This window comes from Musa acuminata, chromosome BXJ2-3, assembly GCF_036884655.1.
Source record: "Musa acuminata AAA Group cultivar baxijiao chromosome BXJ2-3, Cavendish_Baxijiao_AAA, whole genome shotgun sequence".
Taxonomy (NCBI): domain Eukaryota; kingdom Viridiplantae; phylum Streptophyta; class Magnoliopsida; order Zingiberales; family Musaceae; genus Musa; species Musa acuminata.
Window position 1 is genome coordinate 15210165 of NC_088340.1, and position 72089 is coordinate 15282253.

Consider the following 72089-nt stretch of genomic DNA (forward strand, 5'->3'; position numbering starts at 1 on the left):
TTCTAATGTATATTTAGATTGGTTAAGAAATATACCATCACTAAGTTGTTTGATTTGTAATCCTAAAAAGAAAGTTAATTCACCCATTAAACTCATTTCAAATTCATGACTCATACATTTGGCAAATGATTCACATAGTGATTCATCCGAAGAGCCAAAAATAATATCGTCAACATAAATTTGCACAATAAGAAAATTATTTTTAAAATATTTGATAAACAATGTAGTATCAACCTTGCCTTTTGTAAAATTATTTAAAATAAGAAAGGAACTAAACCTTTCATACCAAGCTCTAGGAGCTTGTTTCAAGCCATAGAGAGCCTTAGTCAATTTGAATACATGATTAGGAAGAAGAGAATTTTCAAATCCGGGAGGTTGTTCGACATATACTTCTTCGGAAATAAAACCATTCAAGAAGGCACTTTTGACATCCATTTGAAACAGTTTAAAATTATTACTACTAGCATAGGCAAGGAGCATTCTAATAGCTTCTAATCTTGCCACAGGAGTGAAGGTTTCTTCGTAGTCGATACATTCTTCTTGGTTGAAACCTTTGGCCACTAATCTAGCCTTGTTTCTAACCACGATACCATTTTTGTCTTGCTTATTTCTAAAGACCCATTTAGTACCAATGACTAAATGGTCACTGGGTCTAGGAACAAGCTTCCATACCTTATTCCTCTCAAATTGATTTAATTCCTCTTGCATTGCAATAACCCAAAAATTATCTTTTAAGGCCTCGACAATGCATTTAGGTTCGATTTGAGAAGGCGGTGTTAGCACAAAAATTCTTGAAAGAGGAACGAGTTTGAACCCCTTTTGATGTTTCTCCTATAATTAGCTCCTTTGGATGAGCATCTATATACTTCCATTCCTTGGGTAAGGAAATTTCTGAAGAAGGTGCATCGAAGTTGCTATTTTGAGGAGGGGGTTCTTTAAGTTCAAATTATCAAAACCAAGATCATCATCAAAATCATTTTTCTTTAAATCAGAAACTTCATTAAAAACTGCATGAATAGATTCTTCTATTACTAAGGTTCTTTTGTTAAAAACCTGAAAAGCCTTAGAAACGGAAGAGTAAGAAAGATGCCTTCATCGGATTTAGCATCAAATTTTTCTAAGGCATCCCTTTCATTCAAAATAAAGCATTTACAACCGAAAACTTTAAAATAGGAAATATTTGGTTTTTTGTTGTTCCATAATTCATAGGGAGTTTTTGATAGGGATGGTCTTATTAGGACCCTATTCATGATGTAGCAAGCCGTATTTATGGCTTCGGCCCAAAAATACTTGGGTAGACTATGTTCATTTAACATCGTTCTTGTCATTTCTTGTAAGTTTCTATTTTTTCTTTCAACTACTCCATTTTGTTGGGGATTCCTCGGAGTGGAGAAGTTGTGATTGTATCCATTAACTTCACAAAAATTTTGAAAGTCACAGTTTTGAAATTCGCCACCGTGATCACTCCAAATTGATGAAATCATAAAACCTTTTTCATTTTGAGTGAGTTTACAAAATTTAGAGAAACACTTGAAACAATTGTAATGGTCAAGAAATAGGTCCAAGTGTATCTAGTATAGTCATCCACAATTACAAACACATATTTGCTTCCTCCTAGACTTGTCGTGTCAATTGGTCCAAATAAGTCCAAATGAATCAATTGTAATGGTCTAGTGGTACTAATTTGAGTTTTTGGTTTGAAACTAGTTTTTATTTGTTTACCTAGTTGACATGCATCGCATACTTTGTCCTTAATAAACTTTATATTTGGAATTCCTCGCACTAATTCTCTAGATGAGATCTTAGATATTAATTTCATGCTTGCATGGCCTAGTCTCCTATGCCAAAGCCAAGCATCATCATTTAAAGTGGAGAAGCAAATTTCATTACTTAGTTCATCAAGGTTGATGGTGTAGACATTATTTTGTTTTAATGCAATCATAGTTATGTTATGGTTTGGTTTTTCAATAATACACACATTTGATTCAAATCTAACGATATAACCTTTATCGCATAATTGACTAACACTCAAGAGATTATGTTTTAATCCATCAACTAGTAAGATATCATCAATAGAGATTGGTTGTTATCTCCGAAGGTGACGTACCCTTCTTCTTTGCTAGTGAGCATAGAGAAATGAGATGGATCTCCAGTCATATGTCTTGAGCATCCACTATCTAGATACCATCTCTTGCTCCTAGCTTGTGATGGTGTATGTTTCTACAAGAAGGGATTATTTTTAGGTACCCATTTCCTTTTGGGTGCCTTAAAAACTGATTTAACTTGTTCATCATATTGCATAGAATTGATCATGGTTCCTTTAGGAACCCAAATTAGTTTGTTCGAACTAATTTTCTTGAATGGATATTTATAAGTTTTATGTCCATATTTGCAACAAAAGTTGCAATTACTTTGGTGCCGAACATGTAAGACAGGGCCTTTAATGAATGTGGTTGGATTTTGGTGAGGACTTCTCACAAATCCGATTCCACTTCTTTTAGGAACGTGACCCTTATTTGTAAGGATCATGTTCAAAGACTTACTACCAACCTCAAATTTCTTCAAGGTGTCCTTAAGTAGCAAGTTCTCCTTTTGGAGAGTTTCTAAATCATGGCATTTTATACAAGAAGCTAAACTATCATGATATTCAGTCTTTAATTTATCGACATCACAAGTGAGACTATCATGCTCCTTTTTTAGCAATTTGTATTTTCTACTAATTATCTTACATTCATCAAATAACTCATGGAAGGTATTTAATAATTCATGATAAGGTAAATCTGCATCAATTAACTCTGTTACCTCTTCTTCGATGGCCATTAGGGCGTAATGAGTAACTTGCTCAGTGTTGGACTCCTCTTCTTCGAACGCACTTAAATCATCCCACGTTGCCTTGAGCGCCATCTTCTTTGATGTTCTCTTTTTGGCTTGAGGACAATCGTTCTTGTAGTGTCCCGGTTTTTTGCACTCATAGCAAATCACTTGGTCCTTCTTGTGTTCAAATTTATTTTTTGTATTATTTTTTAATTTGTTTTTTCTTAAATATTTTTTAAATTTTTGAGTCAAAAGTGCAATGTCATTGTCACTGTCCTCATCACTTGATGTTCCTTTCAAATGATCTTCTTGTGATGTGAGTGTCATATCCTTCCTGTTCTTTGGAAGGGGGTTCTCGAGCTCGTCATGAGCTTAACATGTCATTTCGTAGGTCATTAGAGACCCAATAAGTTCTTCAAGAGGGAATGTTTTAAGGTCTTTGGCCTCTTGAATGGTCGTAACTTTTGGATCCCAACTTTTAGGGAGGGATCTTAAGTTTTTAGTTACTAGTTCAAAGTTAGTAAAATCTTTACCAAGAGCTTTGAGTCCATTGATGACATTCGTGAACTGGGTGTACATGTCTCCGATAGACTCACTTGGTTTCATTCGGAAGAGTTCGTAAGAGTGCACAAGGATGTTGATTTTGGACTCTTTCACTCGGCTAGTGCCTTCATGAGTGACCTCAAGAGTTCTCCAAATATCAAAAGCCGAATCACAAATTGAAACATAATTAAATTCATTTTTGTCTAGTGCACAAAACAAGGCATTCATAGCCTTTGCGTTTAAAGTAAAAACCTTCTTCTCTGATTCATTCCATTCGCTCAATGGAAGAGAAGATTTTTGAAATCCGTTTTCGACAATAGTCCAAAGCTCGAAATCCATGGAAATGAGGAAGATCCTTATACGAGTCTTCCAATAAGTATAATTCGACCCATTAAACATGGGTGGACGTGTGATAGAATGACCCTCATGTATGCCGGAGTAAGCCATCTCTCTTGGGTATCAAACCAAATATGAGAGTGAGCCTTGCTCTGATACCAATTGTTAGGATCGGAGCGGCACTAAGAGGGGGGGTGAATTAGTGCAGCGGATTAAAACGTCGGTTTTGACAAATCTTTCGTACGATAAAAATCGAACTCGGAAGTGCTTAACTTGAAAGCGTATTCATAAAGTTGTGCAACAAAGGTAATGAGGAAATATAGCACGTAAGAATGTTTGTAGTAATGTAAATAGCAATAATGAAATGCAAACCAGAGATCACGCCGATTTTAAAGTGGTTCGGTCAAATGACCTACATCCACTTGCGAGGCCCTCTTCGATGAGGCTCCCACCTTCCACTAGCAAATCTCTTGAAGGGGAAGGGCAAATACCCCTCTTACAACTCTTTACAAGCGGTTCACACTCTTACAAATTTTCAGTAAGAAAGAAGGAGGTGAACACTCTAGCAAATTGAAAACAAGACTTGCTATGACTTTTCTAAGACCTTTCTCTTAATCAATTGCTTCTCAAAAAGTTGTTATCTCAGGTGAGATTTAAGGGGTATTTATAGGCCTCAAGAGGATTCAAATTTGGGCTCCAAAATTTGAATTCTCTTTGGTTCCCGATGCTGGCGGTGCCACCGCCTGTCAGTGTCTGACATTGATAGTGGACTGGCGGTGCCACCGCACAGCCAAGCGGTGCCACCGCTTGGCTCTGGGGTGCTGGGTGATGCCACCGCCGAGCCAGGCGGTGCCACCGCCTGGCTCTCGGGTGCTGGGTGGTGCAACCGCCCAGTCTGGCGGTGCCACCGCCAGACCCTTCGGTTCACTGTGGTCGGGTTTTAAATTTAGCCCAAACCAAGTCTAATTTTGGGCCCAGTTGGCCCCTAACCAGGATATAGGATTATCTCTTAATCCTAATCCTAATTACATGTGAACTACATAACTAAAAACATCCTAAGCAAGTTTTCAACCGCGAACGTCGAGTCTTATTCCGGCGAGCTTTCCGACGAACTTCTTCCGACGAACTCCCAGCAAGCTCCCGATCTTGTGATGACTTTAACGAGTAGCCGAGCCTTCTCGGTGATCTCCGCGAACCTCCGACGATCTCTTCGGCAAACTTCCAAAAATTCCGACAGGTTCCCGATTTCTTCTCGATTGGTTCCTGCAGCATCTCCGACGATTCTTCGGTCTCTTAAACGTCCATCGAACTTGACTCTGGTATTCTTGCTTTATATTTTTTGGTTATCATAGTTAATCCTGCACACTTAACTCAATAATATGGATTAGATCAATTAACCCATCAATTGATTTTATCATCAAAATCTGAGATTCAATAGTTCCCTCAAAATTTCATCTTCTTGTAATTGAATTTGCTCTTGCTGTGATTTGAGTTGCTCTTGTTGTGATTTGATCTAATGTAATTCTGCCATAACGAGATCTTCAGAAGATGAAGCAGGAGCTGATTCTGAAGGTGCTGCACCAAAGGGACTAGGAGGAAGAGATTCATTTCCCCTAAAAATTGGTGTTTCGGGGTGTTCTACTGGTGGGGGAACTGGATCAGTCCTTCTAGGTTGCCTAACCCGAATACCATTGCTAAAAGTGCACATAAGTCTTTTGAGCAGGTTTCTGTTGATAGTGGTAAATCGATCAACCTGAATTAATTCTTTATCGGGTGAGACACAAATATTATGGGCAAGTATTAATCGAGTGACTAACCCCTCATATGGTAACATTCTGTCTTTAGCTATTATGTCCTACATATGTTGCCAGATTAAGTATCCAAAATAATTATGTTGGCCGGTCATTATCCAATACATAGTGCTTAGCTTTATTTGACTAATTTCATCATGATGAAATTGTTTGGGAAATAGTATGCTAGTCATGATGTAATGAAGAAATTTAGAGTTAAAGGGCAATAAGTGCTCGCAACTTTTGGAAATTATGCCTAGGTTTAGATTTGCAAAAATAGTTTCTAAGGCTTCGGAGTAGGTTGCTCCTATTGCATTAATATCCCATTTATTTCTAAAATAACAGCTCCTATCCTTTTCGGTAATTCCAATTAATTTGCATATAGTGCTATCAAAGATTTGAATTTATGTTCCTAAGAGGTAGGTAGTTAAGCTATCATTGTCCACACATAAGTTTGAGTAAAATAACTTAACTAACCTAGGATAAATTGGTTTATTGATTTGTAGGATAGGTAAGACATCTAAATATGCAAACCATCTAATGGGTTCTAGGTTTCCAAGTTCATCTAGATCAACATGTTTACCCTTATGTATTGTTCTTGTTTCGAAATTAAGAAACCTAAGAGTTATTTCATTAGATCTAAAAAGGTTTTGGTCATAGGAATCTCCTTCTATCCTCTTCCCTTTAGTTCTTGATGATCTCTTAGGAGCCATATCTAATCAAGATGATAGATCAAGAAAAAACTGTAAAGGGTAGGCCAAATAATAAGAGGAAAAAAGAAAGATTTCAGATTTTACCTTATGGAGATTTCCTTAGGAGGTAGAGAGTTTGATCCAACAAGAATCCCTCTCTTAGGCTTCTAGAGGTTAGAATGAGGGTGAGAGAGGTTTAGAGGGTTCTAGGGAGGGTTCTCACGGGTTGGGGGCAGTTTCACCGCCGACCCTAACTCATTTACTTATATGAGGATTCTCGGGCGGTGCCACCGCCAATCTAAGCGGTGCCACTGCTTGGGGATCGTGTGCCCAAGCAGTGCTACCATCGGTTCTGGCGGTGCCACCGCTAGCATGCCAAAAAAAAAATTTCTTTCCCTCTATTTTTTTTTTTCCAGAGGTGTTTGGTTCAAGATAGGATAGGGTCTTGGATTGTTTTTAAAGATGTCATTTGGAATCGAAAAACAAAGAAGAAGTCAAATCCACGAAAATCGAAAAGAGGATGAAAAATTTTGGAAAATACATACAATCAAGCTCATTCACAAGGACAATTTAACATGTCTAGTTCCCTTCTAATAAAGTCAAATTGATCTTCATTTAAGGCTTTTGTAAAAATGTCTACTAATTGATACTTTATATCAATAAACTCTAGAATAACATTATTGTTAAGGACATGAACGCATATAAAATGATGCCTAATGTCGATATGCTTAGTTCTAGAGTGTTGAATTGGATTTTTGGTAAGACAAATGGCACTTGTATTATCACATTTTATAGGAATGCTCTTCAAGTAAATTCCATAGTCTTCCAATGTATTCTTCATCCAAACAACTTGTGCATAGCATGCACTTGCAGCTATGTATTCGGCTTCAACCATAGATAGTGCAATCGAATTTTGTTTCTTGGAAGTCCAAGAAACAAGTGCATGCCCTAAAACTTGGCATGTTCCGGATGTGTTTTTTCTATCTATCCTGCATCTGCTAAAATCGACATCTGCATAAGCTATTAAATCGAATTTATCAAATTTCGGATACCACAATCCTAAATTGGGAGTTCCTTTAAGATATCTAAAAATTCTTTTAACACTTTTAAGATGAGATAATTTAGGATTAGATTGAAACCTAGTGCAAAGTCCTACACTAAATATGATATCCGGTCTAGTCGCAGTGAGGTAAAGTAGACTACCTATCATTCCCCTATATATTTTTTTATCAAATTTTTCACCATTTTCATCCATATCTAACTTAGTGGAAGTACTCATAGGAGTGTTTATCACTTTTGAACCATCCATGTTAAGTCATTTTAACAATTCTAATGTATATTTAGATTGATTAAGAAATATACCATCACTAAGTTGTTTAATTTACAATCCTAAAAAGAAGGTTAATTCACCCATTAGGCTCATTTCAAATTCATGACTCATACACATGGCAAATGATTCACATAGTGATTCATCCGAAGAACCAAAAATAATATCGTCGACATAAATTTGCACAATAAGAAAATTATTTTCAAGGTGTTTGATAAATAATGTAGTATCAACCTTGCTTTTGGTAAAATTATTTAAAATAAGAAAGGAACTAAGCCTTTCATACCAAGCTTTAGGAGCTTGTTTCAAGCCATAGAGAGCCTTAGTCAATTTGAATACATGATTAGGAAGAAGACAATTTTCAAATCTAGGAGGTTGTTCAACATACACTTCTTCAAAAATAAAACCATTCAAGAAAGTACTTTAAACATTCATTTGAAATAGTTTAAAATTATTACTACTAGTATAGGCAAGGAGCATCCTAATAGCTTCTAATCTTGTCACAGGAGCGAAGGCTTCTTCATAGTCGATACCTTCTTCTTGGTTGAAACCTTTGGTCACTAGTCTAGCCTTGTTTCTAACCATGATACCGTATTCATCTTGCTTGTTTCTAAAGACCCATTTAGTACCAATGACTAAATGGTCACTAGGTCTAGGAACAAGCTTCCATACCTCATTCCTCTCAAATTGGTTCTATTCCTCTTACATTGCAAAAACCCATGAATCATTTTTCAAGGCTTTGTCAATGCATTTAGATTCAATTTGAGAAAGGAAGGCGGTGTTAGCACAAAAATTCTTGAAGGAAGAATGAGTTTGAACCCCTTTTGATGTATTTTCTATAATTTGCTCCTTTAGATGAGCATCTACATACTTCCATTCCTTGGGTAAGGAAATTTTGGAAGAAGATGCATCCAAGTTGCTATTTTGAGAAGGGGTTCATTTAAATTCAAATTATCAAAACCGAGATCATCATCAAAATTATTTTATTAACTTTGAAATTTCATTAAAAACTACATGAATAGACTCTTCTATAACTAAGGTTCTTTTGTTAAAAACATGAAAAGCCTTAGAAACATAAGAGTAACCAAGAAAGATACCTTCATCGGATTTGGCATCAAATTTTCCTAAGACATCTTTTTCATTCAAAATAAAGCATTTGCAACCGAAAACTTTAAAATAAGAAACATTTGGTTTTTTGTTATTCCATAATTCATAAGGAGTTTTTGATAGAGCTGGTCTTATTAGAACCCTATTCATGACGTAGCAAGCCGTATTAATGGCTTCGGCCCAAAAATACTTAGGTAGACTATGTTCATTCAACATGGTTCTTGCCATTTCTTGTATATTTCTATTTTTCTTTCAACTATCCTATTTTGTTGAGGATTTCTCGGAGTGGAGAAGTTGTGGTTATATCCATTAGATTCACAAAAACTTTAGAAGTCACGGTTTTGAAATTCGCCACCGTGATCACTCCGAATTGATGAAATCATGAAGCCTTTTTCGTTTTGAGTAAGTTTACAAAATTTAGAGAAACATTTGAAATAATCACTTTTGTGAGCCAAGAAATAGGTCCAAGTATATCTACTATAGTCATCGACAATTACGAAGGCATATTTGCTTCCTCCTAGACTCATTGTGTCAATTAGTCCAAATAAGTCCAAATAGATCAATTGTAATGGTCTAGTGATACTAATTTGATTTTTTGGTTTGAAACTAGTTTTTATTTGTTTACCTAGTTGACACGCATCACATACTCTGTTCTTAACAAACTTCATATTAGGAATCCCTCGTACTAACTCTCTAGATGAGATCTTAGCTATTAGTTTCATATTTGCATGGCCTAATCGCCTATGTCAAAGCCAAGCATCATCATTTAAAGCGGAGAAGCACATTTCATTACTCAGTTCGTCAAGGTTGATGGTGTAGACATTATTTTATTTTAAAGTAATCATTGACATGTTATTATTTGGTTTTTCAATAATGCACACATTAGATTCAAATCTAATGATGTAACCTTTATCGCACAATTGACTAATACTTAAGAGATTATGTTTTAATTCATCAATTAGCAATACATCATCAATTGAAAATTTTAATTTGTTACCTATGGTTCCCTTGTCAATGATTTTGCCTTTGTTGTTGTCTTCGAAGGTGACATACCCTTCTTCTTTGCTAGTGAGCATAGAGAAATGAGATGGATCTCCAGTCATGTATCTTGAGCATCCACTATCAAGACACCATCTCTTGCTCCTAGCTTGTGGGTTTGTCTATAAAAGAGGATGGTTTTTAGGTACCCATTTAATTTTGGGTGCCTCAAAAATTGATCTACCAATTTTGTTATTCATCATTGAACTATTTATAGTTCCTTTAGGAACCCATATCAACTTATGTGAACTAATTTTCCTAAATGGACATTTGTAAGCAACATATCCGAATTTACAACAAAAGTTATATTTCAAACGAGGTGAAACATGTAATATGGGTCCTTTAATGAAAGTGATAGGATTTTGGTGAGATCCTCTCACAAAACCAATTCTACTTCTATTTACGACGTGACCCTTGTTTGCAATGATCATGTCCAATCCCTTGCTACCGACCTTAAACTTGTTTAAGGTTTCTTTAAGTAGTAAATTTTTATTTTGTATTACTTCTAAGTGTTCACACTTAGAGCATGGAGGAGTTTGAAGACTATCAAGCTTATTTTGTAGTAAGACATGCTCTTTCTTTAATAGATTAAACTTTTTATTAATAGTTCTACACTCATCAAATAATTCATCAAAAGCGATAGAAAGTTCATCGAAAGATAAATCTTCATTAATTAAATCACATACCTCTTCTCCTAAAGCAATTAGCATGAAGTTTGCCTCCTCTTTGTTGCTAGCTTCTTCACTTTTGGAATAACTTGAATCGTCCCAAGTCGCTTGTAAAGCTTTCTTCTTCTTCGGTTGCTTCTTCTTGGCTTGGGGGCATTCATTTTTGAAGTGCCCTGGTTTCTTACATTCGTAGCATATTACTTGGTCCTTTTTATGTTCAAGTTTATTTTTAGTATTATTTTTAAATTTATTCTTTCTTATAATTTTTTTAAATTTTTGAGTTAAAAGTGCAATGTCATCGTCACTATCCTCATCACTTGATGTTCCTTTCAAGTGGTCTTCTTGTGATGTAAGTGTCATATCCTTCCTGTTCTTTGGAAGGGGGTTCTCAAGCTCTTCATGAGCATGACACGTCATTTCGTAGGTCATTAGAGACCCAATAAGTTCTTCAAGAGGAAATATTTTAAGGTCCTTGGCCTCTTGAATGGTCGTAACTTTTGGATCCCAACTCTTTGGAATGGATCTTAAAATTTTAATTACTAATTCAAAGTTAGAAAAACTTTTACCAAGAGCTTTGAGTCCATTGATGACATCCCTAAAACGGGTGTACATGTCTCCGATGGACTCACTTGGTTTCATTCGAAAAAGTTTGTAAGAGTGCACAAGATGTTGATTTTGGATTCTTTCACTCGGCTAGTGCCTTCATGAGTGACCTCAAGAGTTCTCCAAATATCAAAAGCCGAATCACAAATTGAAATGTGATTAAATTTATTCTTGTCTAATGCATAAAACAAGGCATTCATAGCCTTTGCGTTTAAAGCAAAAACCTTCGTCTCTGATTCATTCCATTCGCTCATCTGAAGAGAAGATTTTTGAAATCCATTTTCGACAATAGTCCAAAGCTCGAAATCCATGGAAATGAGGAAGATCCTCATTCGAGTTTTCCAATACATGTAATCCGACCCATTAAACATAGGTGGACATGTAATGGAATGACCCTCATGCATGCTAGAGTAAGTCATCTCTCTTGGGTATTAAACCAAATATGAGAGTGAGCCTAACTCTGATACCAATTGTTAGGATCGGAGTGGCACTAAGAGGGGGGGGTGAATTAGTGCAGCGGATTGAAACTTGTAAGTTTGAAATCGATTTCATAAATGTGTAGAGATTTCGATTCGACGAATGATGACTTAGTAAAAATAGCTCGAGTAAAGGAAGGAGATGAAAACCAAAAGTTTGCTGCTAAGTAAATAAATGTTTCAGAAAGTTAAACACTCACACATTCAAGGAACACCGTAATTTAAAATGGTTCGATCAAATGACCTACATCCACTTGCGAATCCTTCTTCGATGAGGCTCCCAACTTCTACTAGCAAATCACTTTGAAGGGGAAGGACCAAATACCTCTTTTACAACCTTTTTACAAGTGGTTCACACTCTTACATATTTTTCAAAGAGAAAGAGGGAGGTGAACACTTAAGCTATTGAAAACAAGACTTGCTAAAGACATTGCTAAGGCTTTATCTCAATCTCTAACTTCTCAAAGGTTGTATTCTCTACTGAGAATTGAGGGGTATTTATAGACCACAAGAGGATTTAAATTTGGGCTCCAAATTTTGAATTCCTCTTAGATTCCCGGAGCTGGCGGTGCCACCGCTTGTCGATGGCGGTGCCACCGCCCGATCTTTCGGGTGCTGGACGATGCCACCGCCCGGTCCAGCAGTACCACCACCCGATCCTTCGGGTTCTGGGCGATGCCACCGCCTAGTCTGGGTGGTACCACCGCCCGATCCTTCGGACTCTCGACGGATTCTCGAACACCCATCGAACTTGACTCCGGCAGACTTGCTTTATGTCTTCAAGCTATCATAGTTAATCCTACACACTTAACTCAATAATATGGATTAGATCAATTAACTCATCAATTGATTTCATCATCAAAATTCGAGATTCAACACATCCAATTAACTCATCTTATATTAGTAGATCTCTATCTAATAATCTCTTATTGGACCTCATCCATAAGATCCAATAATTCAAGAGCTTATTGGATATCCAATAAGATAGGGGCTCCGACAGATATCTCATATCTGAACCTCTATTCATCGCAATGCGTATCATATGTGTATGACCCTCTAGGCCCAATATCGAGCTAGTCGTGAGTCATACCTGTTAGAACTCCTTTTGGCTTAGTGAATTAATATCTCCATAATAATTTACTCGACTCATAGACTGCGGACGTACTAGGCCACTACGTTGTAGTCCCCAAACGATATAGGGAAATCCAATCCATTGGACCTGTCTATCCTCAATTACCGTGTACCTATAGCCCCTCATTCATCTAATATCCTAGAGACCGTATACCTGGTATGGTACTGTTAGACCCATATGGTTTCTACTCGAGTCTCGCTCTAATCAGATTCTCCTGAAGAACTCTTTCTCTCTCAATCCGAACGATCCTAACAAGGGATTTGTTTGAGCAAGAATACATGGGATATTCCTCTCATGACACCGAGAGTGGATGATCCTCTATCGACACTCAATAGTCCTTGTAAAGTTAGCTGCCACTCCTGATGACCGGCTGTACTAGATCTGAAACTTTCAAACCTATAAGTCCGGTATTAAAGATGGAGTACTCATACAGGACATTCTTAGTATGTCAAGTCTAAGGACCAAGTACATCATTGGGATAACAAAATTGCTATCTGATAATAAGGTATGATTAACCATCTAGCATTCCGTGAGTAAATCAATTAGTGAACTCATTCTCCAATGAGCACCTGCACTATATCCCTAATGTCCCCACACGAGCAGCTATGAGACCAGCCACCTCCATCATATGTATGAGTATACAGTATACTAGTCTGTCCAATTATCTCGATATCCCTCTCGAGTAACCTATGACTAGGATTATTTAGGATATATGTTTAAAGACGAATCAGTCTCATTATCGTAATCTCATCATGATCCGATTCTTATTGTATAGATTCATGGACATCATAATATATTCATGCAATAAGCAATATAAAGTGATAAAATGCCAAATAATAATAATAAGTAAAAAGACTACGTGTCAAGTCACATGTATCAACACTCACGTGATTGGCCTGCAGGGCACCTATGAATAGCAATTGTGGCAGAGGAGCATCTCGGGACATGTTAGCCATTTTATCATGGTAGAGGAGCATCTTGGGTAGTCTCGGTCGCATTGTTGTCGTAGAAGAGCGCTTCAAGTCGTACCGATTATATTGTCATTGTATAAGAGTATCTCTGGCCATGTTGGCTACATTGTGAGTTAGGAGCGAAGCACCCTCACTAGAGCGCCCATTGAGCGGGTCAATGGGCTGATACTCTTGCGACATGAGCCCTTCTTTTAGCACCCAAATGATAAAAATAATATAAACGATGTCCAAATCAATTTGACTCGGTTCAAGCCAATGTGTGCAAGAGGTTTGAGGTAGCCTATGGATTGGCTTAGATGCTCCTTTTAAGGGCGAAGGTGTACTCGAACATGTACTCTGCGATGGACCTTGATAAATACTAAGATCGGTTGAGTTTCTTGACTCGATCCCTCCAATGCTCAAGTAAATTACTGATAAGGGTGGAGTAATCCTAATGAATGATCACAAACCTCGATTTATATGGTATGATAGGCATTTTAGAGTAGATTGAACCCTGTCGTCATATGTCAAGCCCTTGTTAGTCACTAATATCTTAGTGTAGGCTCTAGTTAGACAGGAAAGTTTTTAGATCTCTTCATCGATTGTTTGTCATCATAAAAAATAAATAAATAAATAAAGATCATTGAATCTTATTATATTTTGATGAGAAAAATAAATTGATGAATTTAATCTACTAACCCTTGTCTTAAGATAAGTAATACCGGTACTCTAACCAAACCAAGGGAGAGAACCGAGAGATTGGAATGTTAAGTCAGAAAACCGAACATTGATTCGAGAGATTGATTAATTTATAGGTTTGGTTGTCGAGTCACATGATGGCACTCAAATGATGCTTTTAGATTTGGCAGAAGCCTTGTTCGGAATCCAAAACCTAAAACACACAGCCGGCTAACATATTCAGTAGCTATATTTTTTGAAGTCATTAGCTATTAAGAATTGGATACTTGTTTCAATCAATACCCTCCTCTGGACTCCAAGGCAAAAAAATCATACCCACTATGTAACCACTTTTAGCTTCATGAGTTACTACTACAAACCATCTTGCGAGAAATTATGCAAAAAGGAAGCTGTAATGACAGAGATTATGCAGAACTGATCAAAAAGAGGAGGAAAGGACAGAATGGTCATTCTATTCACTCAATTGGTGGTGTCATACATCAACACTGCTTGCAATGTCAAACTTATTCACCTGTCTTTTTTCATCACCAAAACTCTGGATTCTATCTCCTCTCTTTGGTTACATATCCAAAAAGGAGAAAGAATGGGAGAACACAATAGCAAACAAATTCAGAAAATATTTCTCTTGCGGAACAAGGCATCATATTTGTTTTAACTTTCTACAACTCTTCAAGACCATATCAATGGCTCCTTGAAGATAAAGATACTGCATCAGTTTTCTTCCTGTTTGACTTGTTTCCAGAAGTATGCTCTTTTACTGGATCCATTTGCATGGCTTGTTTCAAGCACTCGACGACTTGGCTCATTGATGGACGCTCCTTAGGATTCTTGACGAGGCAACTGTTGGCCAGCTTAGCTATTTTGCGTGCAGCTTCGAGAGAATACTCGCTTCTCAATCTCGGATCCATGATCATGGTAAACTTCCTGGCTTCTACAGGGAATTGCCTCACCCAATCCAAAAGTTTCTGTTCATTTGTTGGTCGATTTCTATCCAACGAATGCCTGCCTGTAAGGATTTCATAGAGAACCACCCCAAAACTCCAAACATCACTCTTAATTGTGAGATGCCCCGTCTCTATGTAGTCTGGAGCTGCATACCCATATGTTCCTACTACCTGTCAACTCCATTAAATAACAAAAGCATGAATTCTACTCGGATACCACTTTTAACAAAGCAAAATTGTTATCGAGAATTTGCATTATGGAATATATCATAGCAATTGAATTGACGTAAGCAGTTGCACCGGCCAACTAGAGCCAGTGTCAAAAGGCGGAAATCAGAAATTGTGTCAGTCAGTATCCATGGAGGTCAACGTTTATACCACAAGAATCTAGTTTTCGGATGAATTACTCAGATCTTGGTAATTGTGATGCTGTAAAATCTAGAATAAACTATGCCAATAACTATTATATACTAAAAAGAAAACGACAGATAGATCGACGAGAATATATCATAGCATTTGTATTGATCTAAGCAATTCACTTTGATGAGAAAAGCATGAATTCTACTCTGTTGTAATAAAGGCATGTGTTATAACAAAACAAAAAATGTTATAAGAGTGTGCATTATGCAATGTATCATAGCAATTGTGCGCCGGCCAAGTAGAGCCTGACCAAGAGACTGAACGCAGATGGTGATTATGACACTATATCTGGAATAAGCTATGTCCTAATTGTTTCATAATAAAAAGGAAAAAAAGATAGATTGGAAAGAACATATCATAGCAATTATATTGGCATAAACAGCCATGCCAGCCACATAGAGTCCATGCCAAAGACTGAAAACTAGAGACTGTGGCAGTTGAGGCTCATGTTTAGACCTAAACAGCTAGTTGTCAGATGAATTACTAAGGTCTTAATAACTATAACACAGTAAAATCTAGAATAAGCTATGTTCTAACAATATGTCTGAAGTTCTATGTAATTGGAGTAGTAAGGCAGATAATTGAGTAGTGTATGCAATGTAGGCATACCGCTGTCGTAACATGAGTGTGCCCAGCTGTAGGTCCTTCTCTTGCTAAGCCAAAGTCCGACAGTTTTGGATTGAACTCCTTGTCCAATAACACATTTGATGCTTTAAAATCGCGATATATAACCTGCCAAAATAGGTGGAATATAACTAGAAGCTCGAAATCAGTAATCCATAATTACATTTCTCGAAAAGCAAACGCAAAATGAATTAGGCAAGCGGTAATAAGAATGCAGAGAAGAAGTTTGAGCACAGCAACAATAACAATTTTCATTGTCTTTACTAATTACCTCAAGAAAGTAACTATATCATGTCATACCTTATGTATTAGAATTTTAAATGTAATTTACTAAGTTAACCATGAATTTAGGCATACTTTCTTGATACTTTCTTTTCCTAAAAGGAGATATATCAATGAACTATGAAATGGCTTTATGAGATTTAACTGATTGTCTCGATCATGAAATATCATTGAGAAATAGGAATCCGTGTTATCAAAGAATTTCCTGCAATTATTTTATTATTGAATGAATCAATCATTCACTTTGATTTTTTTTTTAAATGATAAAATCTGATTTCAATTGCAAAATATACAAAGTAATTGTCACCATTACTATCCCTAACCAAAAAGGTGTCATCGGATATTGAAATCCAGATATACTTTTCTTTCCCTTGGGGTTACTAAGTAGAATGGAGATGCATATAGAATGAAATCTAGCTGGTTAAACTATCCCAGTTGAATCTATATCTGATACGGATTGCAACATATTTATGTGTTTTCAGAAGTCAAAAACTTACAGGACACCAAATTTCAGACCAAAGAATAAACTGAAAGTGGAACCATCACTTGTTGGCACCTCTTATTGATCAGGGCAGTGGTTGTTCATCCAAGGACTCGGATATGAAAAAACAAATTACCTAATACATTACATTCGAATCAAAATCAAACCAACAAACTATACAATCATTTGCTAGGACTAGCTGAAAAGAAAACAAAAGGTTTGAAATAAAAGGTATGGATCACAACCATAAGCTGTAGTTTATGTTATTCTCAAAGCTAATTGCTGTTTAAAATAGCAACAAAATTGGATACATTTGTATATCAGGATGAGAGCAGGAAACAAGGGATGAAAGTAGCAAATATTCTAAAAGGGTTAGGAAAAACCTGCACATCTAACCCCTCATGCAAATATGCCAATCCTTGTGCCACACCCAAAGCTATGTGGAGTCTCAAATTCCAGGGAAGCGCAGGATAAGCCCTGTTAAATAGATGATCTTCCAAACTCTTGTTAGGCATAAATTCATACACCAATAATCTCTCAATCCCTCTTTCACCATCTTTGGCACAATATCCAAGAAGTTTCACAAGATTTTGGTGCTCAACAACTCCAAGAAATTGTACTTCTACTAACCATTGCTTGTGACCCTAAGTGGCAAAAAAATGTTAACAATGGTTGATCATTCAAGGAAGCAAAGACATCTAAAAATATGTCGATGTTTGAAAATTGTAAGAAAAAAAGATAACTAATAGACAAGATTTATTGCAAATCAGGATTAGATAGATGACAATAATGGCATTTCCCAAGTTTAATAGATGCAATGTTAATGATCCAACATGTATCAACAAATATTGATAATCAGCAGTGTAACTCTCTCCCTTAAATCTTCAAAGAGAGATTCCAAACAGGCATAATGTATTATATGACAGATGCCACACATAGGGCACATGATAATTAGATTGCTTTATCTTTTGTAAATAATGACAGGATGGTATAATCTATCATTATCCTAGGACTTTCAGATGGATGAGTTGATTTGTTTATCTTTGGTTCTTTCAAATCTCTTCTTGTAAGCTTCAAATCTCTTCTTATAAGCTTATATAAGGAAATCAATGAGATATCTTTTAGTATGTGTTTCATCTCATCTTTTTTTATTCTTCGCAGTTAACGATGAGTTCTTATACAAAGTAATTAATATTAATTAAATGACAATGGAAACTCTGCTACAATGCAACATGTTTAAGAATAAGAAAAAGTATAGAAGGTTTTGGGGAAGAAATTGAAGGTGATTTCAGGTGTAATGTTCTATGCTCAAAGTCAATAATTAGAAAACAAAAAGAAAAAAGAAAAATCAAGATCACAGTTTAAATTGTATACAATCTATAGATTGGTTTAGTATGGTCCATTAACTATTAGTTAAAACAAACATCAAAGCCTGTATAACCAGCCTAACTGATTGGTTTTGTCCTATTACTTGCCAATTCCATGCATCATCAATTCCAGGAGTTCAGTATCAGTGTGTGAAGCTGGGAATTCATACAACCATATGTCAACAATCATACGACCTCCAAATTCAGTCATGAAAAGCTTGTTCTTTATTTTATGCAACGTGCCATGAATCTAATAGGATCCAGTGCCTAAGTTGTAAAACTTATTAGGATCCGATATCAACCAATTGTTGCTCGACTATTTTGACAAAGTCAGCAAAGCCAGCTATCTTAGCTGGGATCTGCAACTATATGATTCAAATGGCATTGCCAAAGCTAGAATAAATGAAGAAACTGAGACAGATGCCCTAATAGAATTATTAACAGAACATCAGACAAGTAATTTAAATGCTTCCTTTAAAAACTAAGCGAAACACATGGGCTTGTAATCTGTAGGATGTCATGTAGCAGTGCAGATTCCATCGTGTACTGGGAATCATGTTAAAGAGCCAATAGATCTGATGCTGCAATTTACTTGGATATAAGAAGAGAAATATGCAGACCAAATACCCTTACTACTGCTTGGATAATGATGAGAAAGAAGGACAGCAGAAAACTCTCCTCTTCACTTAAAATCCATCTACTATCCGAGAGAGAAAATATTAGGTTAGAGAAATTCCATCTTTCTCTTTTCCCCTGCTTTTGCCTTTCAATCTCGGCCCCCTCCAGACAAGGTGTCAAGTTTTGCCGTGCAATTCGATATCTAATATCGCATTGCAGCTCTCAGTAACATCATACATACACTATTGATTTTGACTGCTATTCTCTTAAATGGATTTCCTGGTATACCAATCTATGCAATTCGAAGCTGCATTAGAACACAAGTATCGTTGCTAGCATTCGTCACAGACATATATTACGTATACCTGCAGTCCTCTCTGGTTCAGCTTCTTGATCGCCACCAGCGTCCGGCCCTCTTCTCCATCGGGAGGTATGATGTAGCCCTTGTAGACGCCCCCAAACCCACCTTCCCCAATCTTGTTCATCCTGCTGAAGTTATCGGTAGCCGCCCTCAGCTCGTCGTACTCGAAGACGCGCAGGTTGTGAGCCCTCTCCTCGTACAACGCTGGGATGCTCCTCTGGGAAGCCGAAGGCCCCGTGGACCTGCTTGGGTTCTGCTTCCCGGCGGCCGACCCATCCGACCGGCTCGCGCTGCTGCTGCTCAAGGCAGTCACGGCCGGACCGCTGTTCCTCTCCTGCGCGCCCTTCGCCTTCTTCCGAAACCAGCCAAAACATGCCATATCTTGGAGCTCAGTTCAAGATTGCTGCTTGGGCTTCCAACCAAGTAGCGATGACGACGACAAAGCCATACGTGCGCGTACAGGCGGATCAAAAGAAGTAGGATCGGCAACACACGAGAAGAAGACAGATCGGGAGCAGTCCACGACAAATACCAGCTAGTTTCAGGCGAGTTGTACGTGAGAAGGGAGGCCACGACCTGCGGTTCGCGTTGCGTGTGCTGCCACCTCTCCCTTGTCCGTCTGACGGATATATAAGAATGGTAGCCTGAAAGTGCTTACAGACAGTAATTACGACTCCCTATTCCATCTCTTTCGACAGGTGTTTTTTTCTCTCTCTTCTTCGGTGTTGAGTGCTTTGTTTGACCAGTTTCCGGTGGTCATTGCGGTGAGGGAGAGAAGAGCTGCTCAGTGCAGAGAAAAAGAAAAAGTAGATGACAACTTTGGTGATCCTCTGATGTTTGATTTGGTCATGAAAGAGTCAAGATTGCAGGCAGGGCTGATGTGGTGTGGGGGGATTGGGTGATTTGAGAGAGACGAAGTTTGACAGTGGGCGGTGGCATTTATTAGATGAGGTGTGAATTTGCATGGCGGAAGAAGACATTAAGGTAGTGGCTTCATGAGTTCGTTGGGTGTGGAGAGGCCACCGAGGGAAAAGTGTTACAGTCTCTCATGATTTCTATTAGTATAATTATTGAAACCTAAAAGAGGGATCGAACAGAAAAAGATGTGTCAAAAATCCATCGAACAAAATTTAAATACTTTTTTAAAAAGATGATATAAAAAAATAATTTTGAAGGTATCAACTAATTAACCGACTAAGATATTAAACGATAATAATTTTTAATATGAAAATTAAATCATGTTTTTTTTAATATAAATATAAAAAGTAAGTCTCATCATGACTTGGAATGAAAAATACATGTATGTATTTGGTGTAAGACATGTTTGTATAACTGGAATTTTGATCAAAAGGAAATATTTGTCTAAGACTTTGAATTTCTGATTTTAACAAATAAATAATCTTATTGTAAAAAAATTGTATAAAGATAGATCCTTTGTTCAAAAGTCTTTTATGCGTGTGAATCCCAACTTGGTGGTTTCTAACATTCAAAGAGAGAGAGAGAGAGAGAGAGAGAGAGAGAGAGAGAGGTCGGGTGGGGGTGTGTTACCGTCACCAACAACTTTTTGACTTTTGAGCAAAGAGACAGACTGTCATTTATGAGCATTATTAATTAGCCTACCTTACCACCATAATTCACTTGCTTGTGTTGGATAAGCAACAGCCCTTTCCTGTGCATGTGGAGGAAGGACAACATGCAACTTTAATCTTATTGAGAATTTTAGGATTTATGAGATTGTAAAATATTAATGAATTAAGTAAGAATTGAAAGTTTTGTGACGTCTCTACTATTATTATCTTTTTCTATGAATTATATTTTCCAACATAGATCCATACAACTCAAAATTACGAACGCCACTGCATTAGCTAATCTTACACGAGGATGTGACTTGACTGCCTCCTCCTTTCCACACTAGTCAATCGACTAATGAGTACATTAATTAAAGACATTAAATCAACAGTACTTTGACTTTGACTTGCTCGGTGGTTGGTCAGTCAGTCCACCAACAGGACTTTTTGTTGCCATGCATAAACTTTTAGGTTGCGGATTTGCTTGCCAAACTTGGACCAATAATTGATATCCATGCATTTATTTAGACTATAAAAAAAAAGATCAAGTTTGAAGAATATTTATAATAATAATAATAACATCTTAATATTCCAACTTACTTTGTTTTTCTATGTAGAATTTACTACTCGATCTCATTGGAGAAATAGGCAAAAAAAATACAATTAAACATTGTTTTCTTTCGATTAATGAAAATTTCAAGGTGTACTCTTGGAGCATTCTGTAGGTGATTAGGTTCAACTGATGGATAACAACATTATGCAAATTGATCTCCATAATTAATCCATCTTGTTTGTTGCGAAAGGATTGAAAACTGATGTATCAGTCGTAACATCATTATTGAACCAAGTGATCTACTTGTTTTAATATTTATTATAGAGAGAGAAAGATATATATATATATATATATATATATATATATATATATATATATATATATATATATATATATATATATATATATATATATATATCTTGTATGTTGATCATCATCACATCTGTCATCGACTCAATACTAAATTATGATACTTTTAAGACTAAATTATGATATCACAAAACGGTGGTCTCTCTATGCTTGGAAGGATAAGAATATATAACAAGGATTATTTTGTTTCAAAAGACAAAGGAGTCGATTCTAATTGGTGCAATTCTACTTTGATGGAGACCTTTGGTAGGCCAAGCAATAAACAATGGTCTTCGCTCGAGCTTTTCTTCAAGTCCATGAATGATTATAATATTCTTCTGTGATCCTTCAGGCAGGGTATCCAACACCTTTTTCGATCATTAGTGTCTTTCACTCGATGCCCTGTTCCCGGTCCGCTATGAGAATTAACAACCTTTCCAGTCTCATTTCAAACATTGGTTTTATTTTCCTCGCAGCCTTTGTCTTGAGGTATCAGATCTTCCATCAAGTTGACCTCACTCATGAGCTCCACAGATCAGCTTTGTGACTAATTTATGAGCTCACATATCCACATCCTTCTAGATTGTGATGCAGACTTCATAATTTAATATGCTCATAACTTTCTCCTCTCAGATCGTGATGCAGAATGCAAAACCAACTTGAATTAAACCGGCAAGTCACTGAGCGAACATCATCTTCATTACATGTTCTTAATGGCCAACTGCACAGACAGATATCTCACGAAACAATCAAGAATTTGTACACCTAGAATTGCTGCAGTGGCAGTGTCCCACAAGGATACAGAAAATCCGGAAAATGAAGCAAGCAGAAGAAGACCACAACAAAATTCCCCAAGTGTTGACTGACTGTCACTGTGATACATTGCAATGATACTGCATTGGTGACCTGAGTGAGTTACACACATGACTGTAACATGTTGATGATGTGAAGAGGCCTCGTGCTGCGTATTTAGGTGAAGGATGTGGCCACAGAAGAGGTGGTGACGAGGCCAGATAGCAATCCAACAAGCACTGCACTATTGTAAGTGCTAGGCTCGGTCTGCATGGAGTTGTTACGGCTATCGATGAATGAATCGTTCTTAAATGGCCCACCCACAAGTCCTCCTGTGGCAACATTTGGATTTGGCGCAATCGACGTGAGCCACTTGAAGCCTTTACAGCCAGTGTCGAGGTTGGCAGGAATCGATGCCCCCCTGTGGTGAACCTGTTGAGGATAGCTGCTTCCATATCCTACTAGATAACTTAGCTTCATTGGGTTGTTGCCCAAGATATAATCAGCCTGAAAACAAAAGTCAACAGTCGAGGATGATCGATTTGCCTGATGTAATAAGAGTCTGTGATGAGCTTACAGCATCATTGTGACCCAAAAAATGGGATGTGGATTTTCTCTCTATTAGCAACCGACACATAAAGGAGCCACTATGAAAATCATAATTCCAAGTCATAATCACTAGCCACCAAGCTTGTGCATTTACGAATGAGAAAATGGAATCTGCAAAATTACCTGGGATGTAGCAAAGTTGCGGAGATCGGTAGGAGTAAAAGATTTTCCACTGCACCGGATTTCTGGTGTTCGGGAAGTGAGCATGTAGTCACTGTAAACTACAGCCAAGAATGAAGCAGCAACAGGATGCTGAAGAGCATTCCACTCATCTATCCATACCAATCCACCTGCAGTATCATAATCATAAATCTGCATTACGTAACATTTCACTCTATCCATATTATTCCAATCTTTTGATATTTTTTGTTCATGACTTCAAAATCAACCTTAATCATCACAGGGAAGCTGACAGAAGAAGCACAAAATATTTGTATCCAGAAGGTGCACAGTGACTGCTTTATTTAAGATCTCAATATATAGAGCACATCTCAATAAAGGTAATGATCCATTATGCAAGATGCAGAAGGAAAATGATTTATTTAGGATGGAGATAAAACTGAACCAGCAAAGTCAAATTGAATGGGAAAGCAAATTTATAGCAGTTAACCACAATTTCTGAACAATAATGTTGATTTATACCATCTGTTCTACTGGAAGTGGCCGTTGGGGAATCTGGTAACAAGCCACACATGACAGCTTCGGCTGTTTTTCTGTACAATCGCAGACCCTTCATCTCTGCATTTGAGGATTGGGATGAACCAAAGAAATTTACTCTGGACAAAAGAACCTGCATGAAAAGTTGCAAATAATTTTAATAATGTGATAATCACTAGGTCCTCTCTAAATAGCTACTCCCAGTATGATAACAACAAAAGCAAAATGAATATCTTTCCAAAATTCTATTGTTTACAAGAGTGTTATACATAGTGGTCAAAATCACATCATAACAACGGAAACCACAGAATTTTTTTACAATACATCAATTTTAGGATATAAAAAAGACACTTCACTAAGCAGAGTAAAAATAGGGACTAATCTGCTAGACTGCATGAAAAGGACTTCCATGATGATGGGAAAAATAAATCTGTTAATACTTAAACCAGTAGCAAGTAGGATTTGTCTCAACACATATGCAGATATTAACCTGAGTTCCAGCACGTTTGTCATCCCAGCTGAACCATGTTGGTCTACCCCAGTCGGCAAAAGCATTCCCATTTTGCACTGTAACATAACTTAGATATGTTTGATCTCCAGTGGCATGATAAAGCCAGCTAGCTGCCCACAAGAGTTCATCACCATAGCCAGTAGAGTTGTAGTACTTCTGGACTTGGGGAAAGCTGACACTGTAGGAACCTCTATAGCTATCAGCAAAAGTAAATAACTTCTCGGCATGCTGAAGGAGCAAATCTGAATAGGTGACATTTCTAGTTTTGAAAACCAGGGAAGCTGCAGCCATAGCTGCAGCTGTTTCGGCAGCCACATCCGTTCCAGGGATACTTTTGTTAACCTGTGTAAGAGGCCTCTTCTCTATCATTGTTTCTGGCCTTTCCCAACATTTGTGGTCTATATCAGGATCTCCCACCTATCAGCCAGAGACAAATTTCCATTGCCGCATGTATTATAGTGCTAAACAAAGGAAAAAACACTGGAACTTTCAATTGCAAGGAAAAGAAGATGGGAATTAACAGCAGAGATCTGGATTTTGCACACATTTACATTAGATACAGGTGATATAATGCCATCAAGGGTATGGATCTTGTTCCTACTCATTAACTAGGTTTCCATTGAACTTCTTGTGATCACATATCAACAATCAGATACTAAATGAAAACCAGAATATTCTATGAAAATTTTTAAATTCCTTTTTTTTGTTTGCACGTAATTATCAAACATTACCTAGTCTGCATATAAGAAATCAGAAAATCTAGTAGCCAAATAGAAGAACAGCATCAGTTGATTGATCAAATTACAATCTGAAGTCAGAACACGTCATTTGCAACTGTGTTACTTTACTAGCAAAGCCACAATGAAGGCATGGTAAAAAGTTCATAGTGCACCGTGCTTCCTTCTTATACTGAATCCTCTTAATCTAGTTAATCTTCTACATCTCTAAAACAACAGAAAACATCTTGAAGCACAAACACAACAATGAGAAATGTTCCAAGAGAAGCACAAAGCAAACCTTCAGATTGGGTGCCACAATTGAAAATGGAAAACAAGTAATAACAGGGTGTGGGAGTTCTCATTACCTGCACATATAGCACATTGTCAGACGGATGGGCATTGATAAAATAATCAGTGATCCACTTGAGAGCATCTAAAGCTGACTCCAGCAGTTTCACAGCAGACATTTGATCCCCGTATTCAAGAATTGACCATGACAACACCGTTGCCGTATAAGCCATGGGAAAACCAAACTTCATGTGATCCCCTGAATCATACATTCCCTTTGATAAGTCCAATCCTGCCTCTTTTCCATCATCCAAAGCCGAATCTCCTCTCCAAGAGAACTTGTTATTAACCAACTTACCCGCTGCAGGCAATCAACTAACATAAACAAGGATATACAAAGTCCACGAGGAAAAAAAAAAAAACCTAAGATAAATTTGATCTTTAAAGCATTTCCAATTCGACCTTTCTGTAAAAATGCACAATTTTACATAATTAAGTAAACAAAAGAAAAAGGCTAATTTTGAGATCTGGAGATCTATAACACCAAAAAAAGATACTAATATTGAGCCTACATTTGAGATGGAGAGAGCATACATTTTTGCAATTGGAAGAATTGCAAAGCCACGGCGAGCGCACTAGCATACTTGTGATCGATGGCCCCTGGCGGCCCGGGAACTGGAAGCGCCTTTCGGTGGTGCGTCTGCTTGATCGTGAGCACGACTGCGGCGACGACAAGCACCGCCACCACCGCCACGATCAGCCATCCTGTGCACCCCTTGGTGTACTTAGACGCCCCCATTCTCCAATCCCCTGCCTTAACCGGTGGTACCGACTCTTCACCTGGTGAAATCTAGGCCTCAGATGTCGCGGGCAGTGCGGAGAAATGCAACAAGTAGGTCACGGAGAGGGGGTGTTTAGGGTTCCAGAGATTTCGATTCGGTTGAGGGGGCCAAGGTTTGTAGTGTGTTCAGATCTAGAGATCGAGAGGAGGATCTGGGAAAGGGCGTTCGAGTCTGTGCAAGAGAGACGGGAGTCCACTTCAGACACTCACACACGCACACTCACAGACACACACACACACACACTCTCTCTCTCTCTCTCTCTCTCTCACGGCATTTGGACCCGAAAACTCCTCTTGTCGGTCGATGACAAGGGAGTGGGCCAACAGACGAGAACTGGAATTGGCTGCCTGGGGGGTGCAACTATTTAACCTCGGGTCCCACTTAAAGATCTTACGTGTTGGCCATTCGACCGACAAAAACGCTGATGGTGTTTGTATGAAAGGGGAATCCCGATTTCCTGGTGGCGGGAGGTGGGGAATCCCCGTCCGGTTCTGTGGCGCCGCCGCAAACCCGTATCCCCTGCCGCCAGTTGTCGCGCTACCGGCAAATATCCGGTCCCACATGCCCGGCTTACTCGGACGGCGGTTCGTGACAAGTTGGGGCCCTCGGGAACCGCGACAATCGAAAGGAGGGTAGACCAACCGGTAAGCTTAAAGAGGTATGAACCTATTTCGACATATATCCTCTCCCCTAATGGGCTCACGAAATTACCAACACCTTAATTTTCTAAGCGATCCTATCCTTGGGTCACAAATGACAAAAGAGTTACGAACGCAGGATGTGACGGAACAACCAGCTCATATTAGATATCTTATGTGGATGGTGAGATGTCATCGTCTGGTGGACAGTCAATCAAGGATTGTTGACTAAATTACAGAAAGTTTAGATTTTAGAGACTAATCCGTTGATACAAATAAATGATGAGATTAATATGCAAAACCCAAAAAATTTTGGATTGTAAATAATATTTTATTTCCGTTAATTGGTCTGTAAGCAGAATAATATTAACACTTAAATTGATACTAATATATCGCTTAAAAATATGAGAAATCAAATAATTGATAAAAGTTAACTTAATAACGATCGCTATTAGTAGTAAATAGCTTTAGCTTATGGGGGTGGTTTAAAGATCTTGAGGAATATATATATATATATATATATATATATATATATATATATATATATATATATGTAAAATATAATATTTGAAGGGGCAGATATTGTATTTCGATGCTATCAAAGGATATAGATGTGAAACTACTGATTCTTCGTTTTTATTCCAATTACTATTTGCTAAAGGTATTCAGGTGACTTCCTCGGCCTTCGTCGCGGAACTGAGCCCATTGGAAAGCCCCGCCGAAGAAGAGAATTTAGGGAAAGCGAAGCTAATACGGGTCCAATAGAAGGGAGCAGGGGCTGCAATCTTTCACCGTTGCAACCTGGTAATTTACGATTTTGATCTCAAATTCCGAACAGATTCTTTATTTCTTACCCGTCGATCCATCTATGCCGTGGTACATCGTTTCGGGTTCGGAATTAGGGTTTTTAAGAACCGCCATTTTCCCTTTACATGCATGTTTTTGGTTCGGCAAGAGGCATCTCTGTGGTTCGATTCTATGATTTTTAGCGAAAATTTGGTTCTTTTGGTTTTTTTTTTCTTTTTTCTTGTTCTATTGGAAACTAAGAGAAGGAAATGTCTTTACCTCTTGACCTTTTCGCCTCTGGTGTTTGGATGTCTTCGTACTTAAATTGCATTTGAATTGCCTGTTTCTGTATAATTTTTGTACTTGTTTATCAAGGACACATCATTTTTTTTTTTAAAATGTGTCCCTGCGTTCATGATTGTTCTTGCGTGAATGTTGTAAACATTGTATTTAAAGATTTCAATCCAATTATACTTAACTTTCACTAGCTCTCTTGGTGTAATATGTACCCTGGAGTTTTTGAGGACTTCCAATTATGAACCGCCTCCTAAGTGAAATATTGCTTCTGTGCTCCTTTTATTTTGGAGATTTGACCTTCCAATTTGGCTTGCTTTCTGGAGCATATATATTTGTTTTTTTATGTGATTATTATTTGTTATCAATTAAAGAGTTTTCTTTACTGAATAGATGATGTATCTTCAGTAAGAAAATTAGTTCATTAATCATGATAAACTAGAGGTATAAAGGCAGCATGACAAATCAACTTTTTTTTTTTTTCTTTCATTATTAGTTTGTGTTACAAGATTTTTGTTTTTCTTGTTTAGTTAAAGGCTCTTCTTTATGGTTAGAGTAGAGAGAGTTTCTGGATGACGAGAATGAGCAAGGTACACTAAAGTCTCAACTCCTTAAGAAAACCACCACCTGGAAGCATGAGTTTGAGGACCACCAATCTCAAGTTGAAAAATTGGAAGATAAGCTTATGGAAGTGAAGGTTGAGATGAAATGTACAGAAGATGACTCCAAGGAGTTAGCATACCTCTGGCGTGGAGTCAAAAACCACTGCAACAATGCTAGTCTGCCTGAAATCGAAAGTGAGAATTATGGCAGTTACACATTTGGCTTGTGTGTCATGTGGTATTAAGCATCAAGAGGGGTTAGGACTTGTTGACAAGCATAGCAGACCATTGGCTGAATGGTCTGATTTAATCGATCCTTCTTCTCTTGAAAGTTAACAAGGGAAGTAACACCTGGAAAGTAATTTTAATCTCGGATCTTTTGATGCAAATGATGGAGCATATTTTGATGAAATTTTTAAGACGATTCGCATTGTAACAGATGTAATGGAATCTCTCGTTAAGAGGGCTATCAAGGCAGAAACTGAAGCTGCTGCCTAGAAAGAAAAAAGAAAAGTTAGGTCTAGAAGAAAGCAAAAGAAAGACACTCCAAATCCAGAGCATGACAGTAAAGGTTGAAGAAATGGAAAAGTTTGCACTTGGCACAAACACTCTTTTGAATGAAATCTAGCAGAAGGTTGAAGATATGGTTGAAGGGACCTCAAGACAACGACAACGAGCTGCTGAGAATGAGCAGGAGCTTCGTCGTGTGAAGCAGGACTTTGAATCATTGAGGTCCTTTGTTAGCAGCCTTATCATTGTCAGAGAATCACTCCTATGATCAGAGCGACGGGTTCAAACTCTTGAAAAGCTTCTCGACAGGTAACATCATTCTATTTGTCAAGCCAACTGGTTTTTGTCATGTATACAAATATATAAGATTATCTCCAAAGTTATATGCCAAGGGCTTCATAGCTATCTGGAACTAGCACACTACATATAGCTGTTTATCAAGTTTTTTTTGTGGAAATTGTTATGCAGAAAATAATTTTACAATTGAGTTCAATTTTGTCCGTTGTGTAGGGTTGATTGCTGAGACTACTCATCTTGAGAGCGAGAAGGTTAAAAAAGAAGCTGAAGTTAAGACGCTCATCGAGGATAACGTGAGGTTAAGAGTTTTGTTGGATAAGAAAGAGGCACAATTGTTGGCCATGAATGTGCAGTGCAAGTGGATGTCGCTCAAACGGTCCGGGCATATAGCTTCCTCTTTTACCTTGTGTGTTTCACAACCAAACCTGTCTTACAATGATGAATTATTCTATAATATGATATATCATTTATTTTGCTTTGGCGACTATGAAGCGATTATACTTGGAAACTTTAGATTTAATCAATTCATGCAGTCCCTCGTCCTATCTTCTGATCTTTGAATGTTAGATTGAATCAGTTGGGTCCCACTCTTTTTGGGAAGAAGTAAGAGACAGTTATTTGTTGATGCATCTGTTACTTGCATATACATACCGATGCCATCGTAAATGATCTCTTACCGATTCCTGCTCAGTTAAGCTTAATGTTTGACGTGTATGTGCCATGAACAGCTTGAAACTTGTGAGAATTGTCATCCCTTGTCATTCTGTTTGACAATTTTCATTGGATAAGCTCCATTTTACATGGATGGCATTGTGCTAGAGATATTACAGAATTTGGTGTCATCTTTTTGTCTTCAGTTTGTTCGTCGTGGTATCTTGTTGAACTTTGTGGATTCATCAACAACCATTATTTTCTTGTGTGTTGCACATGAAGAACCAAGTGGAAGCAACTATTCGTTTCATCATCCCCGACATTAATCGCTTGGAATCCCACACCTCACAGCCAAATGTGACAAGCTTAAAAGACGGAAGTAAACATCTTTATGCCTTTCATCTTTGAATTCTATATCGTCTTTTTTCGTTGAAAGAAATGTGAGTGGTCTTTTTTGCAAATATCTGAATCTGAAGAGACGTTTAGTAAATAGCAACATTATGTTTTCTTCATTCCTTACGAGAACATTTGAAGTATTGCTTATAGATTAAGTGTAAGGCACATGAGTTTTCCAAAATAATTCCTTTTGTAGAATCGTGTACTTAATTTTTTTCCCTAAATTTTTTTTTGAAAAAAAATCATAAATGGTATTAACTTCAATAATTTTTAATACCCTCTCAAGGAATATATCTCAGCATTCAGTCTATATATTTCCTCCATTTAAATATCGTAATTAAAAAAAACTTATTTTCTTATTCAAACCTTTTATTAGCTTGATTCGAAATCGGACTTGTTTGGCCCAGTTTTGGTGATACCAATTTGGTTTGGGTCGCTTCACCTACGTTTCAGCTTGATTCAAGATCGATTCGGCTTGATTCATGTCAGCTTTAGATAGATTCTGCACCAGTTTAAGTCGATTCCGATTCAAGTTGGTTTGGTCAAATCAACTAATTCGACTTGAACCCAAGCTGATTTAACTCAAATTAGTTCGGTTCAGCTCATATTTGTGCCCGTCTTGGGGTTTAGTGGGTCCGTACCCTCCATCTTCCGATTTAAGGAATTTAAAATATTTTAATTTAATGTTGTGTAATAATTTTTTTCATAATTATTAATCAATTATTAAACTTAATCGTTATTTGAGATCGAGATGGTAAGGGGGTGAATTAGTACGGTAGTAAAATACGTGGATTTCGAAAAAAAAATTTCGTACAATAAAAATCGATTTTTATTGTAAATTAGTACGGTAATAAAAATTGATCACAATAAACAAGTAAAATGGTTTACAGTAAAGTAAATGACAACAATAGAAATGCAAACCAGATAACACGTAAATTTTATAGTGGTTCGGTCATCGTGACCTACATCCACTTCGTCGATTCCTCTTCTGTCGAGGCCACCGGTATCTACTATCGGTCTTCCTTCAATAGGCGAAGACCAACCAACTTTTACACCCCTCTTCTCCTTTTCACAAGTTTAGGAGACAACCTTTACAAGCACACATACTCCTCTTTAAACAAAATTTTAAATTTAAGCTAGAAGAGGGGTTTCTCAAGTGATTTCTATAGCGTTTTCTCACTTTAAAACTCTCTGTGCTTGTGTTTATTAACCAGGGATGAGAGGGGTATTTATAGGCCTCAAGTTGATTCAAACTTGGAGCCTAAAAATATCTCATCCCGGGTTTCCTAGGTTCGGGCGGTACCACCGCCTAACACAGTCTCAAAGACTGTGCCACGATAGTGCCACTTCTTGGGTCACTGTTTGGGCCTTTCATTGGGCCCAACACAGTCCTTACATGGGCTCAACTGGCCCATAATTGGGTTGGCCCAATTCTAATCTCAATTACGTGCTAACTACGAAATCTAAGATATTTATTGAGCTAAACAAGTCTTTAAGTCTAGTTTCTTCCGGCAAGCTTTCGACAAACTTCTGACGATCTCTCGACAATGTTCTAGCGGACTCTCAGCAACCTCCTAGACTTCATGACAATCTTCTTGACGAGTTCTGATGAGCTTCTCTGGCAAGCTCCGAGACTTCTCGGTTGGTTCTTATATAACTTCCAACGAACATCCGGACTTCCGACGAACTCTCGAACTCCCAACGAAATCACGTTCTTGACTCTGAGACTTTATTTTGCTTTATGCCTTGCTATCGTAGTTAATCCTGCACATGTAAAAACACACTTCCATCTAGACAATTATTACTAAGTTTGAATCATGTTGTCCGGCATGTCATTGGTCCATCGATGCTTCATCCAATTCTTTGGCGCATCGTCCTCTCTTGCGGCCTATTGCCCAATCGGCCAATTGACTCTGCAACTCCGATATCCTTGGCGTAATATCTGCTCTTATTGGCCCGATGTTTGAATCCATAGCCCGAAGCCTTATGTCGATACGTCGACCGATCTTCCGGCTCGATGTCTAATCTTTTGATATGTTCCACCAGCCCAACATGATTCTTCTTGCTTTAATTGTCTCATCCTGATCGAAGCATCCTGCGTCACTAAAAACGCAAATCAAATCATAAACACTTATCAATTGGTTTCATCATCAAAATATGAGATTCAATAGAATCATGTTGTCCGACATGTCATTGGTCCATCGACGCTTCGTCCGATTCTTCAGTGCATCATCCTCTCTTGCGGCCTATTGCCCAATCGGTCAGTTGACTCCGTAACTCCGATATCCTTGGCTTAATATCCGCTCTTCTTGGCTCGATGCCCGAATCCATGGCCCGAAGCCTTCTGTCGATATGTTGATCGATCCTCCGGCCCGACATCCAATCATCTGACATGTTTTCCTCCGGCCCAACATGATTCTTCCTGCTTTAATTGTCTTTACCTGATCGAAGCATTCTGCGTCACTAAAAACGTAGATCAAATCATAAACAATTATCAATTGGTTTCATCATCAAAATCTAAGATTCAATAATCTCTCACTTTTTGATGATGACAACCTATTGATGACGGAGTTAAACTTAATTCTTGGAGTTTATACAAAATCTCCCTATCAATATGGCATATAACTCTTGGATTCAAAAATCCAAGCAAACATATCATGATAAAATCATGCATAACATCAACATACTTCTCTCCCTTTGTCATCAACAAAAACGAGAAGTTCAATTATCAAGTGTTTTAGACAAACAAGTTCAAGTCATTTAAGTGCATGCAAGCTAGCAAGTTTTCAAAAACAAATGCAAGATAGCATTCTTGTTGAAGTGTGCAAACTAGCAATTCTTGCTTCCTTTTGCAATGTGCTAAGTTGCAAGTTTTGCTTCTTGAGATAGGCAAGATATCACTTTTGCTTCTCTTGAGATTGCAAGATAGCATTTCTTGCATTTGAGCAAACTAAAAAGTTTTACCTCTTTTTACGATATGTACATTTATAATTTTTGCTTCTCTTTATATGTGTAAGCAAGCAAGTTTTTGCATCTTCTTGACTTGTGTAAGCTAGCTAGCAAGCTAGCTATCTCCCCCTTTGTTATTATCAAAAAGAAGGGAAGAATATAATTTTGTATCTCTTTTTTCTTTATAATAATTTTCAAAGCATGACAAAGGTAAAGTATCAATCTTGTTTGTACATCATTATATTTTCAACTTACAACATGCACAATTTTAAAACTTTATCATTCTTACTTCATGCATGATACTAAAAATAAATCAATCATCACTATGGGCATATCATACATGATATTGAAGCATTCATGATACATCATTTTGGCAACAAATCATAGCATTTTAAATCATGATGGTATCTAAATGTCAATTTACATTACATCCCATATTTCATGCATATTTTTATTTCATCACATTCATTTCATCTCATCAAGAAAAATTAATTGAGAGATGAATACAAGGAGTTATACAAAAATAAATCATATCATGAGAGATAAAATGATGTAAATACCAAAAGACATGATTCATATATTAAATCTCCTCTTAAATAAAATACCAAAAAAAATTATAGGAGTACAAAAGAAGAGATCTTGATTAAAAAAAATCTCATGCAATTCCAAGAAATCAAGATCATGATTTTGATAAAACTCATTCAAATTTAAATCATTAAAATCTCAAAATTACTTACAAGAGATTCAAAATGGCATAAATAATTTTATTGATCTCTTAGTGAAAAATCGATAAGGTAGGGATTGAGAAGTTTTCAAGAAAAATGCTTTCCTCTTTTTGTTTCAACTTATTAATTGATTCCAAATCCATGTATCATTCATTAACACCAAAAAAGAACTTTCAATAGATTGTAAAAATTATTATGCATAAGTTTGAAATATAAATTTGTTAAGCATGAATCATTATTATATTTTCATTAAGACATCAAGCATGGTTTTGTTAAACAAAATATTGAATTATTTTTAAAGATATCTAAACCTTTTTAGTTTCAATTTGTGTGATTGATTTTATATTAGCATGCCCAAATATTTATTCTTATGTCAAAACCATGCATCAACGTTTAAAAAGGAAAGATCAAAAATCATCAAGATCAAAAAGTATAACACATAATTCCAAAACATATAATTTCAAATCATTACTTGCATAAAAATCATCAAGTATGATATAAATATTTATTTTCAAAACATTCATCATGATAAGATATTTTTAATCAAAATTATTTTGTCTGTTTATCATAAAATATGATTATTTTTAAAATCACTAGAAAGGTAAGCATGATCCAATTTTATTTTTATATTTTCATTAAGCATACAATTAAAATATATATAATTTTTTTAACTAATTTAAGAACAACTTATGAAAAGCATTATGTAATTTTAAAGTAAACAATGGGCATTTTGATTATCTCATCATTGAAAGCCGTTAAGGCGTAGTTAGCCACATCGCCTTTGTTGATTTTCTCCTCATCTTTGGAGGAGCTCGATTCATCCCAAAGTGCTTCCTTCTTCTTGTGTTCATAGCAAGTAGTTACGTTCTTTTTATTTTTTAATTTTTATTTCATAAACTTTTTAAATTTCATGAGGAGTTCAAGTTCACCATCACTTAAGCTTATGCTCGATAGTCTTCAATTGTTCTAAGTCCTAAATCCTTCCTGTTCTTTGGAAGGTGGTTGAGTTCTTCACATGTATTGCACGTTAATTCATAGGTCAAATCTTCAATCGAAAAATAGTTTAAATTTTTTGATTCTTGTATTGCCGTGACTTTCGAATCTTAATTTTTAGAAAGTGATCGTAAAATCTTGTTAACGAGTTCAAAATTCGAAAAGCTTTTACCAAGTCCTTTTGGACTATTGACGACATCCGTAAAACGGGTGTATATGTCTCCAATAGTCTCTCTTGGTTCCATACGAAACAACTCAAAATCATGTATCAAAAAGTTGATTTTCGAATCTTTAACTTTACTAGTGCCTTCACATGTGATTTCAAGAGTATGCTAAATGTCAAAGGTCGTTTCATAAGTAGAAACTCGATTAAACTTAGTTTTGTCTAAGGCGCAAAATAGAGCATTCATAGCTTAGCATTTAAAGAAAAAATCATCTTCTCTAAATCATTCCAATGGTTCATTAGAAGAGAAGATATTCAAAAACCGTTTTCCACAATACTCTATAAATTTAAATCCAAATAAAGTAAGAAAACTTTCATTCAAGTTTTCCAATATGTGTAGTCCGTCCCATTGAATAAGGGAGGACGAATGAGAGAAAGTCCATCTTGAAAGTCGAAAAGAGTCATTTCTCTCAGGTGTTAAACCAAATAAGAAATAACGAGGCTTTGATACCAACTGTTAGGAACAAGTCGGTACTAGGGGGTGGTGAATTAGTGCAGTGGTAAAATACGTCGATTTCGAAAAATTCTTTCACACGATAAAAATCGATTTCGGAAATTTAACTTGAAACACGTGTTCGTAAATGTATTGAAGGCAATAAGCAAGTAAAATGGTTTGCAGTAAAGTAAATGGCAACAATAGAAATGCAAACTAGAGAATACGTCAATTATATAGTGGTTCGGTCATCGTGATCTACATCCACTCCACTGATTCCTCTTCCGTCAAGGCCACCAGCATCCATTATCGGTCTTCCTTTAATAGGCGAAGACTAACTTTTTCCACCCCTTTTTTTCTTTTCACAGGTTCAGGAGACAACCTTTACAAGCACACACACTCCTCTCTAAATAGAATTCTAAGTTTAAGCTAGAGGAGGGATTTCTCAAGTGATTTTTATAATATTTTCTCACTTTAAAACTCTTTGTGCTTGTATTTATTAACCACGGTTGAGAGGGGTATTTATAGACCTCAAGTTGATTCAAACTTAGAGCCTAAAATTATCTCATCCCAGGTTTCCTAGGTTCAGGCGGTACCACCGCTAGTGTCAGTCTGACATTGACACTATGTTGGGCGGTACCATCACCCAGTTTGGTAGTACCACCGCTTGGCACTGGGCCACTAGGCGGTACCATCGCCTGACACAGTCTCGAAGACTGTGCCACGACGGTGCCACTTCTTGGGTCACTGTTTAGGCCTTTCATTGGGCCCAATATAGTCTTTAATGGGCCCAACTAGCCCATAATTGGGTTGGCCCAATTCCAATCCCAATTACGTGCTAACTACAAAATCTAAGACATACTTAAGCTAAACAAGTCCGTAAGTCTAGTTTCTTCCGGCGAACTTCCGACGAACTTTTGACGATCTCTCGGCAATATTCCAACGGACTCTCAATAAGCTCTTGGACTTCACGACGATCTTCTTGGCGAGTTCCGACGAGCTTCTTTGGTAAGCTCTTGGACTTCTTGACTGGTTCCTACAAAACTTCCGACGAACACTCGAACTCCTAACAAAATCCTATTCTTGACTCCAAGACTTTATTTTGTTTTATGCCTTGCTATCGTAGTTAATTTTGCACTTATAAAAACACACTTCGATCTAGACAATTATTACTAAGCTTGAATCATGTTTTTCGGCATGTCATTGGTCCATCGACGCTTCGTCTGATTCTTCAATGCATCGTCCTCTCTTATGGCCTATTGCCCAATCGGCCAGTTGACTCCGCAACTCCAATATCTTTGGCTCAATATCCGCTCTTCTTGGCCCGATGTCTGAATCCATGGCTCGAAGCTTTCTGTCAATATATCGACCGATCCTCCGGTCCGACGTTTAATCATCCGACATATTTTCCTCCGACCCAACATTATTCTTCCTAATTTAATTATCTCTCCTTGATCGAAGCATCATACGTCACTCAAAACGTAGATTAAATCATAAAAAATTATCAATTGGTTTCATCATCAAAATATGAGATTCAATAAAACTAATATTTTTTAAATATTATCAAAACCATGATCTTATTAGTTGATCCATATTTCATCAATGACCTAAAATCTATGATATACTATTTTTAATTCAAAAAAACTTTCATCTCAGGATTGAAATCAAATAACATTAGTTCAAATTTATGATGTATATCTTCCGATGTTATCTGAAAACGATCTTTGTGTGATTTGCAAAAGTGACATCTATCTACAAGGAGAAGCAGGCACTCTTCCTCCTCTCATTCTATTTTTTTTATAGGACCATACGACGGCATGACATAGTATGCTCCGAATGAGGCATGACACAGGATGCTCCAAATGGATATTAACTTCTGAACTATTAGTAAAAAATACTTAAATCTAAATTAGCAATAATACATGCATCATATGTCGATTTATAATTTTACCCACCCACTTGCAATGTCACGTTAAGTCGGAGATTTACCGAATAAATTAAAGAAGAAGGCTCTTATCGATATAAAATTTAATAAATATAAACATCAGTATAATATTTTATTCTATAAAAAAAAAGAAGAGTCTATTTTCATCACTAAATCCTGACAAAGAAGGCAGAACAAAGTTATAATATTTTATTCTATAAATAAAGAGACTTTTTTCCTTCGGGTTCAAATCCGATGGGTCGAGATATTATTTTTCTAAGGAAAAAGACAGTATAATAAGCAGTAGATTCAAGAAAGTTCTTTTGAGGTTTGATGGAATTTGCAGGTGACTGAGCCAAAGGAGTTCAAAAGTGTTGGAGGGATATATGCAATTTTAATGTGATTGCATATGCAATCTTTGTTGGGGATTATTCTTTGATAACAAAGATTAAGGTTCATTAGGATCCCCTCCACATATCATTACAGATATCGGGAGCGAATTAGAGAACGACTTTTGGGTTGCCATTAGGCACTTAATCCACAATTAATGACGCTGCAATGTCTCTTGCAGCGCTCACAGCCGTTTCACGAATCCCAAAGCGGCATAACCAAAACCTTGGCCAATCCCTTCCTTTCCTACTCGCCTGTCCTCCCCCAGACACGCGCGCCCGTTTCTGCCAACAGGGAGAACCGTGGGTCCCGTATGGAGGGAGAGTATGGACAAAATTCGTGTCCGCTGTATGGTGGAATCAGCGGATCTTGTCGGATCGCAGAGGGAAAGAGTCTGACGTGGAGGGACAGGTGGGATTTTGCTGTCGGCGGTCGGATGGGGATCCGATGGGCGGATGTCAGCCGTCGGATCGAGGAAGATGTCGTACGTGCTCGTATTAAAGCGCAGGTGAGGGGGGAAGAGACAGAACGGGGATAAAGTAGAGGGGTGCGACCGTGCGAGAGAGCAAGAGGGGCCGTTTCGAGAAGCATATGGCCGCTGTTTGGGGGAGGGAGAAGGTTTCGATCTTTCCGTCTATTTGGATCGCTCCGCACTCGCTGCTACCTTAGTGGGATCTGATTGAGCAGAGGAGATTCTAGAAATCGAATGGGAATCTTCGTTGCTTGAAGTCGGCCGCTGGATTCAAGGGTGGGTATTCCATCCTCCTGCCTTCTCTCTGTTTTCTCGCGTTTGTTATCCTCTATATGTTCGAGTAACTCTCTGTGGAAGATATAAAGGAGGAGTCTTGGCGCATTTGGAGTTTGGTATGGTTTCTGCAATCTGGAGGGTAGAGTGGATGGGTTTTGGGTTCGAGGTCTCCGATTTCCTTCCTTTTCCGACTTTGTTGTTGTACGGATGAGCGGACTTCGCTTCCTACAGGGGGTTTTGAGATGGCAGAAAAGGATAAAGATCGAAACTTGGGACGGAGTTCCGCGGATTAATTTTTTGGTTTTTTTTCCATTCAAATTCTTGTTTCTGGCCTCATCTTTTTTGAATGATCCCATGAATGTCCGAAGAAAAGAAAAATAAAAAAAATCCCTCCTTTCCCCTTTTATTCTATGCTTTTGTTTGGAACCCGATTCTTCTCGGCTCAGAGGACGAAACTTTCTTTTTTTGCTTTTTATTTCCTTCTCCCTTTGCTTTTCTCTTCATCTCCTTCGTCTTTGTTCTCTTCTTTTTCTTCTACAAATTTTTCGCTCGTACTACTATGTTACTCATTTCCGGTGTCAGTGTTCTCCTGCCATATTCGAACTCTGGTATCCATCTGCAGCTGAGGTGATAAAAAGAGAATTTTCGGCTTCTTCCGACTGAAGACTCCCAAACGAGAAAAAAAAAAAACCCTCTCTTTTCGACTCAAAATAGGAAAAAAGATGCCTCATACGTCCTTTCACTCGATACTTTCCCTTATACGCCCACCGGGCATCTCTCCTTCTCTAAATCTAGAGTGGATATGACATAAAACCCACATAAGAATGTTAAAAATCATTTCTTTTCTGATCACCTCATCTAATCTAGGCGTTGGCTTTGTTTATCCCACAGCGGTGAGAGGAGAAGGTGCCTGCGGAGAAGATTTGGCCGTGTGATCGCTGAGTCCATGGTGGGATCAGATAGAGACAGGCAGCGATCGCGAGATTTGATGCGTGGAACAAGCAGGGCGAGTCGTCTCTCGCCCGCTAAGCGACAGCCAATCGGCTTCTCCTCGCCTACCGGTATTTGTGCTCTATTCTCCCTTCCTTATGTTCCCCTTATTGCCCCTTATTCCTATTCGAATTTACTTTCGTGGGTACCATACTGCTCTTTTTACTTGTTAACAACCTCCTCCTCTGTCGGATAATGTGTACCAACCTGTTTGCTGTTTTTCCTCTCGCAGGCTCTGCTCCCTTCTTTTCACGTTCTTGGGTGTTTTTTGTGGTCAATTCACTAAAACTCCTATTTCGTTTTGATCTTTTTCAGTTTCAAATGATAATGTCCACTTTAACAGTGGAGATGGAGTAGACACGAATGCGTCGATGGCTAGGTGGAAGGACAAGGTCAGGACTTCAAGGTGGAGATTGAACAACAATGATTCGTCTGGTGAAGTGGGCTGCAGCAGATCGGAAGGTGAGGAGGCTAATACTATTCGTGCAATGCTTGGTAGTATCACCACCGCTAGTCTAACTAGTAGGAAGACAGTTGGGCTCCATGAAAAGGTTTGATCATTTTGCCCATAGTTTGTACACTGATTTTGATATGTGTTTATGTGGCTGATTCTTAATCTTTAAAAGGTAGCTGAGGATAGCGATATTGTCGATCCTGCATCTGTGCCAAGGAAATTGAGATCAGGTATGTGAAACTCACTGTGTATTGATTTTTTTACAAATATTTATTAAAGCTTAATTGAATTGTGCTTTTTTTTTTTTTTCCGTATGCACGTTAATTTCATGATACTGAACATGCATTACCCTAAATTTGTTAGGAAACTACATTTTCTTTGGAGTTTTGTGAATATAAAATATTTCAGAGGTTGACTTATATTTTTTATTCAGTTTCTAAGGATCATAAAGTATTTATACTGTTTCATGTAATTTCCACCTTTTTAATTGTGGCACTAAACAATATGAGGACAACAAGCTGCAAATCAAGTTTTTGGTTTTTCAATATGGTTAACTTATCAAAGTTATATGTAGTAGGGTTGATGATTCTGTAATCTTTTCTGCTTCAGCTATCAACAAACGCGGCAGTCAGACATCACCTAATGAAGCAACAGTTACAAAGAAGAAACATCATTGTACTTCTAATGGTCTCCAGGTGCTGCATGGGGATGGCGGAAGGAGGTGCAAACAAAGCATGGTTAGATCCTTAGATAATTTGTTTATTTTTATTTGATTTATTTTAGTTTGTTTTATGCCTACAGGTCCAAGGTAAATATTATTGTTTTCTGTTTTATGTAGCTGTTTGACTCACTTACCAAGGATGAAGAGATAGCCGTTGATGCTTTATGTACATTATCTAGAATGCCACCTCTATGCAAGCAAATTCCACTACAGGAATGGAGTAGAGTGTCAGATGATTGTCAGGATATCGATGCAACCTCAGGCCAATGTTTAGAAGGTGAGCTTTCAGAACTTTTGTGGTCAGCTGAGTTATGAGTTGAGTGCTATGTATGTTTCCATTTTGGTTTGATTTTTGTTGTTTGGAACTTGAGCACATTATGTGATTTAACAGATATAAAAGAGGAGGATAAAAATGTTTTGCAACAAAGCACTGTCTGTGAAGTAAGGACTCTCTCTTTTATGGAAAAGCCATTTAAAGAGACAATAAAGGATGGACATGCTCCTTCCAGACAACCTATCACAGTTTGTGGAAAGCCAACTTATGATTCCAATTGTACTAGAACTCCTGAACCTGGTGGTCACATAGCTCCCTTGTCCGAGAATGAACACCCAGGGAATACTCCTTTCAGAAATCTTATGAATTCTTCAAGCCCTTCAGGAATCTTGCCTCACAGTTGTAATGGAATCAGGTAGGTTCTGTGTATTTCATTTTATGTGTTATTTCATAATATTTGATTGCTAACCAAATATGCTAAATATTAAGTTTGCCCCATTCTTTTCTTTCTGTGATAGGGCACTGCAACCGACTCAATATGATGATATAACAGCCCTTCCACCATGCAAATTAGATATGTCACTACAGGTAATACTTCTCCCTCAACTTTAGATGATTTTTCTTTTCCTGATATGAACTAATTATCTTTACTGATTTTAGAACGGAGATGCTGGATCGGCTTCGCTGGGACATGAAGTTCAACAAGCAGAGCATGGGAGTCAAAGTTGTGCAAAACTTGTCTATGTGGAAGGTAGCAATTATATGTCAAAAAAGAAACATTCTGCAAGCAAAATAGTTTCTAATGCTTCATGTTGGATGCCAAGATTTATGATTAAATCGAATCATTGAGTAACTTCCTACTGTAACTGTCAGGGGCTATTCCACCACATGCCCAGGCCTCAAGCGATTGTGCAGAGTGTCCTGAACTTAGCACTATTACTGCTAGACTTGCTTCAAATGGAATTGACCATCCAACTAAGAAGGTGGTGTTTCAAGGCCTTAATTTTATATTTCCATAGTAATTTACAATTATTGACTTAAGTGTCAATATGCTATGTGTTTGGACTCCATGAATCGTGTAGGTTTATGTGACATTGTAGTTTTTCTTGTTGGCACCAAGTTCAGTTTGCTATTGTTTTATAGGTTTGTAGTCTTCAAGATTGTTTGGAAGTCTATTTGTTATTCTTACTAAAATGTTAAAGAGTAGTCATTTCCATGTATCATGACATATTTCCGAGTGCTCAAGTTCTAAAGCATTGTCATTTATGTTACAAACGTCAACACAACTTGTCTTTTATTTCATCTGTGCAGATATCATAAACTGAAATTGGTCTGCAGATTTTACTACTAGTATTTAGCTTCACTGCCATTTTATGGCCTATTCGTTAGTCCTGTGTTTTCATACATAATTGGTTGGTTTTATCTGTCCAGGTTCTGATCGATGTGAAGTCGGATACAAAAAACTGTGCTACTCATGTATTCATATGCAATCTTATCAAATGCTATCAAAATAAGGGGAATCAACGGACAGTGTCACTGTCGTCCGAGGAACCAAAGTCCAGGAATGAGTCAAATTTGCATGCAACATTAAACAATGATATATCTGGGTTACGAAGTGGATCCAACAGTGTGACATCTGCTGCTACCAATGGTTCTATAGTTGAGAGAAATACACATGGAGGAAGAAATGAAATTCGATGTAGCAAAACATTTATGCCAGCTCACCTGTCTTCAGTCTCATTAGAAGTCAAGCAAAATCGGGTAATTTTTCGTAATTTCTCTCTCTCTCTCTCTCTCTCTCAACTTCCCTTGATGTTCCTAATGAATTGTTGCATTTTGTTCAGACCTGTGACTTCCTCTCCTTATCAGCTGGTGGTGTTGCTAGTACTTCTCCAAATGGAATGCAACATCCTGGGAAGCTTGTTTCTCCTTTTTTGCATGCTCAGGTTCCACACCATTCTCTCATGCCATATCCTTTCCCTCGTGTACCATATGGCCCACCTTACCCAGAGAAGGTAGCACCACCTGCAGCTACTCAACAGGTACTGACAAATACTTTGGCATAATTATTGTGATCACTTTGGCAGTACAACAATTGGTGAAAGACATCTTAGTCTCGTTCATCAGGCGTTTAGCTTAGTTCATTACCGTCATTTGTAATGTCATCTTATATTTTTGTTAGGAAACAAATCAGGACCCAACTTTTGCAATGATGACATAGAGCTTGTAGCATGTGCATCTCTCTCTTGATTCATGTTGAACTTTTGATGTTTGTTTACAGGCACAACTACAAGTAGCACATTACGGAGGCAACCCATTCTATGGACTTAATATGGACAACACTATAGGCAATATACAGCTGCAGCAACAGCGCCAGCAGCAACAGATATGGCAAGCCCATCTTGCAAACTACAGGGTTCCTGTAGGCGTTTCAGTGTTGCAGAACGAGCAACTCCGTGATTCATCTGGTCCCATGTCCCAAAGGGTTCAAGCTTCATCGACTTTGTCTCCTTCCTGTTTGCAAATACAAGGTGGATCCAGTCACCGACCTATCTTTCAGCAACAACACCATCTTCTTGCTAATGGTTCCCCATCATCTTCCAAAGTGAAGCCTCATCAACACCAACAATTCGGAGATATGCATTGAGTAGATCCAATCATGAAGCTTCTTTGCGATGATGGGAGTCGCTAGCTAGCGAAGACTAAAATGATCAAATAGGATGAGAAACCCATTTATGAAGACTGCTCATCATATGCTGGATCAAGCATGATGGTTTAAATGGGAAGACAACATGGTCATGTGTTACTATAGTAGCATTCTTTTTGTGCAAAAGCAATGTGTGTAGCACATCATAATTTAGTTTAGTCTAAAAGATGGGAGGAGAAAAAGGAGGCCTCTCATGGTAATATATGATTATTCTCTGTGTTGATTCAGTATGTTGCAACTAATTCTGATGTGAAAAGCCATCGCTAGCAGATGTAAAGATGGTTTTTGAGTTTCTTTTGTCAACGTTGCCAATTGAATATGATTTTGACTTACAGCTGCATGCCATCTCTAACTGACTAACTACGTGCTAAAGTGCCCAATCAGAATAATATTGATATTTTTGTTTTATGGCCTATCATACTTAATTCCTCACATTGAACATATTGTTGTATATAATATATAAAAAATGTATTGTTAAAATATATTTAAAAAATATATATAATATATAATATATAATATTAAAAAAAAAAATATTTTTGTTTGACATTTTACACTATATTATATAATATTATATATGGAGCACCCAACAAATCAAAGTGTTTATGTAAGGTTTGCTCGCTGCTTCTCCTCCTCTTAGCATTTCCGATCCCTCGAGGAGGTACACTCTTTACTGTCTTCGATCCCTCGAGGAAGTACACTCTTTACTGCTTTCGATCTATTCTTTCGTTTTCCTCTGATTGATCGATATGAGTTATCTTATATATATATATATATGTAAACATCATCATTTTAGTTATCCTTGGCATAGCTGGTGATGGATCTGTGGATTACAGCTCCTGGATGGAGTAGAGATAACATAATTCCTAAGCAATCTTTTTACCCAGGCAATAGAAGGACTAGCAGGAGAAGAAGAGTCTGAGCGAGCTACTGGTAAAGAACAATCCTTTTTATTTTTTTATTATATATATATATATATATATTTCTACTTTTATCCTTAATGCATATATATGTATATATATCTTAGTAGTGTGTGGATCCCTCCTTAGCAGACTGGCTTCTAAAAACGTGGTTATTTTTAATGCATTGCAGACTCATCATGTTGATATCCAGCAGCTACAATAGGTTTTAGGACTATAATAAAATAGCAGCAAGCAGTTGCAGGTTTGATGGACAATTAAATGATCCCTGCAATAATATAATTTTTCTATTTTGACACAGTCGTTCCTTGTTACTCTAAAAGCTTCTCTTTAAATGATTCCCCACAATCCATACGTCAATACAAGTTATATCTGAATTTTCAAGCTACATTGCTTAACATGTTAAAATTGTTTCCTGAGAGCGAGTCCTTTTATCTCTCTCTCTCTCTCTCTCTCTTTCTTGTTACTTGAGCATAAACTAACAATTGGTCAGTAGGATTGATACTGTTTTCAGATAATATATGCTTTACAACTGGAATTTTATGTGTAGATTAACACTCAATTTCTGTCGTTCTGCTCATCGTGTATGTCCTTTTATACAAATGGAGTCATGCTTATCTTTTTATACAAATGATAAGCATACTCTACCTTTACCCATGAACCTTTTCATTTCCTGCTGTTGTGCATTTACTTACTGTCCACCAGCTTATTTTGATTGTATCTTTTATCCGGATGATATAGCTGTAAGCATAAAAACTATAATACGTTGAATTAAATATAAAAATAATTTTTTATGTTAAGATTGAAATCAAATATTTAGATATGATTTAACGATGCGTACCTTTTGATGTTATCTGAAAAGAGATATTTGTTTGATCTGTAAGACACCGTCTTTAATCCAAGATCACTATCAATCTGCAAGAAAAACTAGATCTTTCTCCTCTGATGATTTAGGGAGAAGAGTTGGGGAAAGACTATAATCCCTCAACTGAGATAACCTCTATTCTTTTTACTCCCTGTGTCAATCCCTATAGGTCCTGTCTATTTATAGACGAGAGTAGAAGGCTTAGGATAAATGATTAGAAGAGTTTTTCTCTTATCTCCTAAAAAATTATATTTTAAGTAAACTTTTTTTTTATTGATCAATATATTTTATCAAAATCTAATTAATTATATTATATATATCTTATCCAATTATAAAGTGTCAAAGTTTGGCCTGTATGGTAGGAGCCTCTTTCAATTATAACGAGGCTCCTCAGACCTTGTATGAAAGGAGCCTCTTTCAATAGAGAACTAATAACTGTATATTGTGTTTATATAACCGGATGCCATCTGGATAAATGCAGCTGAATCAACCGTAATAGTGAGTGGCGGTAGTACATGCACGCCTTCGTCTTCCATTTGATCATCATCACATGTTTGTGCAGAATCTTCTTACTTTGCAGGTTATGTTACTTAGAGAGAGGCCTATCACCCATTTACTACTTATGATTGTTATATACTGTGTCAACATGTTGTGTACTTGGGTGTGCTGACTGACTGACTTGACTGACTGACTGACTGACTGACTGACTGTAAGGGGACAGACGTTAACATCAGACTGGAAGTTGAAAAAATAAATAATAATAAAAAAAACATTTGAATTTATTACAACAAATTATATAGTTGTGGTCTTTGGTGATTGTGATAAATAATTTTAAATACGAAAAGTGATTGTGATGCTGATAGATATGCAGAAAGTTTTCGAAAACCTCAAATTTAAATTATGATCTTTTTTTCCTGGCCAAATATATTTTTAGCTTTTTTGCATGTGACGTAGGCTCTAGCTGTGTGAATCATCTTACTATATGATTAGATTAATCTGTGCTCGGGGCTGATGAAGTGGTGGTACACATGATTAATCTGCAAAACAAAAAAAAAAGACTTGTGCCTCTCTAATTCCTTTCTCACAACAACAACAACAACAACAACAACAGAAATAATATAGTCTCCATTGAGGTGTCGGAAGAAGCTTTTAACAGCAAGGAAAATATAGGATCACTCTTTACCATCAAGCACTTAAAAGATGGAACGAGTAGAAGAATATCACGTTCATCGAATAGAATAGACGTAACATCTATCTGTGCTCCATTCCTGTTTGTCTCTACAAGCATTTCTGACATATGGGTAGGTGCCTATTAATTTGTTTTTTTGTTTAATTGGTGAGACTTTTGTATGGTCGAAGAAGATTCAGAGAGTTTGTTTTCAGCTATTAATTATATTGTTTTGCAAAACAACACAACACAACAATTTCTGATAAGAGGAGGTGAGGTGTGCCCTCATCATATTAACACAATAATTTTTTTAATGTTTAATTCGATTTTGCTGCATTAAAACTGTTGGTGGAGGTCTTATAATTGCCGTAAGAAAAATCTTTACAACGCTATGGATTTCAACATCATCAACTTACGACACTCCCTGCTACTACTACAATGGCTGGTGGAATGGGAGGACCGTATGATTTAGGTTACCTAAAGCAACCTAAATCTGTGTCTAATGTCATCAAACAAATCTAAAATTTGCTAGAATAACCAGCAGCTTGAAGATTGACGTTTACTTTGGAGTTAGTCAATATCGAATTTTCTGGCTAGAAATATTGCTTTGGGGTTATTTTTTTACTTGCAAGAAGAGGTTTTGGCCACTCGAGTAATTTTTATTTTACCTAGCAAAATCAGTGAATCGGTACACATTATTAGTTTCCTTCAACACCTATTTTGAATCTTCAAAGGACCTTAATAAAAATTTAAAATATTTATTTAGTATATTTCTTAAAAGGTACCCTTATTTATTTATTTTTTTAAATAATATTTTTAATTTAAAAATACCTCTCGATATTTTTTTTGTCAAATTTTTTATTTATTTTTAATCAATTTTTACTGTTACATCGCTTTCCTTTGGTTAGTTTACAATGTTTTTATTTATGCATTGATAACACACTATAGGTGGTATTGACAACACTATAGGTATTATATATCATTACAATATCGAATTTTTAGATTTGTAATTAGTTTGATTGAGATTAAAAGTCGTGTTGTTTCTAGAGTTTTCTTTTAAATTTATGCCGAACTCTTTCATGCGATCCTTTCACAAAATTAACTTTTTGCTTATCATCCAAATGAACCTTTTCCATAGGTAAATGCAGCAAATCCATAGGAGTTAATGGATTGAACTCGTACATAACTTCTGTTGAATCTCATATTTTGATGATGAAACCAATTGATATGTGTTTATGTTTTAATCTGCGTTTTGAGTGATGTAGGATGAGACAATTAAAGCAGGAAAAATTACGTTGTGTCAGAGGAAAACATGTCAGAAGATTGAACGTTGGGCCGGAGGAACGATCGACATATCGACAGAAGGCTTCGGGCTGTGGATTCGGGCATCGGGCCAAGAAGAGCGGATATTGCGCCAAGGATATCGGAGTTACGAAGTCAACTAGCCGATTGGGCAATAGGCCGCAAGAGAGGACGATACACCGAAGAATCAAACGAAGAGTCGAGGGACCAATGACATGCTGGACAACTTGATTAATGCTTAGTATTAATTGTCTAGATCGAAGTATGTTTTACATGTGCAAGAGTAACTACGATAGCAAGGCATGAAGCAAAATGAAGTCCCGGAGTCAAAGACACGATTTCCTTGGAGTACGAGAGTTCGTCGGAAGTCCAGACGTTCGTCAGAAGTTGTGTCGGAACCAGCCGAGAAGTCTTGGAGTTTGCTAGAGAAGCTCGTCGGAAGATCATCGGAAGATCGCCAGAAGCTCGTCGGAAGAATAGACATATGGACTTGTTTAGCTTAGCAAATGTCTTAGGATTTCGTAGTTAGCACGTAATTGGGCTTGGATTTGGGCCAACCCAATTAGGGCTAGCTAGGCCCATGTAAGAAATGTGTTGGGCCCAATAAGAGGCCCAAACAGTGCCCCAAGAAGTCTCACCATTATGGCACAGTCTTCGAGACTATGTCAAGAAGTGGTACCGCCAGTTTGGGCGATGGTATCGCCCAACACTACCCCCCAAGTGGTGGTACCGCCCAGGGCAGTGTCAGTCAAACTGACACTGGGCGGTGGTACCGTCCGTGCCCGAGGAACTCGGGATGGGAAAGTTTTAGGCTCCAAGTTTGAATCAACTTGAAGCCTATAAATACCCCTCTCATCCCTGGTTAAAGCACAGAAGCACAGAGAGTTTAAAAGTAAAGAAACACTGTAGAAATCTCTTGTGAGAATCCTCCTCAAGTTCTAAGTGTTAGAATTCTGTAAGAGGAGTGTGAGTGCATGTAAGGGTTGTCTCCTAAACCCGATAAAAGGAGAAGAGGGGTGTAAGAAGGAGTTTGATCTTCGCCTATCAAAGGAAGATCGTTAGTGGATGTCGATGGCCTCGACGGAAGAGGAATCGACGAAGTGGATGTAGGTCACGATGACCGAACCACTCTAAAATCTGGTTTGCGTTTTATTCTTGCTATTTACCTTACTGCAAACTGCCTTCAATACTTTTACGAACACGCTTTCAAGTTAAGTTTCCGAGTTTGGTTTTCAACGTACGAAATCGATTTTTCGTCGGATATGGTTTTATCGCAACAAAGTTTTTGAAGATGTGATTTTTACCGCTCCACTGATTCATCCCTCCCTCTTAGTGCCGACCCCAACCCTTGATCCTAACAATTGGTATCAGTGCCATAATTTTCTAATTTGGTTTAACACCCAAATAGAAATGACAATTTTCGGCTTTCAAGAGGGTCACTCTCTCATTCGTCCTCCATTTTTCAATGGGACGGATTACACTTATTGGAAAACTCGAATGAGAGTTTTCTTGCTTTCATTGAATCTCGATTTATGACATAGTCGAATTTGGTTTTAAAAGGTCTTCTCTTCCAATGAAAGATTGGAATGATTTGGAGAAGAAGACTTTTTCTTTAAATGCTAGAGCTATGAATGCTCTATTTTGCGCCTTAGATAAAATGAAGTTTAATCGGGTTTCTTTGTACAAAACGACATTCGATATTTGGCATATTCTCGAAATCACACACGAAGGCACAAGTAGTGTAAAAGATTCTAAAGTAAATTTTTTGATGCACGATTTTGAGATGTTTTGTATAGAACCAAGAGAGACTATTGAAGACATGTACACCCGTTTTACCAATGTCGTTAATAGTTTAAAAGCTCTTGACAAATGTTTTTCGGATTTTGAACTTGTAAACAAAATTTTATGTTCTCTTAATAAAACTTGGGGTTCAAAAGTAATGGTAATTCAAGAATCAAAAAATTTGAATACCTTTCCTATTGAAGAACTAATAGGGTCCTTGATGACTTATGAAATGACGTGCAATGCACGTAAAAAACTCAAGAACAACCTTCCAAAGGACAGGAAGGATTTCAGACTAAGAACAATCGAAGACCACTTGAGCATAAGCTCAAGTGATGGTGAACTTGAACTCCTCACTAATAAATTTAAAATGTTCATGAAACAAAAATTGAAGAACAAAAAGAACGCAGCTACTTGCTTTAAACGCAAGAAGAAGTTCCAAAAGATGAATCGAGCTCCTCCGACGAAGATGAGGAGAAAATCAACAAAAGCGAGGTGGCAAGCTATGCCTTAACGGCTTTTAACGATGAGATAATTGAAACTCCCTTAATTTATTTCGAAATTATACATGATGCTTTTCATGATGCATTTTTTTTATTTAGAATTTTTTTTTAAAATTACATATTTAAAAATATAATGAAAATATAAAAATTAGGATCATGCTAATAATTTCGAAAATGATAATAAAAAATTACATGTTTAATAACAAAATGATTTTGGTTGAAAATGCCTTATGCTCAATGAAACTATGATTGATGAATATGCTTTATGTTTAATGATTTCTATGGCTTGTATGTCCTATTATGATGAATATTTTAAAAATAAATAAAATCATTTTTGATTTGAAGTAATGCATAATGATCATGCTCAATGAGTTTTTCTTTCGAAATTATGCATGATGAATCTTACGATTTATGGATTATCAATTTTTACCATAATGAAAGTCGCTTATTGATCTTTGTCGTAATAAATCTTGCACCTTTATTTTTAAATGATGATATATATTTTTAATTGGCATAAATGAAAAAAGACATGCTTGAATGAAATAAATCACATGAAACAACTAAGAAGAGGAAAGGTTTCACCTTGAAAATTTTAATTTTCTAACTTTATCGATTTTTCCAAAAAAGGAGATTAATGAAAACATATATATTATGCTTTTATAAATCTCATGAATTATGAAAATGATTTGAATTTAATGGGTTTTATCAAAATCATGATCTTGATTTCTCATAATTTATAACTTGAAATCATTTATAAAACAAGATATCCTATTATGGGTTCTTGTATTTCTTATTGAGATTTATCCATACGAATCATTTTTTTATATTATAATCTTTATGATTCATAATGAATTGAGAGATTTTATATGCATGAATTAATATTTTAATCTCCTACAATACTGAATGAATTATATCTATCTCATGATCTTCTAAGAATTCTTTTCATTATTTATTTAAGAGGAGATTTATTAAAATGAATCATGCTTTTTCTTGAATTTTTAGAATTTTAACTTGAAAATTCTTTTTATTAATCAAGATTGTCTACTATGATTCTTTCTTTTCGCTATTTGAGGTATTAAAAAAGAATCATAATATGTCTTTTGATATTCATGATTTATCTTCACGATCTTTGATATTTTATCTCCCATGATATGATTTTTATGTACAATTCCTTGTATTCATGAAATATTTATCTCATCACCCAATTATTTCTTCTTGATATTCTTTATGTGATGATATGAATGCATGAAATATTCATGAATTTATTTTGATACATACAAATGATAAAAGAGGGAAAAGTTATGATCATGCATGGTAGGATATAACTTGACAAATTAATACCATCATTATTTGAAACATTTATGATTTGGAATGATGCATGCAATACTTATGCTTTTTATTGTGATGATATATGTGATGCATATGATGTGCATCATGAATGCTTTAAATGATGAATGTATGATAACATGATCAAAATGTTGATAAATACTTAATATGTATGATATGCTCATAATAATGATTGATTTATTCGATATTATGCATGAAAAATGAAATGTAAGGTTTTTGAAAATGTTCATGTTTTAATTTAAAAATATAATGATGCACAAATAAGATTGATACTTACCTTTGCCATAATTTGAAAATTGATGTAAAGGATCTTCCATTCTTTTTGACAATGACAAAGGGGGAGCAAAACGTGCTAGCAAACAAATTTGCTAGCTCACACAATTCAAGAAGAAAGCAAAAATTACATTTCTCAAAAGAAAAGAAATTACTATCTTGAACATCACCAAGAATGCACATCGAAAAGAAAAGCAAATATGTCAATTTGTATATCTTTAAATTTGCTAGCTTGAATGTTGTAAAACTTGCATATCTAAAACTTGATAGCTTGAATGTTCTAAACATGATGTAACACTTGCTAAATTTTCTAGCTTAAAATTGCATGATGATAAAACTTGATATTGTTGAATCTCGGATTTTGATGATGAAATCAATTGATGGGTTAATTGATCTAATCCATATTATTGAGTTAAGTGTGTAGGATTAACTACGATAGCTTGAAGACATAAAGCAAGTCTACCGGAGTCCAGTTCGATGGGTGTTTGAGAGTTCGAAGATTCGTTGGAGATGTTGCCGGAACCAGTCGAGAGGAAATCGGGGACTTGTCGGAGTTTTCGAAAGTCCGCCGAAGAGATCGTCGGAGGTTCGCGGAGATCATCGAGAAGGCTCGGCTACTCGTTGAACTCGCCACAAGATCAGGAGCTCGCTGGGAGTCCGCCGGAAGAAATCCGAGGGTGTATCGGAAGTCCGCCGGAAGATCGTCAGAAAGCTCGCCGGAAGGAAACTCGACGTTGCCGGTTATAAAGATCTTCTTAGGACTATGTCTTAACTTTGTAGTTTGCATGTAATTAGGGTTAGGATTAAGAAATAATCCTATATCTTGGTTAGGGGCCAAATGGGCCAGATCTGAAGCCCAACCAGTGATCTATAAGGTCGGGCGGTAGAACCGTCGGACTGGGCGATGGCACTACCCAGAACTCGAAGGATCGGGAGGTGGTACCGTCGGACTGGGTAGTGGCACCGCCACTAACAGGCGGTGGCACCGCCAGCATCGGGAACCCAAAAGTAATTCAAATTTGGAGCCCAAATTTGAATCTTCTTGGGGCCTATAAATACCCCTCAATTCTCAGTGGAGAAAACAACCTTTGAGAAGTTAGAGATTGAGAAAAAGCCTTAGCAAAGTATTTAGCAAGTCTTGTTTTCAATAGCTTAAGTGTTTACCTCTCTCTTTCTCTTTGAAAAATCTGTAATAGTGTGAACCACTTGTAAAAGGTTATAAGAGGGGTATTTGTCCTTCCCCTTCAAAGTGATTTGCTAGTGGAAGTTGGGAGCCTCATTGAAGAAGGCTTCGCAAGTGGATATAAGTCATTTTGACCGAACCACTTTAAATTGGTGTGTTCCTTGAATGTGTAAGTATTTACTTTTCTGAAACTGTTATTTACATAGCAGCAAGCTTTCGGTTTTCATCTTCTCACTTTACTCGATCTACTTTCTCTAAGTCATTGACGAATTGAAATCTCTACGCATTTACGAAATCGTTTTCAAATTTACAAGTTTTAATCCGCTGCACTAATTCATCCCCCCCTCTTAGTGCCGCTCCGATCCTAACAATTGGTATCAGAGCAAGACTCACTCTCATATTTGGTTTAATACCCAAGAGAGATGGCTTACTCCGGCATGCAAGAGGGTCACTCTATTACACATCCGCCTATGTTTAATGGGTCGGATTACACGTATTGGAAGACTCGTATGAGGATCTTCCTTATTTTCATGGATTTTGAGCTTTGGAATATTGTTGAAAATGGATTTCAAAAATCTTCTCTTCCGATGAACGAATGGGATGAATCAGAGAAGAAGGTTTTTGCTTTAAATGCAAAGGCTATGAATGCCTTGTTTTATGCATTTGACAAAAATGAATTTAATCGCGTTTCGATTTGCAATTCGGCTTTTGATATTTGGAGAACTCTTGAGGTCACTCATGAAGGCACTAGCCAAGTGAAAGAGTCCAAAATCAACACTCTTGTGCATTCTTATGAACTTTATCGGATGAAACCAAGTGAGTCCATCGGAGACATGTACACCCGTTTCACGGATGTCATCAATGGACTCAAAGCTCTTGGTAAAGGTTTTTCTAACTTTGAACTAGTAACTAAAATTTTAAGATCCTTTCTAAAGAGTTGGGATCCAAAAGTCATGACCATTTAAGAGGCCAAGGACCTTAAAACATTTCCTCTCGAAGAACTTATTAGATCTCTTATGACCTAGGAAATGTCGTGCCATACTCATGAAGAGCTCGAGAACCCCCTTCCAAAGAACAGGAAGGATATGACACTTAGAACACAAGAAGACCACTTGAAAGGAACATCAAATGATGAGGACAGTGACGATACATTGCACTTTTAACTCAAAAATTTTAAAAAATTATAAGAAAGAACAAATTTAAAAATGACACCAAAAACAAACTTGAACATAGAAAGGACCAAGTAATATGCTACGAATGGAAGAAGCCAGGGCACTTAAAAAATGAATGCCCCTAAGCCAAGAAGAAGAAGAAAGCTTTGAAAGCGACTTGGGACGACTCAAGTGATTCCGAGAATGAAGAAGCTAGCAACAAAGAGGAGGCAAACTTCGCGCTAATGGCTTTAGGAGGAGAGGTATGTGATTTAATTAATGAAGATTTATCTTTCGACGAACTTTCTATCGCTTTTCACGAATTATTTGATAAGTGTAGAACTATTAGTAAGAAGTTCAATCTATTATAGAAAGAGCATGCCTTACTACAAAATAAGCTTGATAATCTTCAAACTCCTCCATTCTTTAAGTGTGAACACTTAGAAGTAAAAAAAAAAGAGAATTTGCTACTTAAAGAGACCTTAAATAAGTTTAAGGTTGCTAGCAAAGGCTTGGACATGATCCTTGCAAACAAGGGTCACGTCGCAAATATAAGTGAAATTGGTTTTGTGAGTGGATCTCACCAAAATTCTACCACCTTTATTAAAGGACCCACATTACATGTTTCACCTCATTTGAAATGTAACTTTTGTTGTAAATCCGAACATGTTGTTTACAAATGTCCATTTAAGAAAATTAGTCCACATAAGTTGATATGAGCTCCTAAAGGAACTATAAATAATTCAATGATGAATAACAAAATTAGTAGATCAATTTTTGAGGCACCCAAAATCAAATGGGTACCTAAAAACTATCCTCTTTTGTAGACAAACTCACAAGCTAGGAGCAAGAGATGGTATCTTGATAGTGAATGCTCAAAGCACATGACCGGAGATCCATCTCATTTCTCTATGCTCACTAGCAAAGAAGAAGGGTATGTCACATTTGGAGACAACAACAAAGGTAAAATCATTAGCAAGGGAACTGTTACGGTAAGTAACTTTTTAGCCGCGACCTTAGGGCCGACGCGGCTGGTTCAGGGCTCCAAATGACTTGAATCGGATGTGTCCCTCCCTAAGGCCTGGAGATGGCGGATGTCGAGGGCCTGCCTGGAAAACTCCGCCTCGCTGAGCTAACGACGATCGGGTACCTGCAAGAATATCCCATGTATTCTTGCTCAAACAAATCCCTAGCTAGGATCATTCGGATTGAGAGAGTTCTCTAGGAGAATCCGATTAGAGCTAGACTCGAGTAGAAACTGTTTGGGCCTAACAGTACCATAACCGGTATACGATCTCTGGAGTATTAGATGGATGAGGGACTATAGATACACAAAAATTAAGGATAGATAAGTCTAAAAGATTGAACTCTCTTGTATCGTCTAGGGACTACGACGTAGTAGCCTAGTACGTCCGTAGTCGATGAGTCGAGTAAATTATTATGAAGATAATAATTCACTGAGTCAGAAGAAGTTCTGATAGTTATGACTCACGACCAACTCGATATTGGGCTTAGAGGGTCACATACATATGATATGTGTTGCGACGAGTAGAGGTTCGAATATAAGATATCCATCGAACCCCTTATCTTATTGGATATCCAATAAGCCCCTGAATTATTGGATCCTATGGATGAGATCCAATAAGAGCCATTGAGAGATTATTGGATAGAGATCCACTAATCTAAGAGGCTTGGGTAGTTTGATGAAGATCCAATACCAAATATGGCAGAATTCATTAAGGTTAAGTTGATAGGGGATATTTATAAATAAGAGGGAACTAAACACCCATAGGTTAAATGTTCATTTTAGCTGGCTCCTCCTATTCTCGTCTCTCTCTCTCTCTCTCCTCCTCAAACTACATCCCCTATTTGGGGCATGTGGACAGCAAAAAGAGGCAATTGTTAGGATCAAGAGTCGGCACTAAGAGGGGGGGGGGGGGGGGGGGGGGGGTGAATTAGTGCAATGGTAAAATAACTTTGATTTAAAAACTTTCGTACGATAAAAACTAATTTCGACGAAAATCGATTTCGGAAGCTTAATAACTTGGAAGCGTATGAAAGCGTAGTAATTAGGTAAAGTAGTTTGTAGTATGTAAATGGCAAGAATAAAATGCAAACCAGAGAACACAACAGTTTTAGAGTGGTTCGGTCAACGTGACCTACATCCACTTTCGGCTTCCTCCTCCGACGAGGTCACCAACGTCCACTAGAGACCTTCCTTCAATAGGCGAAGGCCAATCACCTTTTACACCCCTCATCTCCTTTTTATGGGTTTAGGAGACAACCTTTACAAGCACTCACTCTCCTCTCTTAAACAAAATTCTAACATTTAGACTTGAAGGAGGGAATTTCCAAAGAGATTACAGCAGCGTTTCTTTGCTTTTAGACTCTTTGTGCTTGTGTGCTTTAACCAGGGATGAGAGGGGTATTTATAGGCTTCAAGTTGATTCAAACTTGGAGCCTAAAACTTTCCCATCCCGGGTTCCCCGGGCACGGGCGGTACTACCGCCTGCACTGGGCGGTACCACCGCCCAGTGTCAGTCTGACACTGACACTATCCTGGGCGGTACCATCGCCTGGGGGGCAGTGCTGGGCGGTACCACCGCCTGACACCCTGCTAGGGGCGGTACAACCACCCAGACTGGCGATACACCGCCTGACACAGTCTCGAAGACTATGCCACGACGGTGAGACTTCTTGAGGCACTATTTGGGCCTCTTATTGGGTCCAACACAGTCCTTATATGGGCCTAGTTGGCCCCTAATTGGGTTGGCCCAAATCCAAACCCAAACCCAATTACGTGCTAACTACGAAATCTAAGACATAATCTGAGCTAGACAAGTCCTAAGTCTTGGTTCTTCCGGCGAGCTTCCGACAATCTTCCGGCGAGGTTCCGACAATCTTCTGGCTAACTTCCGACGAACTCTCGGCAATGATCCGACGGACTCCCGGCAAGCTCCTGGACTTCACGATGATCTTCTTAGCGAGTTCCGACGAGCTTCTCTGGTAAGCTCCGAGACTTCTCGACTGGTTCCGCCAGAACTTCCGACGAACTCTCGAACTCCCAACGAAATCGCGTCCTTGACTCTAAGACTTAATTTTGCTTCATGCCTTGCTATCATAGTTAATCCTGCACATGTAAAAACACACTTTGACCTAGACAATTAATATTAAGCATTAATCATGTTGTCCGTCATGTCATTGGTCCCTCGATGCTTCGTCTGATTCTTCGGCGCATCGTCCTCTCTTGCGGCCTATTGCCCAATCGGCCAGTTGACTCCGCGACTCCGATATCCTTGGCGCAATATCCACTCTTCTTGGCCCGATGCCCGAATCCATGGCCTAAAGCCTTCTATTGACACGTCGACCGATCCTCGGCCCGACGTCCAATCTTCTGACATGTTTCTCCGACCCAACATGATTCTTGTTGCTTTAATTGTCTCTCCCTGATCGAAGCATCCTGCATCACTCAAAAATGTAGATTAAAACATAAATGCTTATCAATTGGTTTCATCACCAAAATCCGAGATTCAACAATCTCCCCCTTTTTGATGATGACAACCAATCGATGACGGAGTTAATCTTAACTCCCGGAGTTTAAACAAACTCCCCCTATCAATATGCCATATTGATAGAACTCTTGGGATTCAAGCTGAATTCAAGTCCTTACAAATATTCATCGTGAATATTTGCAATACGTCATCATGCATAACATTATCATACTTCTCCCCCTTTGTCATCAACAAAAAGAAGTACCAACTATCAAATGTTTGGAAATACAAGTTCAACTCATTGTATGATAAACATAATCTCTAGTTTTATCATCAAATAATTTTACTATCATCATAGATATGCAAGGTAATAAGATAGTAAGTTCTACAACATATAAGCTAGCAAATTTTATAATATTTTAGAACATACAAGCTAGCAGTTTTGAGATGTTCAAGAAGGCAACTCTTGTTTCTTGAAATATGCAAATTTGTCAATTTTGCTAAATGTTCAAGTTAGCATGTTTCGCTTCTTGAGATAGGCAAGATAACACTTTTGCTTGAGAAAGCAAGATAGCATTTCTTGCTTTTGTTGAGATAGCAACTTTTTGCTTCTTGAGATTGCAAGCTAGCATCCTGCGTCACTCAAAAACGCAGATTAAAACATAAACACTTATCAATTGGTTTCATCATCAAAATCTAAGATTCAACAGCAGCCCCTTCTTGATTGCATGGTGCGCGCGAGGAAGAGTTTTGGACAATGATTTGAGAAGCATCTTCGCAGCCCTTTGTCACGGACAAACTTCTAAACAGGATGTTTGATGTAATGCTTATGTATGTCCGTGTCTTTTAGTATGTTCATGCTTTGTACAACATGTAGAGGGACGACCGAAGGCTTAATAGTCCCATTTTAGTTAGGTTGGTGGTCGCTTTAGGCTTGTAAATAAAGGTTGTGTCATGTGGACACGTGTGAGAGATTTTCGATCTGTAGTGGACCATTTTACCCTTTATTGTGCAACTATTCAGAGCTTGTAAAGTCTGTTTGTAATTTGCATTGTCTATGAAGTGTTTTCAGAAATGTTTGCTTGTGGATCCCGAATGAGGCATTTTCTCTAACCCGTTCTCTCTTTTGTGGGTCCTAAAGGACATAGGAGGCTTCGGGGAGGCTGACCTTTGCGGACGGACACGCAAGTGTGTCACACGACTTAGGCAAAACCAGCTAAGTCCGTGTCAGATGGTATCAGAGCGGGACAAGGACTCATAGAAACACTTAGCATGCAAACATGGGGGACCTAGCGGGGCTGCGTCGAGGGCAGTCAGCACACGCGCGACCGTTTGGGGGAAAACAGACATGGAGATGTAGGGAAAAGGAGTCACTCGGAGGAATGAGCATCTGACATTGGCATTCAGAGGAATAGCCAACCTTTCGCACAAGAGGCACCACGAGAATAGGCAAGCTTGGAAGAATGCGGAGCGCACAAAGGTTGGGATGGCTGAGTTTAAGCTACGACTCAACGTTGACAACTATACTTGATGGTACTCAAGGCAAGCGAGGCGCTTGGTAAAGGATGAGACCATGTAAGGTGGAATGAGTTGCTCAACGACCGAAAGAGTTATGCAAAGCTCATAGAGGTGAGGGGAATTGCTAGCTCGAAGAATTTGGTACTCATGCATGGGCTTGTATGTGGACGATGGAATGTTCGTGGTCATCCCAAGGCGACTGAAACTCGACGCCATGAAGCATTGAAACTTTCTCTTCGGCATGTGAAGGATACGTCCGTAGGAGACTAAAGTGTGCAACGAGTTCAGCATGTTGCTAGGCCTTGAGTGGTGCAGCGAGGGCTGTATTGACGTGGAGCCACAATCTAGCAAGTGCATTTGCAAGAGGCAGAACAATGCACAGTTTGTTCAGCAGATCGAAATAGTCCAAGGGGATGGTGGTCTCCGAAACGAAGAGAGATGTTGCTCCAATGGGATAGTTATCCAGGAGGGATAAGTCCCTGCTCTCTAGAGGGAGAATCATGTGGGACGGACCTCACATGTTGAGGAGTACCTCAAAAAACAACAACTACACGAAGCTCAATGGGCTGAGCAGGCGACGAGGAGTCATCGCATGATCTCGCTCGAGAGAATGCATTGGTGGATGCATTGCGAGATCAAGAGGGGCAGCGACCCAAAGCAACACAAATGAAGGCACACTTGGAGTCGATATAGAGATCAGACTCAAGGGAGGGCTGACCCGTGGAATGGTGGGCGCGAGGGCCACCATCAACTCAATGCAAAAACGAGGAGCGGAGCAACTTAGGTGTAACTTGGCAAAGTACCCAAGCCGCATGAAGGGAGCCAGCATAGAAGATGAAACATGGAGCGGAGGCACAATGCTTTCCTTGGACAGAGGTCAAGGACATGAACTCTTGTAGAGGCAAGAGCAGGATCATGTTGTTCCATGGGTCCTTCATTCTGACGGAGCAGACTCATCTTGCATGGTGCCAAAGACGAAGGGAGCTTCTGGGCACATGCACCTTATCTCGGAAAAGCATTTGATGGAGGAATTAAGGCGACTCAATTTGCGGAGGCGAAGTTGGGTTTAGATGGCCTTGGTACGGGGCAAGAGGACGCGGATGCGGGTACTCTTGAAGAATATGCCACAGTGTTGCCATTCAAGTTGCCACGAAGGAAGCGTGCGCAGCGGAAATTATGCTGGTAGGGACAGAGGCCCAGGATCCAAACAATTGTGCACTAATTGCAGTGAAGTCGGGGGACTTCGGGAGCTACTAGGCGACGGACTGTCCCAGAGTGGTGCTTCATTTAGGTGTGACCCAAGAGTGGGTGGATGAAGGTCGATTGCCAAAGGAGCGAACAAAATCGAAGGTGGAAGAGACCCTGCGATGTATTGGCAGAGGCCACACGTGGAGGGATCACAATTCGAGTTCATCCCACAAGGATCAGAATGCAATGGAGATGTCACTAGGAGGCGACAAGGTGCAGCGGATCGTGGTGGAACAGTTCGTGGCAATGCGATACACACAACATAGTCCCGTGAGGGACTAGATCATACGGAGGTATGATCGGGAGCTATTGGAAACTCCACTTCGGTGAACAACACGACGGTAAGAAGGGCTATGGATTCAAGGAGTGAAGGCCATGGTACTGTAGAGGTGGGTCTTCCGTGCGTGTATCGAATTTTGCATCGGATAAAAGCCTTGGTCATCAGCATATGAGGGCTGTGTTCCACCAAGGGAAAAGTTTGAATGCAAGTACTAGTGAGTCCCATGGGAGGGATTTGATCATACAGAGGTATGATCGAAGCAGCTGGAGAGTTGGACTGCTCCAGAGCCTATATTCGCTTAAGGGGGCCCGACAAGTTAGAGGATAAGGTCGAGTAAGCGAACGTTGCTACCAAGGAAGCTAAGGAGAATAGAATCGGTGCAAATCCTATAATGCGATGGCAGAGGCCATACATGAGAGTTGCAGTCAGTCTTTCGATCGACCAAAGGGAGCTGCTTGGATAACACAGAGGTGTTGAAGCAGGGGGTCGAAAGGGGCGAGGAAGCGACGACGAGTCCAAAGGGACTTAGCTACCCAAAATTAAGCATCAGTTAGAATGAAGGTGGACTTAGAGGAGTGCCACAGAGACATATCTATTGATCGTGAAGAAAAGAGATGCAGATACGAGGTGACGGATAGTAGGGCCATGGGCATGGCAGCGTCATGGTACCGCAGAGGCGGGTCATGCAAGAGTGCACGACCAAGGAACGAAGCAGGCAGTATGTGGTGTTGTACCTTTGCTACTCAGGGGAGTAGGCGACAGGGTTGTTGGAGAAGACGGTACAATCCCAGAGGCGACCAAATCTATTAGAGAATTACTCCAAGTTGGGGTGAAAACTTCTTGCATTCCAGAAGTTCGATGGCATTGAGAAGGTGAATCACAGTAGCTAACTCAACGCAAGGAGTGCAAACACTTTAAGTGCTTCAGAAGTGTGAGCAAAGAGCAGGCGAAGGCCAGTAACCAGCTCGATGCATGGAGTACAACCTCGAGGAGGCGGGCGAAGTTAAGTAACCTTTGCCTTCTCAACTCTTAAGAGAATGGGTGAAACCAAGTACCCTAATTCTCTTATCTATCCAGCAGAGGAGCTCTACACATGTTCAAAGACCCTTCGAAGATAATGAAAGACAATAGTTGTTAAATCCTCACCAACGGTGATCAGTGTTACTGAGAGTAGATTGTCCGCTTTATTTCCCAACGAACTGCCAATCGAAAGCGGAAGTGATCCGAACCTACTTCGAAGTGACAACTAAGTGAAAGAAGAGTCAATAGACAAATTTTGTGGAGGAAGGACCCAAAAACTTCAGAAGTTTGCGATACGATGCTCGTTAAAGCTCCAACAAGCATCCACCCAGTTCAAGCAGCATGAGCATTTGAGAGACTGGTGCATAGTAAGGATGGTCTTTTCCTTCATCTGGAGGATCCGCAGGAACTAACATGGATCAACACAACTCAGCCAACCCCACACTAGAGTCAGAGTCATTGGCGAGTTGAAGCAGCATGGCGGATCAAAGGTTCGACTACTAAAAAAACAACAGCGGAGAGCAGTTGGGAGCCAAGAGGCGCATTGCAGTTGGAGCAGAAGATTAAAGACTCAGCAAAGGCGAGGAGTTGCAGTGTCGACAAAGGCTTCGACGAGGACGTCAAAGAAAAAAGTGGGGGAGAATGTCACGGACAAACTTCTAAACAGGATATTTGATGTAATGCTTATGTATGTCCGTGTCTTTTGGTATGTTCATGCTTTGTACAACATGTAGAGGGACGACCGAAGGCTTAATAGTACCATTTTAGTTAGGTTGGTGGCTGCTTTAGGCTTGTAAATAAAGGTTATGTCATGTGGACACGTGTGAGAGATTTTCGATCTACAGTGGATCATTTTACCCTTTGTTGTGCAACTATTCAGAGCTTGTAAAGTCTGTTTGTAATTTGCATTGTCTATGAAGTGTTTTCGGAAATGTTTGCTTGTGGATCCTGAATAAGGCATTTTCTCTAACCCATTCTCTCTTTTGTGGGTCTTAAGGGACATAGGAGGCTTCGGGGAGGCGACCTTTACGGACGGACACGCAAGGGTGCCACACGACTTAGGCAAAACCAACTAAGTCTGTGTCACCTTGTCATGTAGTTCGTCGCTAGAGAGGAGGACAATTGACCTCCTTTATCCTCTCCCACAGAACTGTAGGTTTTTAGGGATATACGATCTCCTTAGGTAATTCTCTTATGCGTAGTTCTTCGGTTTCGCGGGTTTTTACGCACCAACTTTTGCACGACGATGAAACCTTATTTTTTGCGGGAATTCTAGGATTTTATTTTTCAGTTCTTTTGTTGCGCATATGATGTCGCCCAGATTTCCCAACAATGGTATTAGAGCCAAATTGTTCATGCGAAAGATTGATTTTGAACTACGTGTGTTATGTTTTGAAAAAATATTTGACGTCAAGATCGTTGACACAAAGGCGAGAATGGGCAGCAACCGTTGTTGCCCTCGTAGAGCGACAAAAAGGACTACTTGTAGCCTTGGCCACCACCTATGTGGCGGCGGCCGACGGCTTGCCCGCAACAACGGCGACGCTTGCGAGTAGGGCGCCTACAAGCAGGCAGAGGCAGCACTAGCCCGCAAGCAAGCTACTTGCGGGCTGATCGCCTTGCACGCGGTAGTCGACTATGCACAAGGCAAAAATTGCCTGTGCGCGAAAGGTGGCGATCGCAATGGGGTGCGACCGTCCCACTAGCAACCGCCTATGTGCGAGGCACCGCCTATGCACATGACAACACCATACTACCGCTTGCCAACCTAGGTGATAGCCACAAAGGTTGCAATCACCATACTACCGCCGGCGGGCAAGGGCATGCCCGCCCCCTGCAATGGTCATCACCGGTAGGGTGGCGGTGACAACAATGTAGTTGGGAGAAGAGAAGGGGTTGGGCTTTTTTGGCCAAATGATAGTTTTATCTCTCGAAATTTTAGAAATTTCAAATTCTGTCCTTTTATCTAAATTATGAAAATACCCCCTCATTATTCAAAAAATTTCCTACATGTCCCTAATCTCAAAAAATATTAATTAATTAAAAATTTTAATTGATTATTATTATTATTATTATTATTATTATTATTATCTATTAGTCCTATATAATGATGATGTGTACATGTGATGTATGATATATGGACGGATGATCATGGACCGTGTGATATGATTATTATTATTATTGGGGTCTACGAGCCTCTATTTTATTTCTCATTTATTATCAAGCCTGCGGCCTATGATTGAGTTGTAATCACATGAGGAGGCACAGTGGGAGCGTGGATGGTCTTCACCTATTGAAGGAAGGCCTTTAGTGAACGCCGGAGACCTCGTTGGAGGAGGAATCCGAAAGTGGATGTAGGTCACGTTGACCAAACCACTCTAAATCCTGGTTTGCTTTTCATTTGAGCAATTTACATTACTACAAATCTCCTTAATCATCTCTTGCAATTTTACGAAAACTTTCAAGTTCATAATATCTCCAAAATGGATTGAATTGAAACCATTTTCGTTCGAATCAGTTTTAATCGAAACAAACATTTTTTTGAAATCATAAAATTTTTTCGCTGCACTAATTCACCCCCCCTCTTAGTGCCGATCTTGATCCTAACTGCAAAAAGGGCAAAACAAAAGCTTTGAGAAGCTTTAGGTACATTCATGATCAGTCTTCATTTGTTAGACTCTTATGATAACACATGAGTATTATGTTAGGATCGAGAGCACTAAGAGGGGGGGGGGGTGAATTAGTGCAGCGGATATCTTACAGCGATTAAAAACCAAAAGCTGCGTTCGTTCAATAAAAGCTATTATGATGCAAAAGCTAATTCTCAGTTTGTATCTAAGTGCAGTTTGCGTCTAAGCGCAGATTGCGTCTAAGCGCAGTTTGCGTCTAAACACAGTTTGCGTCTAAGCGCAGTTTGCGTCTAAGCGCAGTTTGCGTCTAAACACAGTTTGCGTCTAAGCGCAGTTTTGCGTCTAAGCGCAGTTTACGTCTAAACTCAGATTTACGTCTAAACGCAGTTTTACGTCTAAACGCAGATTTACGTCTAAACGCAGATTTACGTCTAAACTTTGAAACTCGTTTGTATACTCGCAGAAGGCAGTATGCAGTTGAAATCAAGACGTAAACGTGAACTGAGAACTGATGATTGTGAGAGGAAAGCCGATTTACGTCTAAATGCAGTTTTACGTCTAAATGTTGAAACTCGTTCGTAAAATTGTAGAGGACAGTTTGCAGTTATCAATAGGATCAAAATGTAAGTGTAAACTGCAAGGAAACTCTTTCGTAAAAGCACGGAAGACAGTTCTGCAGAATCAAACGTAAACGTAAACTGTAATGTACGAAAATACGAATTTACGTCTGAATGCAGATTCGGAAGAACAACACTTAGAACTTGTTCGTGAAAGCGCAGAGTGCAGTAGTAATGGAGGAGGTTTGCAGTAATGATAAAGTGCTAAAAAATAAACGCAAACCAGAGATTTAGAGTGGTTCGGTCAGCCTTGACCTACTCCACTTTTGGCTTCCTCCACCGACGAGGTTGCCGACGTCAACTAGGGGCCTTCCTTCAATGGGCGAAGGCCAAACTGCCCTTTTACAGTTTCTCTCCTTTTAACAGGCTCAGGAGACAACCTTTACAGACCTTTCTCTCCTCACTTTACAACTGAAAACTTGAAGAACAGAAGGAGGAGACTTAAGGGCTTTACAACACTTTTGAGCTCTTAGAATCACAGAAAAGATCAAGATTTCGGTGTAGGTCTGTATCTTTTCAGTGCTGAATGGGTGGGGTATTTATAGGCCCTAACCCAATTCAAATTTCGAGCTCAAAACGATCAAATCCCGGAATTTCGGGATCAGGCGGTTGCACCTCTTGACTGGAGAGGTGGCACCGCCTGGCAGAGCTCGAAGTTTGAGCTCAGGCGGTTGCACCTCTCGACTGGAGAGGTGGCACCGCCTGGCAGAGCTCGAAGACTGAGCTCGGACGGTTCCACCTTCTCTGTCAGGGGTGGTTGCACCTTCCTGCCAGAGCTCGAAGACCGAGCTCAGGCGGTGCATCTCCTGACCAGAGAAGTTTCTCTTCTCTGCCAAAGGTGGTTGCACCTTTCTGCCAGAGGTGGTTGCACCTCTCTGCCAGAGGTGGTTGCACCTCTCTGCCAGAGCTCGAAGACTGAGCTTAGGCTGTGCATCTCCTGGCCAGAGAGGTCGTACATCTCTTCCAGAGCTCGAAGACTGAGCTCGGTGATTGCATCACCAGGCAGAGCTCGAAACTTGAGCTCAGGCGGTGCTACCGCTTGACAAAGGAGGTTGCACCGCCCAGTCTCGCTTGGAGACTGAGCCCTGGGCGGTTGCACCGCCTGGCTGGAGCGGTTGCACCTCCCAGTCTCGCTGGGAGACTTAGCCTGGGCGGTTGCACCTCCCTGCCTGGGCGGTTGCACCTCCCACAGCTTCTTGGGTTCGAATGGGTTGAACCATTCGACCCAACTTGAGTTCTTCAGGGGCCCAATTGCCCCAGGATTAAGCTAATGGGATCACCTCCCATTTCTAACTTAATCACCGTGCTAACTACGATTAAATCTAAGACAATTTCTGCAGCTTTGCTTCGGTGCGTCAATCGCTTCTTCCGGCGAGTTTCCGGCGAACTTCCGTCGATCATCCGATGAACCCTCGGTGATGCTTCTGCGGACTTCCGGCAAACTCCTGGACTTTGCGACGATCCACTTGGCGAGTTCCGACGAGCTTCGCTTGGCAAGCTTCTGGACTTCTCGGATCTGTTCCCGCAGAACCTCCGACGACCGTCCGTACTTCCGTCGAACTCTCGAACTCCCAACGTGATCATGAACTTGACTCCGGCGCAACTCCTGCTACTTGTCTATCTTTCATCGTAGTTAATCCTGCACACTTATCTCAACACATAGATTAGACAACAAATGACAATTGACTTCATCATCAAAATCCGAGATTCAACAATCTCCCCCTTTTTGATGATGACAATCAATTGATAATGGAGTTATCCTTAACTCCCCCTGTCTATATGCCATAGTTGAGATAAGTCAACCTTGAATTCAAGACCTAAGAATTCAAGTGACGTATTGATAAGTTAGATCAGTTAAACTTATCAATACTCCCATCATGATACCTATCATGATGTATCTCTTCAAGGATGATGTCAAAGCTTGACATTCATCATCAAGTTTGTATGATAGTGTTTGTGACTATTCATCATGTAATTGAACATTATCATTTAAAGCTCGAAGAACTATTACATGATGCACACATATTATCATTCTAGCAAGTTTGCATTTACTTCACAAAATAGGATATCAACTCAAGACATAATGCAAACTATAGCACATGTTTCATATATCTCTTGGTGATGCAAGGATGGCATTGTACAAACATTATTTATAGCATTACTCAAGGTATCACAGTGTTTATCAATTCATATATTTCTCCCCCTTTGTCATCAACAAAAAGCATTGTTATACAAGGAAGACCAATTTAGACGAAAGCTTATAGAGGGATTTTACATAGATTGCTTTGAAGACTTCTTCCCCCTTTTGTTATAATTCATTTTTACCCGTAAAGATATTACAGAATGACATACATATTCAGGAATCACTTTATCAGATTTAATTCAAAAACTTATTTTTCATGAAAGTGTACGAATAAATCTGTTTTATAGCATTCGAACAACTAAGATGCATTTGGACAAGATTTTGTTACAGATTTTCACATATAATAGAAAATGGCATTCATGTGATCTGATCATTCAATATAGTCCGAAAAATAATTTTAACAAGTTTATTTATTCGGACACATCAACATTCCTAATCAATGCACAAGGTTTTCAAAACTTTTAGTTTCAGAACACAATATTCTTATCACATATAAAAAAAAAAACGATATGATTAAAGTTCGAGATAACCTTTACCACAAAGCACATGTCAAATGTTTACCACAATAGATGTTTACAACCAGCATGTCAGAAGTAACATAAGAAGTTTACAACAACAAATGTTCATACAAGTTCATTCATGAGGTGGAAAATTAAAGTGCCTAAACAAGGAGTCGAATTGACTATGAATCTGCTGTAGCTCTGATAGAATTTGATCTTGTCGTTGTTCAATCCGTTCTTGTCTCTGTTCGAATCGGTCCATTCGAATCCCAATTTCTTCGACGGATGTATGAGTTTGCTCAACTGGATGTGTTTCCTCAAGGGGAAGGATTGGAGGAGATTGAGTACCCCTAAATACTGGTGTTTCCGGTTCTGGTTCAGATTGAGGGTGATCTGTCCTTCTAGGGAGTCTAGCCCAGATACCGTTTCTATAGTAACATCTTAGTCGGTGAAGTAGATTTTTGTTTATTATGCTGTATCGATCTACTTTCATTACTTCTTCTTCTGGTGATATTAGAATGTCGTAAGCTTTTATTATTCTAGTGATTATACCACCATATGGGAGCATCATATCTTTCTTAGATAATTCTAACATGCTTTGTTGGATAAGATACCCAAGACAGATGTCATGTCCCTTCATGATTAAGTACATAGTTCCTAATTCTAATTGACTCACTTCATCATGATGGTATTGTTTAGGAAGGATTATACTAGTCATGATATGATGAAGTAATTTAGTGTTCATAGGTAGTAGATGTTCACAACTTTTAGGAACTAATGTTATGTCGGGATTGTCCAAGATTGTTCCTAAGGCTTCAGCATAGGATGTTCCAATAGTTTCATCAACCCATGATCCTCTAAAGTAAAGTCCTATGCTTTTCATGGGAATGCCTATCATATCACAAATGAATCTATTAGTGATTGAGATGTGTTGTCCTAAAAGATAGGTGGACATCCTTTCTTCCTCATCTATTTTTATGTTATTGTAAAACAATCGAACTAGTCTAGGATAGATGGGTTCATTAATCTGCAAGATTGGAAGTAGATCTAGGTTTGCAAACCATTGGATAGTTTCTAAGTTTCTAAGTTCATGTATGTCTACGTATTTTCCCTTATGGATGCTTCTAAGTTCGAAAGAGGGAAATTTTTCAGCATGGTTTTTCGAATCAAAGAGGGTGAAATCAAACTCTTCTACTAATCTCCTCTTTCCCTTGTCCCTTGAGGATCTTCTAGATCCCATAACTACAACAGTTTAGAGGGATAAAGATGAGCAAGAGTGAATGGAGAGCAAAACAGAATTTAAGAGGTTCTTAGAGAATACCTTGGTTGATTCTTCAAAAGAGAGAAGGATTCTTGATGTTTTGCTCCGAAATGGGAGGTATTTGGGAAGCTCAACGGGGTGAAGTGGAGATGGAGGAGGTTTGGGGGAGTAGAGAAGGGAAGGGAAGTGAGCTGGGGTCGGTTTCACAGCCGGCCCTAGTGTGGGTTTAAAGGGCAGAGCTGCTGGCGGTTGCACCTCTGGCTGGAGCGGTGCAACCTCTGGCAACCCGTGATAGCTGGAGGTGCCACCGCCAGCTGGAGAGGTGCCACCGCCTACAGCCAGTGAGCACCTAATATGATTTGATTAGGGAGCTTTTGCCTTGAGGAGAGTTTCAGAGCAATTAATGTTTGTTACATGATTTCGTATGAGTTTTTTATTTAAGGAAGAAGCTCTTGTACGATCAAGATAGATCTTTTAACGTGCATACGTATGTTTGTTTGGTATCCCTTTTAAGATCATGACATATTTAGTTTCTACAAGAATTAATTCGTAGATGAACGGGTTTTGAAGATCAGGGGGGTATGTGAATTTGGATATCATACGTTTCTAATAAGGTTGTATCGAATTTGTGATTTCACAACTTCCACTTGTTACTTAAGCGTTGCGAGTTCCTTTTTGATTCTTGGTTTATGACCATTGAGAGTCAAGGAGCAGAATATCATTTCTTGCTCCGGCCTAGACTTTTAATGTTTTTATAGAAAGGGATGATCTTTAGGAACCCATTTGCTTTTGGGTGCCTCATAAATAGATCTACATTTTCTATCATATTGCATAGAGTTTATCATGGTTCCTTTAGGAACCCAAATTAATTTGTTTGGACTTATTTTCTTGAATGGACAACAATGTGTCTTGTGTCCAGATTTGCAACAAAAGTTGCACTTGGTTTGGTGTTGAACATGTAAGATGGAGCCTTTTATGAAGGTGGTTGGATTTTGGTGAGGATTTCTCACAAATCCAATCCCGCTCCTTTTTGGAATGTGACCCTTGTTTGCAAGGATCATGTTTAATGACTTGCTACCAACCTCGAATTTCTTCAAGGTGTCCTTGAGTAGCAGGTTTTCTTTTTGCATAGTTTCTAAATCATGACATTTGATACATGAATTTAAACTATCATGATGTTCGACTTTTAACTTATCAAACTCACAAGTAAGACTATCATGCATCTTTTTCAGCAATTTATATTTTCTACTTATACTCTTGCATTCGTCAAATAAGTCATTGAAAGCATTTAATAATTCATCGAAAGATAAATCAGCATCTATTGAATTTGTTACCTCGTCTTCGATGGCCATTAAGGCGTAATGAGCAACTTGCTCGGTGTTGGACTCCTCTTCCTCAGATGCGCTCGAATCATCCCATGTTGCTTGGAGCGCCTTCTTCTTTGTTGTTCTTTTCTTGACTTGGGGACAATCACTTTTGTAGTGTCCCGGCTTTTTGCATTCATAGCAGATCACTTGGTCCTTTTTGGGTTCAAGTTTATTTTTTGCATCATTCTTAAACTTGTTTCTTTTAAAGAACTTTTTAAACTTTCTTGTTAGAAGTGCCAAGTCATCATCACAGTCCTCATCACTTGAGTTTTCTCTCAAGTGGCATTCTGACGTTTTGAGTGCCATATCCTTCCTGTTCTTTGGAAGGATGTCTTCTTGCTCTTCATGAGCTTTACAAGTCATTTCATAGGTCATTAGTGACCCGATTAGTTCTTCAAGAGGGAAATTTCGCAGATCTTTTGCCTCTTGAATAGCGGTGACTTTAGGATCCCAACTCTTAGGAAGGGATCTTAGTATCTTATTAACAAGCTCAAAATCCGAAAAGCTCTTTCCGAGTCCTTTTAGACCGTTGACGACATCCGTGAAACGGGTAAACATGTCGCCAATGGTTTCACTCGGTTTCATCCGAAAGAGTTCGAAAGAGTGTAACAGCAAATTGATTTTTGACTCTTTTACTCTACTTGTGCCCTCATGGGTCACTTCGAGTGTGTGCCAAATATCAAATGCAGTTTCACAAGTTGAAACACGGTTAAACTCGTTTTTATCGAGTGCACAAAATAAGGCATTCATAGCCTTTGCATTTAGAGCGAAAGCCTTCTTCTCCAAATCATTCCAATCGATCATTGGAAGAGAAGATTTTGAAAAACCATTCTCGACAAGATTCCATAATTCAAAATCCATAGAAATAAGAAAGATCCTCATTCGGGTTTTCCAGTAGGTGTAGTCCGTCCCATTAAACATGGGTGGACGTGTAATAGAATGGCCCTCTTGGTTTCCGGCGTAAGCCATCTCTCTTGGGTTTTAATCCTTTTGAGAGTTAACCGGGCTCTGATACCAATTGTTAGGATCGAGAGCACTAAGAGGGGGGGGGGTGAATTAGTGCAGCGGATATCTTACAGCGATTAAAAACCAAAAGCTGCGTTCGTTCAATAAAAGCTATTATGATGCAAAAGCTAATTCTCAGTTTGTATCTAAGTGCAGTTTGCGTCTAAGCGCAGATTGCGTCTAAGCGCAGTTTGCGTCTAAACACAGTTTGCGTCTAAGCGCAGTTTGCGTCTAAGCGCAGTTTGCGTCTAAGCGCAGTTTTGCGTCTAAGCGCAGTTTACGTCTAAACTCAGATTTACGTCTAAACGCAGTTTTACGTCTAAACGCAGATTTACGTCTAAACGCAGATTTACGTCTAAACTTTGAAACTCGTTTGTATACTCGCAGAAGGCAGTATGCAGTTGAAATCAAGACGTAAACGTGAACTGAGAACTGATGATTGTGAGAGGAAAGCCGATTTACGTCTAAATGCAGTTTTACGTCTAAATGTTGAAACTCGTTCGTAAAATTGTAGAGGACAGTTTGCAGTTATCAATAGGATCAAAATGTAAGTGTAAACTGCAAGGAAACTCTTTCGTAAAAGCACGGAAGACAGTTCTGCAGAATCAAACGTAAACGTAAACTGTAATGTACGAAAATACGAATTTACGTCTG

General features: G+C 38.5%; 3 protein-coding genes and 1 pseudogene across 4 annotated transcripts; 2 read left to right on the forward strand and 2 right to left on the reverse strand.

Moving 5' to 3' along the window:
* Nucleotides 1–14610: 14610 nt before the first annotated feature.
* LOC135607480 (probable serine/threonine-protein kinase PBL19) lies at nt 14611–20109 on the reverse strand. The gene is made up of 4 exons (XM_065099340.1): nt 19277–20109; nt 17310–17570; nt 16149–16271; nt 14611–15290 (listed from the first exon to the last, which is right to left on the reverse strand). Exons 1-4 carry the CDS (start codon nt 19649–19651, stop codon nt 14856–14858), a joined length of 1194 nt encoding a protein of 397 aa, XP_064955412.1. The 5' UTR covers nt 19652–20109; the 3' UTR covers nt 14611–14855.
* Nucleotides 20110–22378: 2269 nt separating this feature from the next.
* On the reverse strand, nt 22379–26409 carry LOC103973558 (endoglucanase 24). Its single transcript, XM_009388166.3, has 6 exons — nt 25912–26409; nt 25395–25678; nt 24290–24727; nt 23785–23932; nt 23266–23432; nt 22379–23040 (listed from the first exon to the last, which is right to left on the reverse strand). Exons 1-6 carry the CDS (start codon nt 26114–26116, stop codon nt 22711–22713), a joined length of 1572 nt encoding a protein of 523 aa, XP_009386441.2. The 5' UTR covers nt 26117–26409; the 3' UTR covers nt 22379–22710.
* A 53-nt stretch (nt 26410–26462) lies between these two features.
* Nucleotides 26463–30022, forward strand: LOC103973563 (uncharacterized; annotated as a pseudogene).
* An 8484-nt stretch (nt 30023–38506) lies between these two features.
* LOC103973556 (uncharacterized) lies at nt 38507–44204 on the forward strand. 2 transcript variants are annotated; one of them, XM_009388165.3, is made up of 13 exons: nt 38507–38718; nt 39610–39779; nt 40024–40259; nt 40335–40392; nt 40772–40899; nt 41001–41160; nt 41275–41572; nt 41676–41745; nt 41818–41908; nt 42031–42140; nt 42589–42918; nt 43002–43199; nt 43439–44204. In XM_009388165.3, the coding sequence occupies exons 2-13, from the start codon at nt 39665–39667 to the stop codon at nt 43802–43804; spliced, it is 2160 nt and encodes a 719-aa protein (XP_009386440.3). In that variant the 5' UTR covers nt 38507–38718; nt 39610–39664; the 3' UTR covers nt 43805–44204. The 2 variants fall into 2 exon arrangements, with proteins under 2 accessions (XP_009386440.3, XP_064955413.1); XM_065099341.1 differs by lacking the exon at nt 38507–38718 and having other exon boundaries at nt 39640–39779; nt 40024–40170.
* Nucleotides 44205–72089: the final 27885 nt, after the last annotated feature.

Coding starts and splice junctions, on each gene's coding strand:
- LOC135607480 (XM_065099340.1), bottom strand. CDS start 19,651: ATGGCATGTTTTGGCTGGTTTCGGAAGAAGGCGAAGGGCGCGCAGGAG. Junction 17,571..19,276: donor TGAACCAGAGAGGACTGCAG/GTATACGTAATA, acceptor TTTGCCACTTAG/GGTCACAAGCAATGGTTAGT. Junction 15,291..16,148: donor ACACTCATGTTACGACAGCG/GTATGCCTACAT, acceptor TGGAGTTGACAG/GTAGTAGGAACATATGGGTA.
- LOC103973556 (XM_009388165.3), top strand. CDS start 39,665: ATGGTGGGATCAGATAGAGACAGGCAGCGATCGCGAGATTTGATGCGT. Junction 40,900..41,000: donor GGAGGTGCAAACAAAGCATG/GTTAGATCCTTA, acceptor TGTTTTATGTAG/CTGTTTGACTCACTTACCAA. Junction 43,200..43,438: donor CACCTGCAGCTACTCAACAG/GTACTGACAAAT, acceptor GTTTGTTTACAG/GCACAACTACAAGTAGCACA.
- LOC103973558 (XM_009388166.3), bottom strand. CDS start 26,116: ATGGGGGCGTCTAAGTACACCAAGGGGTGCACAGGATGGCTGATCGTG. Junction 25,679..25,911: donor ATTCTTCCAATTGCAAAAAT/GTATGCTCTCTC, acceptor GATTGCCTGCAG/CGGGTAAGTTGGTTAATAAC. Junction 23,041..23,265: donor GCAACTTTGCTACATCCCAG/GTAATTTTGCAG, acceptor TTTTGTTTTCAG/GCTGATTATATCTTGGGCAA.